Below are 72,089 nucleotides of genomic sequence, written 5' to 3' on the forward strand. Positions count from 1 at the left end.
GAGTATTAGTAATTGTTGCTTTTCTTCTACTTTCTTACTCTTGCCTTCTGCTAAGTAGTTTACTTCATTTCCATTCTGCAAAAGTAGTATAGATATTTCCTGCTTTCATAGATTAGCATTTCCTACTTTCATAGATTAGCATTTCCTGCTTTCATAGATTAGCATTTCCTTTCTGCAAGCGTAGACTAGCATTTCCATTCTTGCAATTTCATTTGAGCAAAGTAGAATAGTTCTTTCCTGCTTTCAGTTTAATTCTGCATCTTTCATAGTTAGTTGTAGATCAATCTGTCTCAGTTTTGCAGGTACCAAAAGAAAAGCAAAGCAAAATCAATCAAAAGAAAAAGAAAGTCTTTTCCATTTCATGCCTCATAGGAACCGAGATAGATCAGGCAAATTCCTACCGAACACCCCCACCACATCACTGAGTCACCCTTCTCTCTTCTTTGGTGACAGTGACCCAGAAGAACCTATAGGTGAACATCCTGAGATATCCAAAGACCCTATAGTAGAAGAAGAGTTAGAGACCACTCCATCTGAAGCTATGGCTGACAATAGAAGAGAAGATGAGAGAATAGAAGGTGCCTTCCCCATCCGAGAGACCAATGGAGAGATGAAAATGAAGAACATTAGCCCCTCCGCCTTACCTCACTTCCATGGGATGACCACTGAAGATCCGGATACCTTCCTGTTTGAGTTTGCTGTCCTTTGTAGAACCTATGACTATACTGAAGATGAGCAAAAGTTGAAACTTTTCCCTTCCACTCTTAAGGATGCAGCACTACGCTGGTTCATGGGCTTACCTGGGAATAGTATCACCACTTGGGCTCAGATGCAGCAAGTTTTCAACACCAAGTACCGGGATTACTGTAGGTCCAAGGAAACAAAGGGGGAAATCTTTCGGATTCCATGGGAAATGATGAGTCCTTAGAGGATTATGAGGAGAGGTTCCAACTAAGCTATAAGCGGGCCAGGTGCACACTTGACCCTGAATCCCTCAAGTTGGTCCTGCTCCGAGGAGTCCCTGAAGACCTCTTAGATACCCTTCACATGTTAGCTGGGGGGGACATTTACCAACTGCCTTATGAGGACATCAAGACTGTGTTTAGAAACCACTCCCGGGCAGCTCGGAAACGAGGTAGAGGGAACCACCTCTCAACTAGTGTCCCTTTCTCCAAACATGAGCTTGCAAATCAATTAGAAGATCTTAAGAGTGAGGTGAGACAGACCATTGCCATGCAGCTTGACACATTCAGGATTCAGCAAAAGAAAGAAGAAGCTGAGAGAGCCTTGGCTATCTTCTGCCCTAGGTGCACAAGGAGACACCCTAAGAACGAATGTCCATTGCATTCGATTGAAGTGTGTTTCGTTTGTGAGGAGGACCATCCCACAAATCAGTGTCCAACCTTACCTGGGTTTAAAGCCATGTACCAAGGGACAGAAGCTCCCACAGAGCCTCTCTATTACCTCAACCAAAGGAGGCCACAGGGATCTAGACCTTATCAGCAGGGGATGCAAGGGGCATCTCAAGCTTATTACAGCCCCAACCAATCGACTCCTATGCCTTCCTGGGGTCCCCCTGCTCATCCTTCATGGTCCATGCCTCCTCCATGGTCTTATCCACCGTAGTACCCCACTCAACCTACTTCTCATTCATATCACTCCCATGCCCAGCCACAACCTCAATGGAATGCACCTCAGTCGGGGTGGAGGCCCCAATACAACACTCCTCCTGCCATCTTGCCTCCACCACCAGTTCAACCTCAGCCATTACCTCCTGCTCCTCCAAGGCAACCTCAAATGCCTGCTCAACCGAACCCGAACCCCAACAATAGACAGGCCCAGCAGGTATACACTGGGGAAACCTCATGCCCTACCTATGCTGTGGAGATCCAGGAGATCAATCTTCGATCTGGAAAGACTCTACCAGATCGCCAACCTCCTCCCCCAGAGGATGAGGAAGATAAACAGGAAAGTGAACCAAAGGCTATTCCACCCTTTCCTGAGAGACTCACAGCCACCACACAACCCAACCCAGAGGAGGATGAGCTTCTGGGTGAGCTCAAGCAGTTGTGTGTAAAAATACCACTTCTCCAAGCCATCAAGGATGTGCCAATATAAAACAAACTGGTTAAGGAGAAGTGTTTCAAACACCCAGGCAGACGGAAGAAAGATGCCTCAACTATCAATTTCATAGGACAACTATCTAACCTTATGTTAGGACAAGTCATCTGCCCAAAGTACCTAGATCCTGGAAGTCCTATAGTAGATGTTCACATCAATGGCACCATTATACCTCACACCTTGATTGATCTGGGGGCCGCCATTAATGTGATGACCAGGGATACCATGCTTAAGCTTAATCTTCAGGGTTCCTTGAGGAAGACCTCGACAGTACTGCAATTAGCAGATCGCTCCACCGTGACTCCCGAAGGGATTGTGGAGGATGTCCTGGTCTCTATTGACTCTTGGGAATACCCTGTAGACTTCCTGGTTCTGCAACCAAAGGCCAAGCTTACTGGATATCCTCTCATTTTGGGAAGGCCTTGGTTAGCTACTACAGATGCTTACATAAGTTGTCGTGCAGGAAACATGACCATCAAAAATGGTCCCATGTCCAAGTAGCTAGTCCTATACCCTCCTGCCCAACCCTCCTTAGAGCATGACTTACCACTCTGGTTGGAAGAAGGAGAGGAAGACGAGGTGTACTCAGCACCTCTGTGCACCTTAGATACCACTAGAAGAGACCCCCCAACCGAGGATGACTTGATCGAGACCTTGATCCAGAATCCACCTTCCAGTGCACTACCCTTAGAGAAATTGGTGGAGGATGCCCAAGCTAGCACCTTAGTGGATCTTTGTAAAACCAACCCTGTTACTCCCAGAGTCAAGAATGTGGAGTTCGGCCCTGAGAAAGCATTGAAGATCAGGTCCTCCCTATCTCCTTCCCAGGAAAAGGAGCTGTGTAGTCTGTTGGCCAACCACCTAGATGCTTTTGCTTGGAGCTATAAGGAAATGAAAGGAGTCCATCCTTCGGTCTGTACCCATCATATATACATCAAAGAGGATTGTAAACCGGTTAGGCAACCTCAGAGGAGAATGAATCCAGCCCTTAAGGACATTGTCAAGGAAGAATTGCAAAAACTGTTGGATGCCGGATTCATCTACCCCATCTCAGATAGTGAATGGGTGTCCCCTCTAGTGTTGGTTCCCAAGAAGAATGGGAAATGGAGAATCTGTGTGGACTACCGAGAACTGAACAAAGCTACCAAGAAGGACCATTTCCCTCTACCTTTCATAGATCAAGTGTTGGATGGACTGGCAGGAAAGAAGTTCTTCTCTTTCCTGGATGGGTTTAGCGGGTACAACCAAATCCAAATCAGCCCGGAAGACCAAGATAAGACCACCTTCACTTGTCCTTGGGGTACCTTTTCCTATCGAGTCCTTCCCTTTGGGCTATGCAATGCTCCTGCTACCTTTCAGAGAGCTGTCTTGAGCATCTTCTCGGAGCTGGTCCATGATGCAGTAGAAATCTATATGGATGACTTTACTCCTTATGGGGCCAACTTCCAGGAAGCATTGTCCAACCTGGGAAAAGTCCTAACCAAATGCACCGAGATGAACTTGTCCCTTAGTCCTGAAAAATGTGAATTCCTAATGACTGAAGGGACCGTGCTAGGCCATACCATTTCTTGCCAAGGGTTGCAGGTGGATCCTAACAAAATTGCTCTCATCAAGAGGGTTCCACCTCCTCAAAAGGTAAGGGATGTCTGGAGTTTCTTGGGATTAGCAGGATACTACCGGAGATTCATTAAAGATTTCAGCAAGCTAGCCTCGCCATTGTTTGGCCTGTTGGCAAAAGATGTGGAGTTTAATTGGACTGACGATTGTCAGAGGGCTTTAAATGAATTGAAGGACAAGTTGGTGTCAGCCCCAATCCTGAGAGGTCCAAATTGGGCCCTACCTTTCCACATCCACACTGATGCCTCGAACAAAGCCATAGGTGCAGCTTTAGGACAAGTTGAGCAAAAACTTCCATATGCCATTTACTTTGTTAGCAAAAACTTGTCCAAAGCTGAGTTGAATTACACTGTAACCGAGAAAGAATTCTTGGCTGTGGTACATGCACTGAACAAGTTCCGACATTATATTACTGGTTACCAGACCTTTGTACATACTGACCATGCTGCAATTAGATATTTAATGAATAAACCAGATGTGAATGCTCGTATTATTAGATGGTTACTTTTATTGCAGTAGTTTGATTTGACCATTGCTGACAAACCAGGTAGAGAAAATGTTGTTGCTGACTTTTTATCGAGATTGGATTTGTCTGCAGATGAGGATGGAACAGTGGATGAACAGATGCCCGATGAACATCTGTTTGCTATTTCAATACTCTCTCCATGGTTTGCTGATATAGCAAACTATCTTGTTTCAGCACAGTTCCCTCCACACCTATCTTCCAGAGAGAAGAGCAGAATCATCAGAAAAAGTGCCTCATTTACTTGGATCGGGGGCAATATGTTCAAGCTTGGCCCCGATCAGATCTTAAGGCATTGTGTAAGGGAGGAGGAAGTCTTTGATATCCTCCTCACTTGTCATGATGGGCCTTGTGGAGGACATTTTGCAGCAAAGAGAACTACCTTCAAAATCCTGCAGGCAGGCTACTATTGGCCCACACTTCATCAAGATGTCAGAAGATATGTCAGTCAGTGTGACCAATGCCAAAGAATAGGGAAACCGACCCAAAGGGATGAGATGCCTCTCCAACCTCAAGTGACTCTTGAGCCATTTGAGAAGTGGGGCATGGACTTTGTGGGCCCAATCAACCCCTCTTCGAGGCAAAGGACTTACATCATTGTGTGTACTGACTATTTGACAAAGTGGGCAGAGACCAAAGCAATCAAAGCAACAACAGAAGAAAAGGTGGCCGAGTTCCTAAGAGAAAACATCTTCTATAAGTTTGGCTATCCAAGAGAGCTGGTCACCGATCAAGGGAGCCAGTTCACCTCCAACCTGGTTGAAGATATCCTAGCTCATCACAAGATCAAGCATAGGACTTCCACCCCTTACCACCCTCAAGCAAATGGGCAGGTGGAAGTCACCAATAGAGCATTAGAAGGGATCTTGACTAAGGTGGTGAGCAGCAGCAGAAAGGACTGGGCAGATCGCCTGGTTGAAGCCACATGGGCTTACAACACCACTTGGAAGACCACCATCGGCTTCACACCGTATGAGCTGGTCTATGGGAAGAAAGCTTTGCTGTCCATTGAGTTTGAGTACAACACTTTGAGGATGGCAGCTCAGCTGGACCTAGATCTCAGCCATGCACAACAAGAAAGGCTACTGCAGCTGAATGGACTGGATGAGCACTGAATGCAGGCCCTCCTTCACTCAGAAGTGGTTCAACTTCAGAGGAAGGTGTGGCATGACCAACATCTCCATGACAAGCAATTTCAGCCAGGAGATTGGGCTTTGTTGTATGACTCCAAATACAAAGACTTCAAGGGGAAGCTGAGAACCAGATGGCTAGGACCATATGCAGTAGAGAAGTGCCATGAAAATGGATCTGTCCTCATTAGAACCATTGATGAGGAAGCCATTCCCATGCTTGTCAATGGGCATCGATTGAAGATCTACATGAGACCTCTCTCAAGACAAGAGTTCATCAAAACTATGGAGAAATCTGTATTGGTCCTAGAGAGGGGTTCTGCCTCTGCTTCTGGCATACCCTGTGGGATATGAAAAAAAAAAAAAAAAATCGGAAAAAAAAATAATAAAGATCCTTGGGTGAAAACCTCTCTGAGGCGCCCAAGGCAGGTAGTAGGGGTGAAAACCTCATTAAGGCGCCCATATTGTCTTTCAAAAAAAAAAAAAAAAAAGGGAGAAAAGGTTTGAAAAAGATCCTTGAGTGAAAACCTCTCTGAGGCGCTCAGGGCAGATGGCACGGGTGAAAACCTCTTTGAGGCGCCCCTGTTATCTTTCAAAAAAAAAAGAGAAAAAAAAAAAAAAAAACAATAAGCAAAACATGGTAAAATTGCATGCAGGTTGCAGATGTTCTATGGAGGAGAGAAAGCCTTCAACTCAAAGCCAAGGGTCCTTATCATGCTGTCAAGAGACCTCACCAGCACCTCCTCCAAGGGTACCCATGTTTTTTCAAGGTATGTGCAATTTTATCATGGTTTGAATCTTCTACAGGAAGATGCTGTCTTTCTACAGGAAGATGCAGTCTTTCTACAGGAAGGCGCGGATTTTCTACAGGAAAGTACAGACTTTCTACAGGAAGGCCGAACTTTCTATAGGAAGCTCTGTGTTCTACAGGAAACTTCCTGTAGAAGTTTGGGACGGCCCAGAATTCATCTTAAAAGGAGATTTAGTGACTATGGATTGGTTTGGATGCATGCAAGCCTCTGTTGGCACCCTTGCACATTGCTGTCACCTTGCTCCACCATCCTTGTCGACATGCGACCAAGTTCCCTGCACCAACAAAGAAGATCGATGAGTTCTCGCGGGAAAAGCCATTTTCAAAGTTAAACAAATGCTGGGATCTCATACCGCAGGCATCAAGAGCTCCGGGAACGTGATTGAAAGGCCAGAGCCTCCGTCGTGCAGCATGCACCCAAGGAGAAAGGACTGTTACGAGACACCTCGCGGGAATCCTGTAACAGTTCAACCTACTCGAGTGGATACCATTCACAGCACCGCCATCTGAAATGAAACGCGGGCGCATGCAAGCAAAACATCCACTCCATCGTTGGCAGCCTGTAACCACGAGCCTCCGGGTCTGTGTAAGTCGCATGCAGCAGGTAGATCCACTCACCATCGTCCAAGAACTAGAAAAATCGTGTGCAGCCACGCAGGTAAGTGTCTCAACCCTTCCTTCCCTCAAATCGCATGAATTTTACTTTGAAATTGTTTGCATAGCGTAAAATTGAATGGTTGAGCGGCCGTATGGCCAGTCGATTGGCCACGTCGGCTAGTTAAAGTGTAATTGGATGTTTGGGTGGCGGCCACGACAAAGAGAATGAACGGCACGCACGTGAGAACACTCCCGTCGGAAACAATGAGTTTAGCAGAAAAGGCAGCGACAGATCTGTGGGAATGGATGCGGCAGCAAGTGAATACGCAGGCGAATGATGGATGACATCGCCCAACGGTCCGTCGGGGACAGCTCATCCCCCGCGCCACGGATTGCGCCGATTCAAAATCTAATCGGCTAGATCATGTGCATGCATTTATCAACCACCACTTCAAACTCGAGTGGCTATTCTGATCTCCTCTGCGCTTTGATACGCCGAGCTGTTGGCTACCAGAACACCGGTGAAGCATACCTCGAGCGCGGGCCAACTACAGTCCTCCCCGAGAATTGCGCACTGCTTCTATAGGAACACAGTTCTACAGGAACGCAGTTCTACAGGAACGCAATTCTACAGGAACGCAGTCTACAGGAACGCAGTCTCTTACAGGAACGCAGTCTTCTACAGGGAAGCGGGTGCCTCATGAAAAAAGGTGGCCAATTAAAGAGGTAACCCTGAACTCTTCATGCAACTGGTTAGTAAGAGTGGCAAGACCATCGTCCACAGTCGGGTCATAAAGATATTGGCGGAATTGTTGTTTGTTGTGCCTATGCTGTCGTTCTACAGGATGTCAGTATAAGTAGACTGTGTTGAATTTTGTGGATTATATGCATGCTCTGTCTTAATAGACCAAATCTCTTTTTCATTTGCCACCTTTAATTAAAACAACCGTGTTCATCATGCCGGGTGGGTTTATAAGATGGGAACCCACTGATTCAACCAAATTAAGGGAAAACCCGGCAGTGGTAGAGCTCTTCACCAGAGCACAATGGATGCCTTTTTGTGATAAGCTGCAGGGTTACGATGATGAAGTGGCCGAAGAATTCTTGCAGGCTCTGAAGCCTAAATCCCAGACACTGGCCACAGTGAACTTCAGAGGTCTAAGCCTCAAGCTCACCCCGGAACATATCAGTCGGATCACAGAACTTCCTATGGGTTTGTCGTGGGAAAAGGAAGAAAGAAAGTTGAGCCAGCAGGCAAAGAAAGAATTCTTCCCACCTGAGGAAGAATTCTCGGAGGACAAAAACGGGGTGCGAAGAACGAGCCTGTTGCCACCTTGGAATGAAGTCAGTTTGCAAATCATGAAATATATTACTTGTGAAGGCCGTTTCAGCATCGTGTATGCATATCACTTTCGGTTGCTCACTGAATTGAGGCACCGAATTGACCTTCCTGTAGAACAAAAACTGAGCATCCCTTATTACCTACTGCAGTCTCTAATGGAGTGTGCCACAAAGCTGAAAGAGGGTATACCAGATCAGATATCCCACCATGGGTTGATCAAGCTTCTTGTGGAGGATGCATTGCACTAATATAAGGTCCTCCTCTCATGGGAATCCTTCCGGAATTTAACAAAAGATGGAGACATTAAAATGTTGATCGAAGAAACGGGTTCCTCCAGCAGTGAGGAACAAGAAGCAGTGGCCGAGGAACAGAGATAAGAAGGCCAGAAGACCCGGACCACAGCACAGAAGAGAGGACAAAGGAAGAAGCATGAGGAAAAGGAGGAAAAAGAAAAAGGTGGCACACCTATCTTGTCAGCAAGGGAAAAGAGGATGAAGAGCAGAATGGACAAAGCTGAGGTGGTCCACGTCAGCCCAAGTACCTCAACAGCACCTGCAACCAAAGCAAAAAGAAAAACTCAGGCAGGCAAGCAAGCGGAGGTGGAGACACCTGTGTCTACAGGAAAGCAGAAACAGGCTTCTACAGGAAGCCCGAAAACAAAAACAAAGGCTTCTACAGGAAGCCCAAAGATCAGTGAGAAACAGGCTTCTACAGGAAGCCCAAAAACAAAGACAAAGGCTTCTACAGGAAGCCCGAAAATTGTTGGGAAACAGGCTTCTACAGGAAGCCCAAAAACGGAGACAAAGGCTTCTACAGGAAGCCCGAAATTGCAAAAACAGGCTTCTACAGGAAGCCCGAAGACAGAGACAAGGGCTTCTACAGGAAGCCCGAAATTGGAAAAAGGGGCTTCTACAGGAAGCCCGAAGGTCATTGAGAAACAGCCTCCTACAGGAAGCCTGAAGACAGAGAGAGGGCCTTCTACAGGAAGCCCGGGAGTGGCTAAAGCCGGGTCTTCTACAGGAAGCCCAAAAGCGGGAAAGAAAGAATCTTCTACAGGAGGACCGGAAGTGGGCAAAGCAGGGTCTTCCACAGGAAGCTCGAAATCTGAAAAGGAGGGGCCCTCTACAAGGAGCTCTGAGAGAGCAAAACGCAAGAAAGAGAAGGCTGGCATTCTCGAAAAGGAGGCAGCAGCGACGCTGGCCGCCCTCAGTACACCTCCAAAACCGAAGGAGAAGAGGGAGAGGGAGACCCCTCTACCATCTGAAGCCAGGAGAAGCAAGAGGATGACCACGGGCAAGCCACAGCCTCCACCCAGCAGCCAAACCATTTTAGGGGATGTCCCTACTTCACCCAGTGCAAGAACCCCCTCTAAAACATCAGCCACCCTTGAGAAGGGAAGCCCAAAAATAACTTCCTGGACACGAAAAATAGGCCAATCGCCTTCCGAAGCCCGACTCAAGGAAATAGGGAAGGGGGAAGAAGCACCACCTTCGTCACCACCCTCGGCAGAAAAGGCAGGACCACCAAAAACAGGAAAGGAAAAGCATGCTCCGGGCTCTAGTTCTCGGCCAAAGACGAGGAGCCAGAGCAAAGTTGCTCAAGGATGAGCAAATAGTTTAGCTGGGGGGTGATGATGAACCCCAATTTTTGGTACAATTTGGGCTCATTTGGCCTACTTGCTCTGCTCAAACCATTCATTTTTTATTGCTTAGGCATTCATTTCTTGGTTTATTCGTGTTGTTTGTAGGAAGAAGGGTAGGCATTCTATCTACGTGACTAATGCATGATGCTTTCAGGTTTTTGGCATTAAAAGGGAGAAAAGACCACGAGAAAGGAGACAAGGAGACAATGAGGTGGCACTGCTAGTTTTTAGGAGAGGATGTCCACAGTCTTGGGGGCCTTCCTCGTGATTCCCACCATAGCTCAGAGCTCCAATCCATCTCCCCACCGAAATTAGAGGCAGCCAACTGTTCTACAGGAACAACAGTTATAACTGTTCTACAGGAACAGCAGTTATAACTGTTCTACAGGATCAGCAGTTTAACCTTCAGTTGGACAGCCGAGCTCCACAAATCAAGGACACCTGTTGGATGACCATTTTGCATAAATACTGAGGCCGTAGCCTTGGATAGAAGCTTTTTGAACTTTTGCATTACTCTTGTAATTTGGAAGTACGAGCTACAGCTCGGTTTTTGTTCCTTTTGTAAGCCAGTTTTGGCATGATATCAGATGTTTGGTTATGAATAAAACAGGCAGATTTTGATCTCATTCTGAGTTTCTAAGGGAGCTATAGCTCTCAGGTTAGGGCCCAACCTGAGAGCAATATATCTCCTCGGTGTTGTAATGTTATTTGCATTTCGTTCCAGCACTTTGAGTTTTTACTTTGACATGCAATTTGAATTTACAGTCTGTTAATTTAGTCTTTTTCATGAGATTGAATAGGATTAGTTCATGGTGAGTTTGCTTTCAGTTGCTTAGATTCGATAGGAGGATAGCTATAATTTATTGGAGCTCCAGAAAAAGGTTGTTAAGGCTCACTGCCATCTCTGTTAGGGATTGGGGTGCAGTCCATAACCAACCACCAAAAAGAAACGCAGTTCTTCTCACTTCCATGCAGGCTGCAACATAGTCATTTTCGTTGAAGATCCATTCATGCACTTTTGATATTGAACCATACTTCTACATTCCACTTCCATGCACGAGTTTCCTTTCTTGGTTTTCCATTGTTGTTCATAGGTTTCATGGCATAGTTACCATAGGTTAATGAATTCTCGTTTTTTTGATGCATAAGTCATTTGTTTCATTTACGCTGCTCCATATCATTCCACTTCCTTCTTCTTCTTCTTGATCTCTCCTCAAGTCACCCACTCGGCCTCTGTCCAGCTCATTTATCCTCCAAATCATCTGTTGCCACGAAGCTTCATTTACTTAACCTTTCGTTGGTCCCATCCTTCCAAGCCATCAAACCACTGCATGCACTCTTCCTCCATCTGATTTCTCTGCTCCTGAGCCATCGCCAGTCCCATCTCCATCTCACCTATCCTCCCACATCACTCCAACACTTCACCATCTCCCAAAACCTCCACGGCCAAACATCCTATAGAATTGCACAGACTTCCTGTAGAAATCCCTGAGTTTCCTGTAGGATCCCCTGCAGACTTCCTGTAGAAGCCTGTAAACTCGGTTGCTGAGCATCCGAATGTGGTAGACTTCTGTGGATCGATGCTAGAGACCCTCTGGGACCTCCCCTAGCCATCCTGACCTTGCCCATGCTTTCCTTCCATTCCAACCGCTCCTGCACAACCAAACCCTAATCAAAAGCATCATCACAATAAATCCAACCACTTAATGAAAAAATACAAAAACATGTCTTTTCAGATGCAAGTAGCTTAGATGCATGTATTTCAGTTCACAACAAGTAATGGAATTATTGATAGTGGTTTCATTCACAGTTTTGCATAGTTAGGGTCTAGCTAGTCAAATTAGGGTTTACTAGGGTTTACATGCTTTGTTGGCTTTCAGTTTCTTTCTGCAGATAGATTAGTCTCCTTTGAGTTAGCTTTCGTCCATCATTCATAAAGCTTCTTTTGTGAGCATATAGAAGTTGGCTTGAGCCCTAGCGGACTTGTGCCAGCTGACCAAGTGACAGCTGCGACGAGAGCTAGTACTTGTGCATAGAGCACCGTCGCTTCCAAGTTTGTACGAACTACCGGGTTGATAAAATTAGAGATAGGAAGCTCCAGGAGTTGTAGCATTATTGCTACAATACTGGAGCCCACCACCCTCCCACCCCACTTTAGTAGGCACCTGATTCACATTCATCAATTTCAGCATAGAAACATCTAGCTTGGGTTCTTTGGAGACGTTCCCTCCCACCTTAGGCTATGTAGTCACCTGCTACTTCATCAACAATCAACATCATAGTTATGGTTCAACTGCACAAAATCCTTGTCATCGAAGTCCATTTGTTAAGCCACACACTATTATTATCATAGTTGGTCATAAGAATTATAGGGTATCTCTATCCTCGGATCTTTGTTTGTCATGGTTATGGGTCATCCACAAACCCACACTTCATCGAAGTCCACTTGCTAGGCCGCACACTATCAGTATCACATTTGGTCACAAGCATTACAGGGTATCTCTATCCGCAGATCTCAGTTTATCATGGTTATGGGTCATCCACAAACCCACACTCCATCAAAGTCCAATTTCTAAGCCGCACACTGTCAGTATCATAGTTGGTCATAAGCATTACAGGTTATCTCTATCCTCGCATCTTCATTCATCATGGTTATGGGTTAACCACATAAAACCATTCTCTTCAATAGATCTTCATATTCAACAAAGGCTTCGTAGGAGGGAACTTCACACAATGGGGATCATTGCTTCTTAAGGATGGAGGAATGATCCGAATAGAAATTGGCATCAACCCATGGCATTCATCCACCCATGTTATTCATCCACCCATGGAATTTACCCATGGTATTGTAAGTGGCATCCACCCATGGTATTTATCTACCCATGGTATTGTAAGTGGCATCCAGCCATGGTATTCATTCACTCATGGTATTTTCCCATGGTTTTGTGACATCCACCCATGGAATTTACCCATGGTATTGTAACCAAAAAAGGTTATAAGTAACAAGTCACATTTTGTAAAGGGACAGATTGTCCACCACAATGTAGCTTTTACATTTATTCTACATTTTAGTAAAAAGTTTCTTTGTGGTTTTATTTATTGTGTGTTCTCTCATTTTCTTTCTGGCATTACAATTTTTTAGATCTTTGGGGCCTCCCCCCAAGATCCAGATCAAAAATTGTAGAAAAACTACCAAATTAAAAAGATGTATTGTGAGCCAGTGGATAGGTGGGTGACCACCGATATCCACCTAGATCAAGGGCATAAAGAACATACCAATCATTAAAAGTACAATTTGTAATCTTAGACGATTATGTTTGGGCATTACAGAGGTAAGAAGATTGTCAATGTGCTTTTAGGGTATCCATTTCCAAGTTTAACCATCAAATATATTTTTCTATTACCTCCCATTACATAAAACCCTAGTTTTATTCTTCATTTGAGAAAAAAAACTTTAGGGAAGTGAAATTTATAGGTGAATGATTTCCCTAGTGCTAATTTGTGTAGATGAATCTAATGAAATTGATGATTCAAAAATCCATGAGAAAATTATCATTTTATCACAATTCACAACTCACAGCTTGAACCCATTCAAGATAAGGGAAAAAATTTTCTTGAGGGAATAAAGGAAACCCCAGCATTGGAATTGCAGTCAGTGAGCTCTATCAAGTGTATTTGGACATGGTGGAAGTGTTATTGCTTTCCATGCACTTCCAAGTCTTTTATTTTCAATTTTAACCATTAAATGCATTTTCTAATGCCTCGCATTATGCAAATCCCTAGTTGTATTCTTCATCCAGAAAAACACCTTTGAGGTGATGAATTTTCTGGATGAACAATTCCCCTAACACTACTCCAAGTAAACGAGTCCATTTCATTTTTTTGTGAGTTGCAACTGATGACCCATAACCCTTCAACATTAAAGGAAACATTTTTCCCAAGGCATACAAAATATATAGAGCATTAAAATTGCATTATGTAAGATTTGGTAGGAGTATGTGAGCATGGTAGAGGTGAAATTACTATCCCCACACTTCTAGGGAAACCATTTCAAGTTTTACCATTTAATGCATCTTTCCTACTACCACACAAAACACTAATTTTATTATTCATACAAAAACATATTTAGGGTGCTTAAGCTCATGAGTGAAATATGCCCATGGAGTTATTCCATGTAAATAATTCAAATGGAACTAATTATTTGTTGATCAATAAGCTCATTTTCATTTATCGTAACTTGCAACTCGTGACATAAATCCATCTAGGGATAAAGTAAACATTCGCTCCAATGGCATAAAAAACACACCAAACATCAAAATTATGTTATGTAAACTTTGGAAGGTGCATTTGGGCATGGAATGCATTTTTCAATTTCCTCCCATTTTGAAAAACCCTAGTTTTCTTCTTCATATCAGAAATGCCTTTAGGGAGGTGAAGCTCATGGGTGAACAATACCCCTAGCTCTACTTCATGTAGATGAGTCCAATGGAATTAAGAATTCATTGATATGTGGACCTATTTGGATTTTATCATGAGTTGCTCTTTGTAACTTAAAATTATTCAAGGACGAAGGAAACACTTGTCCTAGGGTATTGGGTGTGGGATCCCTAAAGGATAGTTTTGGGGCTAAAAGCCCATATTTTGGTCAAAATTTATAATCCAAGTGTAAAGACTCCGTATTTTATGGTCGTAGAGCGTGTAGGTGTTAAAGAGTCATAGGGTTGTCCACCCTTATTTTGGAAATGTAATGTCGGCTATAAAAGATCTACCCATGGTCTGCGGACCATGGGATTGCAAGAATAGAGCTAAGCTCTAAGAAATCAATAAAAGGAATCAAGAAAGCAATGAAGATATGATGTATAAGAGATAGCTCTAAAGTAGAAGTCTAAGTTTGGGTTGTAGCGTAGGTACAGGCTCTGCAGCTGAGTGCGCAGAGGTCTAGAAGTCCGCAGCTGAGCGCATGGACCCTTGCATCTAAGTGCACAGGGCGGGTCGAGTCTGTAATTGTCTAGAATTATCAATAAAGAGAATTATTCTACAATTTCTACGTCTTTATTTCCTATTTATGCATCTTATTTTGTTGCGTATAAACTTCACTTATAATGCTTATATGATGCGCGAATTTATGTAAATGTGCTGGTTAAGTGAACGTAAGTAAGAACATCTATTTACATGAAGCTAACTAAGATCGGTTAATAAGATAAGTAAGACACTTAGCCTAGTTTGGGAAATATTGTAGTTCGCTGCCCTAGCAATGCAAAAGTCCCTGAGCCACAAGTTAGGGCTGCGCGAAAACCAACTGTACCCTTTTGTGAAGTACTGAAGAGAGGAACAAAGGTCTAAGAAACCTACGTGAAGGCAGGTATAGATGGAATAAACTAACATCACAACCATATCAAGGTTCCAACATCCCCCCATACTGCTTCGAGTGAGACTTCAGTCTACGCTCCACGGGTTGATGCTGAAAAGGCTAGTAGTGTAGGGATTTGTTTGGCTAACTAACGTTGAACCCGGGTTAGGGCCCCTCAAGCCAACAAATGGTTCTGTTGCCTGGACTAGAATCTGCATAAGGGATGTGTGATGTCGTATCACTGCAATCCAACTAAGAAAGAAATCGAAGGCTGGTTGGACAGAAGGATTCATGAGTTCGCAGCACAAGAAAATAGAAACCCGCGACTGTCAAAAGAACAGTGGTTGGACCAATACCTGTATACGGAGATCCACAAAATCTTTTTCACCTCCTTTCCTACTAAGATATACGAGTGGATCACGAAGCTAGTAGATAGCTAAGGAAGGTGGAAACTTGACAGTTCTATTGTGTGTACCCATGAGCTAGTGCGAAGGTTGGAAGTATCAGAGGATAATATCGATCATGCTGTCGATCATTGGCTCAATCACGTCATAGGAGGATTTTTTACTGAATTTGCGGTCGACACCTCAGTTAACTATACCAAGGCGGAGCGATGCTTTTTCAAAGGACCGTGAGGTAAGTACGTAAATTCTTTGAATACTTGGATTAAAATGATGTTGTGCGAAAAATGGGTTATGCAGCTACCTTGATGTTTGGGACTATGTGAAGCGGAAAATTTTATAGAAATGAAGGAAATAAGGGTTCAGAGCATAGCCCCTTGATTTCACCTCTACGAAGAGATGAAGAAGGAATAACAAAGGTCTCTCTGTGAAGTGCTATTCAGTTAATCAGATAAGGATTCCCGCGAATACCACCCCCGTCCACACCACTTTCGACTTCACCACCATCGCCTCCAACTTCACCCATAACACCTCCACATCCACTGTGATTCAATATGGCAAACACAGTGAAGTTGCCTTTGTTCAAAGGCTTGGGAAATGAGGACCCAGACCAATTCTGGTTCATTGTGAAGGTTGTCTGGGAAGCTCAAGGTGTTACAGATGATCACATAAAGAAGGGGACACTGGTTAGTGCTCTGCAAGATCGCACGCTAGCCTGGTACATTAAGTACCCCAATGATAACCCGAATGCTAGAGTAGCATACATCCAATCAACACTAAATAGGGAATTTAGCAAGCCTAAATCTGGAGCATAGTCAATTATGGGATTCAAAGAGATCATGATGCAACAAGGGGAGACACCTTGGGAACTAGATTAGAGGTTAAAATGTATGATCCACGTAGCCAACATGAATTTGACAGATAGAAACCATCGTGAGTGGTTTGTGGCTTCACTACTACCACACTTAAGGAGCGCATTGTCGCAATAGAAGATAACAAATTAGGCAGAGGCCTTGGAGATTACCATGAGACTACATGAGACTCCGATACAGAATCCTAATCTAGGAGTCTAGCAAATCCATGCATAGTTGAAGAATCTGTGCCTTGAGATGCAAAGTTTGAAGCAAGATAGGACGGTTTGGCCAAAGGTATGCGAAGAGGTATGGTGCTTGAAATGCAAGAGTCAGCGTCATGACAAATACCATTGCCTAGTCTTTTCAAATTACCTTGCAAGAGGAGGACCAATGACTTTAAGGCTGGAAGCTAAAGCAAGACCTAGTGCAGTGCCTACTTTATGGTGCACTATCTATCAGGTAGCTGGAAAACATGCCACGAATAACTGTCACTTTCTACAGAAGTATGTGCAAGCACTGCAATAGTTGTTCTGGAACTTCTGTAGGTCGATAGGAAATGATGAGCGTACTTGCAGGAGCTATGAATTGATGATGGATAGAACTCTCACCTACAGGGTTCAGGACGAAATGTGACCCCTTGACCAAAATTCTGGGATGGCACGCACAGGATTTCAGGGGCGGCGCGGATGAGGTCGAGGAAATTGATTTTCTACAATTGCGGAGGACCAGGACACTATGTTCGCAATTGCACTAATCTATGTCCGCAATTGTACTAATCCAACACATCCGTCATGCAAGTATTGCACATTGTTTGATCATGAAACAGAAGATTGTCCTACGCTGATATCTAGGATACGTGACAAAGAGGCGCTGCTACCTCCCCTGAATCAAAACTTGCAGATGATGAGGTCTGAGCTGCACGAGGAAGATTTGAATGTAAATATAGTGCTCCGGAGTGGAATCGCGATGGGAGATGACAAGGGAAAACAACCAAAAGATAGTACTTGGGTTCGCAAGGCCTCGAAGAAAGAGGCTGAGTTTGATTTGGAATACGCTCATGAAACCTTCATGGAAGCTAAGAAGAACTTCGCTGAGGCCTCCACCTTAGGAAGCAAGGATAAGCTTGAACCGGAAATGGACCCCTCTATACCCACAACTTTCCTGGAAACCTGTATGAAGTTACTTCACCATAGTAAGGCTGTAAAAGGGTTACAAGAACTCATCAATAGATGCGTTGGAACCATGTCAGGTGAACTGCACATAGTACGAAAGATTGGCAAGCATAAGACAAGGACAGGGCGTGAAATGAGACTCACCACGCAGATTAGAGAATACGAAATGGATTAGGTCATTTTGGACCTAGGGTCAGTTGCGAATGTCCTACAAAAGAAAACTTGGGAGAGAATGGGGAGACCTGCACTACAATGGTCTTCGATTCAGCTAAGGATGGCGAATCAAAGGAAAATCATACCCATGGGGTGGCTGTAGGGGGTGATCGTGGATATTAAGGGAGCAAACACACTGGTAGATTTTGAAGTAATAGATATTATAGATGACATCAATCCCTACCCTGCGAACCTGGGAATTGACTGGGCTACTGATATGAATGGGGTAATCAATCTGAAGAAGCGAAAGATAACCTTTGAGAAGAAATCACTGTGCATAATAATACCCCTTGATCCTGCTGAGGGATCGCGCTATATAAAACCAATATGCAATTATGAGAGTGATGATGATCTGGACTGCATATATAAGATAATAGTGCGAGACCGAGATTGGGTGAATCCCACCGTGGATGGATAGATTATGTGGGATGGTGAGAGTTCCTACACTTTGGAATCCGACGAAGAAATATAATGCTGGCAGAATCAGTTACATGAAGTAACTATGCTAAATTGCAACATGATGACCCAGTCGTCGCACTGTGTGTCGTCAGAGGTAAGAAATCTACCTATTTATGATGGTCTAAATGAGGTAGATACCTTTTTGGATGCATTTGAAAGAGAGGTGCCAGAAAAGTAGTGCTTCCAGGCCTTGGACTGGGAACTGCATGCTACGCCTGCAAGATGGTGGGGTACGCACAAGGGAAGCTTTAATGATTGGCATGAATGTAGAAGGATGATGCGAGCATGATTTGGGAAGCCTAAGATGCAACTGATGGAAAAATAAGATGGACAGAATGATCTGTGCATGCATCTAGCCAAATGGATGTAGGCTGACAGAGAAAAGCCACAACCTGAGTGGGTGCACCTGTTCTGTCATACCCTGGATGTTATCCCAATGAATTGGTATATAGAAATAGAGCTCCGCCATGGGGCAGGTGAATGGGATATCTTGCGTGAAGGATTCATGATGAAATTCAGTTTTGAGGACGGGTTTGACAGTATTGATGAAGCACTACAAGAGGTGAAAGCAACCATCTTTAGGACACCACATGATCCTTTAGACCTTATTCAACTTGAATGGGCTACTCAACTGATTCGCACGCTAGAATGTTATAATGTAACTACTGAAGAGGAAGACGAAGGTCTGTGGAAGATCAAGATTCTAGAAACAAAAGGCCACCACGAGGTTCAAGGACCACAGATTGAGAAACCTGATATAACCGTGCTAGTGAGAACTAAACAGGGGAACATTGGTACAAAGGCAAAACCCAAATTCGCGAAGATTGGAGACTACTAGGACAATGCGATCGTGGATAAGGTCACTAAATTGCTCTGTGAATACTAGGACTTATTCCCTACCAAGTTTACGGATTTGAAAGGAATAATCAGAGATCTAGGAGTGATGAAGATCACGTTAAAACCTGACACGGAACCAGTTATGCAGAGGCCTTATCGCCTAAATCTGAAATATAAGGAGAAGGTCTACTTAGAGCTAGACAAAATGCTAACAGCACGCATCATTGAGCCTGTGGAAGAGTCTGATTGGGTAAGCTCAATGGTGGTGTAGGAGAAGAAGCAAAAGGATGAGATAAGGATATGCGTGGATCTCAGAAAACTGAATGATGCTTGTGTGCATGATCCTTTCCCGACTCCATTCACGGATGAAGTGTTGGACAATGTAGGTGGTCGGGAAGCATACTCCTTCATTGATGGGTTCTCTGGGTACCACCAAATCAAAATCGCGCCAGAGGATAGGAGCAAGACAACCTTTGTGACTGAGTGGGGTTGCTTTCAATATACTATAATGTCGTTTGGATTGAAGAATGTGCCTACTATCTTTTCGCGCATGGTTGTTGCGACATTCAAGGAATTTATTCATAAGTTCTTGGAGGTATATTTTGTTGATTGCACTATATTTGGGCTGGTTAAGCGCCATGTATCGAGCTTGCGCTTGATGTTGGATACCTGTCGAAGATACCAGATCGTGCTCAACCTCAAGAAGTGACTATTTTGCGTTCCTTTTGGGAACCTATTGGGGCATGTGGTTGGCAGACAAGGGTTGATGGTAGACCCCGCGAAGATCGTGATGATTCTGAACTTGGAAGCGCTGAGGAATGTGAAACAGTTGTGCGCTACTCTGGGACATACAGGATATTAAAGGAAGTTTATCAAAAGCTATGCTCAGATCACTGTACTGATGGAGAAACTGTTGAAGAAGGATGTCACATTCTGCTGGAATGATGACTGTAAGAAAATCCTGGATATACTGAAAAAAAAGATGGTTACCATGCCGATTCTAGTCTTCCCAAACTGGAAGAAAGATTTTCATGTACATGTTGACGCGTCATGTATAACGCTTGGGGTAGTACTAACACAGGATGGTGGAGAATGCTTGGACCAACCTATAGTGTTCGCAAGCTACAAATTATCCAAAGTAGAGAAGAACTATTCCACCACTGAGCGCGAGGGACTAGCTATGGTGTATGCGCTCCAGAAGTACCGGCACTACTTGCTAGGAGGCCACTTTAAAATGTATACGAATCACTCTGTGCTGAAGTACCTGGTCAATAAGCCTGGGTCGGGGGGCTGAATTTGTAGATGGCTCGTATTGTTCCAAGGCTATGATTTTGAAGTTGTTGTGAAGCCCGGACGCTTGAACGTGGGACCAGACCATCTGTCATGCATCAAAACAGGGGAGGAACCTAATAACTTGGAAGAAGGATTGCCTGGCATGCAACTATTTGTAATGCATGTCGCGGATGGTCATTTCAAGGATATCATACACTTCCTAACAACAGGAACTACACTGGAAGGATATTCTGTCTAGCAAAAGAAGGAATTAGTGGTGCACGTGGCAAACTTATCTGTCATTGTTGGGAATCTATACAAGATGGGGATTGATGAGATATTGCGATGGTATGTACCTGAGTTTGGAAAAAGCAAAATCCTCACGGATGCTCATGGGGTCCTTGTGGGAGGACATTATGCAGGGACAACAATCGTGTAGAAGATTCTATGCGTTGGGTTGTGGTGGCCAACCCTTCATCAGGATTTAAAAGCATATTGCAAGGCGTGTGATGTATGTCAAATAATAGGCAGGCCATCATAGAGGGATGAAATTCCTTTGAATCCACAAATGACATTGCAACCCTTCGAAAAGTGGGCAATAGATTTTGTAGGACCCATTCAACAACAAGGGAAGACAAGCCTGGGGTACAATATCATTGTGACGAAGTACTTGACTCGTTGGGCAGAAGCGTAGTCGGTGAAGGATTGCATGGCCATGACTACTGCGAAGTTCCTATTTGAACATGTACTAATGTGATTTAGATGTCCAAGGATCTTGATGAGTGATTGTGGTACGCATTTCCTGAATGAGACCATCAGCGCACTAACGGAGAAATTTTAGGTATATCACCAGGAGATCACACCTTATCACCCACAGGCTAACGGGATAATGGAGGTGTTCAACAAAGTGCTTGAAAACACACTGACCAAGGTTTTCAATGCCCAACAAAGTGAATGGGACCTACGCATACCTGCAATATTGTGGGCTTATCAGAAAACATACAAAAAGCTGACAGGACAAACCCATTTTAGGCTTGTCTACGGTGTGGAAGTCATAATGCCTATGGAATACATCATGCCTAATCTATGCATAGCAATGCTCACAGGTATGACAGATCGCGGAGCCATGGAAGAGAGGCTCGTGCAGTTGGATGAGGTTGAAGAAGAGAGATTTTTTGCTGGATTTCATCAACAGGTCCAAAAGTAGCATGAAAAAGCGTGGCATGACCAACATATTAAGTTGCGCACCTTTAAGGTGAATGACTTGGTGTTGTTGTATGACATTAGGTTTGATAAATTTCCAAGGAAATTCAAAATGCATTGGCTACGGCCCCGTCACATGGAATAAGTCGATCTTGCGGACAAGATAGACCTTCCTAGAATCTAAAGAAGACCTAATGACAAGCAAACCAACCAGACACTATCTTTCTCTAAATATGCTTTGATAAACAATAGCAAATAAGTGTTTTTAGGGCCTACCTTAGGTCCAACGCAAGCTTGTGGATTCCCTCGCTCCTTTGATCCAAATGAGCTCTTTTGTCATGAATCTGCAAACACAAACAAGGCAAACAAATTAAATAGCACCTGAAAAGCCAATTGCATAAAATATATTTAACATGAAAGTCAAGGAGTCCATGAAACAAATAATCATGAGATACTTGTTGAGAAAAATGAGTTTGATTGTATTAATTCAAAAGAAGAAGAACTTTACAACCTTTGCCTTGACGCTATACAAGCTCCTCCTAGGGTCCAGCAAGAAGTCTCCTCTACTTTGACAAGTTTCACTCACTCCCTAATGAAGCCAAAAAGGTATGTGATCTCTCCTCTTAAGCTCAACTAGGGAGTCTTGATTTCACCAACATTTACCCTAAAAAATGTTCAGCTTCTAACCTCTCTAGCAACCAGCCCAATGTCTGTATTTATAGTGCAATGGAGGGAGGTTACTAGGTCCTCCTTCAAAGGGATAAAGCCCTCCTTCAAAGGGATATCTCCTCTTATCAAGGGATTAGCTCCTTCTCTTTTGGGATGCATGAACCACCTCAAAGCGAACAATCCACGTCAAAATTCCTTCTAGAAACCTCTAGAATTAACCCAAAGTGAGTTTTTTAAGATAAAACTTGTGCCTTTTGACTTTCACAGGGGTCCGCACCTACACCGTTAGGGACAGAGCGGGCAGGTCTGCAGTTTTTGTACACAAAAGGTGCGGGACCGCAGGTGACAGTGAGAGAAAGTGCGGAACTAGAGTTACATTGATTTTTAATGTCTTTCTCTCATTTTCAAAGCTTGATTTGAAGAGCTGAGGTCTGAGACTTGCTTAGGAGGACAATACAAGTGATGATAGACCCATACTGACTGCGAATAATCATAGTGACGATATTTTTGTGTAACAGATTGCCCCCTAAAGTGCGAAGTCTGTATTAGATGAGGGTTTCATTGATCATTGAGGAAGAGTGAAGTACTTTATCATTTCGAGGATCATCTTGTGGAGAGCCCGGTTGGAACCTGTAAAAACATTCAATGCAAGATATATATATGAGATCATATCATCGCTGAGGTAGGCATTCCCATACTCAGATCAAAACTGACTAGAAAAACTAATTACTGCTATGATACAGGAATGATCTTGTAAAACATCACTATTATAGACTCATGTGGATACAGTATGGACGCAGCCATCTGTTTATGAATAGTCCATTATATAATGAATACAAAATTCCTCGCAACCTAGATTGTGGAAACTAGATCCAGGGTCTTCATTTCTACTTCTCGAAACAATACGATTCTATCCATGCGAATGAATGTGTTGATGTCGAACATGGTAGAAACCACTTGATTACCAATCAATGATGTAAACTGTTAACAAGTGTGAGAGAAACCACCAGTGATGTCAATGGCTCTCAAAGTACCCAGTACAATCCATGAGATGCGAATAAATGTGTTGATGTCGAACATGTCACGGAATCCTTTGATCGAAAGTCAATGATGTAAACTGTCGTAAAAGGTGAGAAACCTGCCATTGAGGCATGCAGATCTCAAGGCACTGACGATTCCTAGATCATCTTTCTAGATAATGAGTTGATGTCGATAAAAAGTGATTCGTCGTAGGCAATCCCACAACACGAAATCATAGATCAAGTTGAAGAAATTTAGTTGCAAGGACTGACTCAGGGATGGTCAAGATGGATGACAGATATTTTGTAGATGAATGGCTTATTGGCAGTGACCTCTTGAACACATAACGACACGACAGATGGCTTGGTGACAATTGACCCAAAGTTAATACCGAGAAACCGATTGAGGACTTTCAATGTGGTTTGATTAACTGTTAGGTAAAGGATTTCCCAACCCAGGTGAATAAAAGTGTCGTGTTCAAGAGTGGTTACAAATTATGACAGACAGATTCATTTTTCTCTCTTTTCCCCCACCATTTCTGGCAAGTACCTCTTTATTTTTGACAAGCTTGAGGAGGATAACATTTGCTTGATTATAAGCTCATCCTTTGGATGAGTCCAACTTAGTTTAGATTCGAACCCTAAGAAGGAATGGTTCGTTCCTATTTGTAATTGAACATGTACTTTACTGTGAAATTTTAACGAGTCAAGTATAGGAGAAACTCAGCATTTTTCAATTTTAGAGAGTCTGAAAAAACTTAAGAAGACTCCAGGGTTGACCTTTTTCGTAAATTTGTGTCTCCCAAGCCCGAAAATGTATAAAATAATACTTGAGAGAACCGCTTGATCTTTTACGACCAAGGAGTACTTTTCGTCATTAGTGCCCTTGATCCGAAAAAGTAAAAAAACGATCAACAACATGTCATTTTATAACCGATATCGAATTTGAAACGATCCAGCAATCTTTTCATGTTTTTACGGTCGGAAAAGAGCTGTAAGTGGACCTTCTTTTAATTCCATTTTAACGAGTTTAAAAGAAACACTCGGCAATCTTTTCATGTTTCAGGAGTCAGAAAAGAGCTTAAAGGTGACTCTAAATGTTTTTTCGTCGAAAATGATAGATTTCTCCTGAATAATCTTTTATCCTACACAAAAACACAAACATTACTCATACTTGTTTGAAATAGATAAAAATGTCGCAAAAATACCTTTTCAAAGTGAAACATAAACAAATTTGCAATTTATTTACTCAAAAAACTTATAAAAAGGACCTTTGTCAATTCATTTTTACCGTTTGAGTTTGGGTGAGAAAATAGTGCTTTTGCTCAGAAAACTTCCCGTGAAGATTGCGGAAAATCCAACCGTTGGAATCGAATGTCGTCTTCTCCAGATAATCCACATCATCCCACTCCTCATTTTTAACCATTTAATTTTTTGTTTTAGTCATTTATTTAATTTTTGGGAGGGTTTTTAGGCATAAAACCCGCGCGCAGGGGCCCGCATGTTTACCACTGCTAGCCTGCAAACCCCGACTTTTTCTCCATTGGGAAAAAGCTTAGGTTCCGCACCTTCCATGTAGACAAAGTGCGGTCCCACGCACTATGTCTAACCTGGAGGGTGCGGTCCCCGTTGCAAGGGATTTTAACCCAAAAATTCTCAAAAATGGACCAATCAAAATAATTTCTAGCAATTTAATTTATCCTTATACTTGATGCAGAGAGTAGATCATGCTAGATTGGCATGAATGAGAGCATGAGGACGTGGATGCTGCCGCATGGAATCATCAGCATTCACTTGATGCTTTGAGGGCGTGCGGCTTGTACAAATTCTGGGCCATTCTTGGCATGAGGGCTCAGGTGGATTTCTTACAGTGGATGGTGACAGATGGAGCGTACAGGACCAGTGCTTTTTCATTGGCGGCCACCAACTTGAAATCGAGCTGGCGGACATATATTTCTTGACTGGTTTTCCTAAGAGAGGCGAAGACTTGACTTTGTTTGGAGCTAGGGCAGGTGGCCAGTCTGTCGATAGGCTCAGGCTAGAGTACTGCAACAGCCAGGCTAGAGACAAAGGGATAAACATAAAGACCATATCCCGTCCTGAGCTCATGGTGATTACGTTCACTGTCACCAGACTTTGTGGAGCTGCTGCATTACATATTGCCACCAGATCCCAGATGCGTATGGCAGTTGATTGCTTTCGAGGCACCATCTTCAACTAGTGCGATGCTGTGTTGGCCAATGTGAAAGGCCAACTGACCAGGGCCAAGAACGGACAACTAAAGACCTTTGGTTATGGGGCTTTGGTCGTGAATTTTGGCCTGGAGAGCGTTCCTATGCTAATCCCGCAACACCTTACTGTTGGAGCTGGGCTTCCTCGAGAGCCCAAACTGACGCGATGGGTCGCAGTTATGGCCCGTCACCCAGACGAGAGGACAGAGGTTGCTCGATTCAAACCTGAGTATTTCCAATGGCTAGAAAACCAGGTCTTTTCTATTCAGGACTTCCCTTACGCTAGGATAGATTTTCGTGGTGACCCAGACATGGTTCTTCCACCAGGAGAGCAGTGGGACGAATCAGGTAAAATCCTTTTCAACTTTTTTCTATTTTGATTTTTATTTTTATTTTTCCATCATCTCAAAACTGATAGTAAATAATTTCAAATGCAGATGTGGGTCCACAGCGACCAGTCGCTCTCCGGCCTTACGGGAGGAAGCAACCAGCTGCACCCGCGCCAGCCCCACAGGACGAATCAGTAGAGGTTTTGGCCGAGTTGGAGGGTCATCTAGAGCGCTTGACAAGAGATATTTCTGAGACCACTATAGATGACATTCCTCGTCGACTTCAGTGCTATGTGATTGGGGTCCCGGGACCTTTTATGAGGTTCCTTTGCAAGGTGGCCCATGCAGTGGTTTCTTATAGAGATCATCACCAGTGATAGGATGATTGTCTATTGTGGGCACATGTGACATTTTTGTTTTTTGTACTTATCATTTTTGCCGATCATAAGGTGTTTTTCAACCTATGATCGAGGATGATGTATTTTTTGACACAATCCTATATATATATCACTATTACCGGCTTATCTTGTAAATCATGTTATGGAATGGTTTTAAATTTACATGTATGATTATTGCAAATGTCTATTTAACATTTGAGAAGCAATTGCATCTGCTAATGTATTTAAAGATCTTGGAATATGCTGATATTCAATATAATCAAATTCACGTTCCAAGAGACGCACTCTCAAAAATAATCTCAATAACACTGGACTTCTAATGTCATACACTCTATTAAGTTGTAATACAACGAGTTCAGAATCTAACCTCACTATCAAACTCTGAATCCCAAATGAAATAGATTCAGATAATAACTCAATCACTGCACTATACTCGGCAATGTTGTTCGTTGTTTGACCGAGGCTTACCCCATGCATAGATACTAACTCGTCAAAGGGCGAATAGATAACCCAAGCTGCGGAAGAGATGTTCCATGTATTACGACAAGCACCATCAGCAAAACCAATGTATGTTTGGAGAGGCATCGACATCTGCAATATCAAGAGTAAAACCAAGATAAGCAAGAATAATGACAAAAAACACTCTCTAAGCTAAACACACCAGCTAGAAAGAAAAACTATCCTAACTAAAAATCTCCATACCCATTCTTTTAAGCAAAATACCTCTTCAAGTAAAGGCCATTTCTGGGTTTACCCAAAGAGTCCCCGTCAAAGTCTACCAGTTCATAGGCCCATTTGGCTAGCTTTCGCTTGACAACATAGGGACCATGCCACATAGGAACGAATTTTCCAGCGCCTAATTTATCATTAGCTTGATCGTAAACTAAGACTAGATCTCCTTTCGAAAAATTTCGAGGGGTCACATTTCGATCATACTGAGCTTTCATTCATTTTGTGTGAGTCTCGATCACCAATGCAACATCACGTCGATTCTCATCTAATTGAGCCAAGTATAACCGATGATTTTCTTCTTCGGAAGTGGCTGGAAGTAACTCGATGGCCATTTACAGTGACGGGATTTCACATTCAATGGGTAACACAACTTCCAAACCATAGACTAGTTGGAAAGGAGTGAACCTTGTTGATGTTTTTACTGAAGTTCGATACGCCCAAAGCGTTGAAAATAGCATGTTGTGCCAATTTGACCGCTGAATCCCAATGATTCGTCAGATCATGATAACTAAAACTTTGTTGATGGATTCAACCAGACCATTCGCTTGTGGATAATAAGGGGTTGAACTATCGTGACGTAAACCAAGCTGGCCTGTAAGTTCGGTTATCATAACGTTTCGAAAATGACGTCCATGATCAGTGATGATTGCTTGCGGGAAACCAAACCTAGAAATTATATGATTGTATACAAAAATTGCAGCTGTCTTGCCGTCTGCCTCAAATGTAGGCATTGCCTCGGCCCACTTAGTAAAATAATCTACCGCAAGGATGATATACGCATGCCCCCCGACCGAGTGAGGGTTACATGTAATAAAATCAATACCCCATTTGGAAAAAGGACCAACGGTAATTATAGGGTGGAGAGAAGCAGGTGGAGCGCGCATCTTACGATAAAAAATTTGGCAGTTGTGGCATTTTCGGACCGCCGTAATACAATCTTTAAATAAAGACGACCAGAACTAGCCAGCGCGCAATATCTTTTGGGCTGTGGCAAACCTAGACATATGACCACCACACGCTCAAGAGTGACAGTCATTTAGAACCCTTTCAGCTTCCTCATCAGTTAAGCAACGTCAAAAGACAGAGTCCGCCCCACGGTGATAAAGAGTATCTCCAATAATCCTGAATTGTTGGGACTGGAATCGAATTTTTCGACGTTATGACCTTGAAATTTCTGGCCGAAAGGATTGGGTCTGGAGATAAATGATGATATCCCCATACCATGGATCTAAAGTGCTGATTAGAAACAAATATTCGTCCGCAATGCGCTCCTCTGCCACAGTTTCCGTGTCAGCACGCAGGAAGTCACACATTAACTCCGCAAAAACTAAAGATTTCTTAGACTTAGATTTCTCAAATTCCAAGTCGAACTCCTATAGGATAACGATCCATTTAGAGTACTTGCCCCCTAGCAATTGCTTGGTCAAAATGTAGATCATAGGGTTTCAATCCGAAATTACCATAGTTTTACGTAGTAGAATGTAGTGACAAAAACGTTGGACAACTTGAACAGCTGCCAATGCCAATTTCTCCACATGTGAGTATTTTAGCTCAGTTGGATTTAAAGTTCGACTAAGGTAATATATCACATGTTCATTTCCGATTTCATCTTCCTGAACTAAGACCATTCCAAAGGTGGAATGAGAGGCGGCGAGATACAAGAAGTAATCCTGGTTGTAGTTGGGAGGATGCAACAACGGTGCATGGGTCAACGCGTGTTTGAGTGCATCAAAAGATTTCTGAGCTATCTCATCCCAATAGAATGGAGTATTTTGCTTCAACAACCGGGTGAAACCTTTTGTAACCTTGGCGTAGTTAGGAATGAATCGTCGTAAAAAATTTGCTTTCCCTTGCAAACTTTGGAGTTGGCGAAGACTCGAAGGAGGAGGCAATTTGATGATAGCTTCGACCTTCAAGGGATCAACGCGAATGCCGGCTTTCGAAACTACAAACCCCAGCAATCGACTCGTTTCTATACAGAAGACACATTTGTGTGGGTTCAACCGAATACAATAATTCCTACACCTCATAAAGATTTCTCGTAAATGGACGAGGTGATCAGCTCGATGTAATGAATGAACAGGCAAGTCATCGAGATAGGGTTGCACAATGTGCTTGATGTCATGAAACGCATAAGACATCGCCCTTTGAAAAGTTGCTCCGGCATTCGTAAGCCCAAAGGTAACTTGCAATAAGCAAATATCCCCCATGGACAAATGAAAGCCGTTTTTGGTTGATCGACAGGTAGAATATTGATTTGATTGTAGCCGGAAAAACCGTCCATGAAGGAGAATATTTCACTGTCGGCACAATCATCAATGATTTGATCGATATAGTGAGTTGGGTAATTGTCCTTTGGATAGGCTCGATTAATGTCCCTATAGTCAACGCATATTCTTATTGTTCCTTACTTTTTGTTAACCGGAACAATATTCGATACCCAATCCGTTAACGGGATCGGATAAATGAAACCTGCTTTCAATCATTTTTCAACTTCTGCTTTAATTGCAGCAGCTTTTCGTGGGTGAATCTGATGCAAATGTTGTCGGACGGGTTTAGCGTCTGGGTAAGTCTTGATCTCATGAACAACAATCGCGGGATCAATTCCTGGCATTTCCTCATAGGACCAGGCAAACACGTCGTGGAATTCTTGAAATAGGGCTTTATATATTTGAATTTCGTCATCTGTACACGAGGCACCTGTATGAATGTTCTCAACAATTCCGGGCTTAACCGAAATGTCAATAGGAATAGTTCGAGAGATGTTTCCCAAATTTAACTCTGAATCGGGATGTTTCATTGGATTTTGAGGTTCCTTGACATATTCAGTTGTAAAAATTGATGAGAAATCATTTTCAAAACGATCATCCTTAGGTAAAAACGAAGATCTGTGATGGAGATCTTCCCATGGTAAATCATCTACACATAGGATTTCACGAATTTGCTCATTAGAGTGAACAAGTTCAGAAAACGTGGTTAAATCCTAGGTTGATGTGAAAAGTGATTCCTAACGGACCACATTCATTAAGTCATTTTCGATTGAAAATGGGTCGGCAAACGACTGCACGACTTCATAGGCAATTTCATATGGACTCAAAGGCATGGCATTACCAAATGAGTCTATCTCAGATTCAGAAGGAACGATCCAAGGATCATCATAAACAATGGTGTCTGATGTAATCATATGAATGGTTGCAAATGAAGACGATGCGTTGATTGGAGGAAAAGGAAAAGTTCCCAGTAAACCAGCATCTTTAACTAGTCCTACTCCAACATCCTTATATGGGATAGTCGTTTTACCAACATGCTGAATACTCTTTGAAGAGGCTAGGTCAGATGAAAAGTAAGCTAGCTGGTCTATTGTCACGATCTTTCCATTGTGTGGAAACTTTATTACTCGAAAGACCGATGAAACAACCGCTGTCATAGAGTAAGACCAACTTCGACCCAAGAGAAGGTTGTAATCTAGAGGGGCATCAACCACCTCCACATCTAGACTAACGGTTTTTCCTTCAACCCCTATAGGCAAATCCTGTAGAATGCCGAAAGGATGAAACCCACGGGCATCAAATGCCTTTAGAATTGTTGGGGATTGATTTAGCGAAGGAGAACCAAGCGATCTCCAACACTGTATCGACATAATACACGTTGAGGCTCCCTCATCAATTATAGTCTGATTAATAGGCATTTTTTTTACTATCACTGGTATCTGGAAAGCCATTTGATGAGGCAAATGCGGTGTACTATTTTCTAGATCGAAAATCATTAGGTTCGAGTCCTGAACATCAACAGCTCCTATAGCCGACAAAAGTAATTTACGTTGTGCTGGACATGATTGCAGCACTTCCAAAGCCAACATTGTTGAGGGTGAAACAGCTAAATCCTCAACAATGTTATAATTTTGAGCTGCTCTCGCATGTGGATTGAAAGCTGACTTTCGAAGTATACCCTTGGCAGGCGGTTTGATTACCAAGTCTGGATTAGGTTTCTCGATCTGTAGTGGATCGGAATTGGGAGCTGAGGTTGATGGATTAGAATGAGAAGATTCTGCTTCTTTTCCATCAAGAGGACTTTTACTACCATAATCTTGCGATCGAGTCGCAATCCTAACATGGGACATCATCAGAATGGGTTCTTCATTGGCATTTGAGGATGAACCTATCATCTTACTATCTTGAGCCAGAAAAGGATCCTTCAAAACAACAGGAGTTTGGGAACCCTTGACAATCTTCGCAACCTCTGCCCGATGAGGGCAGTCTCTTGTAAAATGTTCATCGTCACAAATGAGACAAGGATTACGAGGTTTTCACTTTTCATCATTGGATTCTGCCTTTTCAGGTTTCCCCTTTGAACTTTTGTCCATTTTATTCTTCTTCTTTCCTTTCTTCTTCCCACCGGATTTTGATTTGGCTGTAGATGACTCTACAACATGAATATCGGCGGAGATCTCTGCAGAAGAATCTCCTGTTGGGGAATCAGGCAAGGTTATGATAGGGAAAGAATTCTTGGAAGACTTCTTCTTACTTTTAGTGTTAACCGTGCCAATCATACCATCGGCAGCATGAGATCCCGAAGGAGCTGCAGTGATTTGATTTTGCTTGGGAAGATCGGGGATTTTTTCGTGTAACGTACCTGACTGAGTATAGACCAAGTCAAGGTACTGTGCTTGAGCAATTACTTGCTCCTCAGTAACAACTCCGGCTTTAGCAACATCTTCAGTGATCTTTGGCAACAAAGATTTTACAAACCACTCAGCCAAGATCTGATCTGGAATAAATACCTTCACTAAACGCCGTCGACGTCTCCACTCATGAATATGATCTGAAATGTAAGTGGATGTCGATTATTTTAGCGAACTTAACAATTCCGTGCCATTGTCATATCGGACTAGAAACTGAAAATGAGTTAAAAACGAGGTAACTAACTGACTAAAATTATAAAAAGTGCTTCGCGGTAACTCAATGTACCACTTGGTCGCGAGACCAATTAGAGTGCGCTGGAAAAGTCTAAGATGGATTGAATCATCTGTAATGGAGTTAGACGCACACCAGAGGTGGTAAGTCATCACATGGTTCGACGGGTCCTCTCCTGATTTACCTTCGAATTTGGGAATGTCACTGGGCAACTTATTCGGCATTTGCGGAAAAAACGGAAGATAATTAATGGGATCGTTCGTTAGGCACGACAAATCAGGTAAGTCCAAAGTTGCGATAAACGGTAACTGCCAATTAGGATCCCTAAAACTCTGGGTCATGAGACCAGCCCCAGGAGGAGGATATCCCGGATAACTAGGAATAGGAATCGCGTTCTGGACTGATAGACTGGCTGCTGCACAGCAGGACCGAATTGGTACTGTCCCTGGTACGGTTGATAAGTAAATTGTGGTTGACTTGTGACAACCGTACTTGAACCAGGTTGTCCTACAGGTATCTGAACCAAAGTTTGAATCATAGATCCAGATGGTGGTAAAGATGTCTGAGGAGCAGATACAGGAAAAATAGAAACCGGAGTTGTTGATACTCCAGAATTAGGTGGGGTAGATTGAACAGATGTTGCAGCAGTTGTAGCAGTCGTTTGAGGCAGAGTACGAGGTGTACTAGGCCCAGGCTGAGAAACTACCGAAGGTACAGAAGTTTGAATGTTAGACTGGACTGGTTGCTGGGGTGTACCAGAAACTAAGGGTTGTCTAGTTTGAGATGACAACTGTACACTTGGCTACAGTACCTGTTGAGCTTGCGATGGATCCCACACTATATTCATTCCGGGGTACTGACCCATAACTGGTTGAGAATACTGAGGACCATAACTGGGTTGAGGGTAAGATTGGTAATTGAAAGGTACATTTCCCGTTCCTTGAACATACGTTTGACCGGAGGGTGGTTGGAAACCTTGGTTCGAGTATTGACCTTGGGGTTGATACCCTTGAGGCACATATTGATACTGGGTTTGACCTTGAGGTATAAATTGATACTGGGGTTGACCTTGGGGTACATATTGAGTCTAGGGTTGACCTTGAGGAACGTACTGTCCCATAGGTATGTACTGTCCTTGAGGTTGCCCCCCAGATGCAAACTGTGTACCTTGAGGTTGCCCCCCAGGCGGTAATTGGCCACCTTGAGTTTGAGGATTAGGAATAGAACCTGACATCATAAGAATGTCTTCTACGCTCAACGGCTTAGTACCATTGTTTCTAGTTAATAACCCTTGCTCAATGGGTTGAGGAGATGCTCCCGAAAAAGTACCAGAAAGTGACTGATACCCGGAGGGAACAGAAGGACCGTCGTACAAAAAAGATTCGGGTGATTGAGTAAACATGGATGACTGTCCTGACATATTTACGGGAGTATAAAAACCTCTAGGTGTTGGGTGATAAGGAGCACGAGGTGGTGAAAAACTTAACCCTGAGTTTTCTAAAAAATTAGTCAAAGAAAGATACCAAGAACTACTCCTAGGTGGACTGTAAAAAATTGATTCACGCTCCCTTAGTTCAATAATAGGTTGATTTTTAGGGATAGGGATGCCTACTTCTTCTTTCGGAGCAAGTTCTTCAATAGCAATAAGTCCAGAAGGAAGATCTTGGGTGATTACTCTTTCTACCCTAGGTGAACCAGGACCACTAGAAGTTGGAGAAACAAACCCTGATGTTGGAGTAGCAGCAAATTCACTTTCAGGCTCAGATATTTTGGGTTCTTCACCTATATCACTAGTAGATGAAAAGCTACCAGCAATTTCGGAAACAAACACTGACTGTGGATTATAATCTGCTACTAACGGTTGAAAATCAAGATGTACTATTAAAGAAGATTCTCCTTCCTCAGGTGACCCAACTCTACTGTCTCTAGGAGTTACGAGGACTTTCAATCCTTCAAGCTAGCTTGGTACTTCCTCAGGACGTTGGCCCCGAAGTCTACGGGACTTCCTCAAGAACTTAGCCATGTTTACAAACTCAGGAGACTGGCCCCGAAGTCTATGGGACTGTCTTGGTAATTTAGCCACAATTGAAAACTTTTAACTACTTCACATGCAAACAAAGTAAAATCTCAATGAAAAACACCTAAAGTCTCTAAAGAACCAAACAAATTTGAATCACACGCCTAAAGAATCTAGGAGATCAAACATCCGTACTGAAAACACTAGTTGGTGATGAAATCTAACGTTGCAGAGTTCAATACGGAAATGGCGGTTGGAACAATTACCCCGGCAACCTGCTTAATGAATAGACTGGCACAAGTTCCTCCACTTAACCGTCTCGAGTGAAGAGAACCCCCCAGAAAATCCAAGTGAGTCTAGCCGACGTCTACTCGAGGTACAGTGGAATCTTCCCACCACTGTCACCTCAGGAAGAGTCCTAAAGAATATGGCCACTAAGGTTACCAACTGAGACAAATATACCTGGGGGAACATTCTATAATCTGGTACACACGCAAGGGCAAAGTAGCAAGCTCAATCCCCTTGAAGGCTCCTTGACATAATCTAAGGTTTACCAACAAGTGACCCCAGGCTTCTCGACAATGGTTAATCCGAGGTTTATCGTTTTTAATACGTGAATATCTGGTGTCGTTCCCAATGAGGAAGGATTGATTCCCACAATGGTTCGGACACGATCTCATGCTTCTCCTTTAAGAGGAGCTTTCCCAGAGCATAAATGCAACAATTGGATTTCTTCCCTACCACAAGATACAACTACTTGTTTGTTTTTACTGTCTTGGAGAGTTAATTACTCTCCTACTCCAAGACACTAGCCTAAGCTAAGTTGGTGTATCAGAGCCCTAGAAATAAAAACGTTACTAGGTGAATTTTACTTTAAGCGTTAATTTTAGTGGTTTTTGTTTAAGTCCAAAGGTGCGGAGATGAAACTCGTGGTATGAAGACTCGACTCAAAATCACTACAAATGCACCTAAGATGATTTAAACAATCTTTTTCTCTTCGATGAACTTCTAACTAAGAAAGAGTTTGAGAATGCAAATACTTTGTAAACACAAATCTTTCTCAATTCAACAAATTAAAAGAAGAGTTTTTTGTCCTTTTCCAATGCACTCAAAATGAGACAACTAGTTATTTCACAAAAATTTCCCTTTTTCGTTCCAAAGCACTCAATCACTACAAAACAAACTTTTTCCAAAAGAGATTTTTTATATTTTTTAATAAAACACTCAAAACTATGAAAATGACTAACTTTGAGATCTACAAATTATAAAAACCTATTTGAAGTCAAAGCCTACTAAAAGTCTTTTTTAAGGATGTTTTACTTAGCTAGATGTAAGCTAAGGACCAATTTATGCAAAATCACAAATAAGTCAAGAACAACCAATTTTGTTTTCTTTTTGAAAATTAAAATCCAAACTCTCAAACACAAGCTTTTCGAAGTTTTGTAAAGAGAAAACTCAAAGCGGATTCCTCAAAAAGGGGAGATTTCATAAATGGTCAGACTCATAAGAAGGCTGGTAGACACTAAGGTGATCTGAAGTCCCTACAGCTTCTAAGTTCAGAGCCACTACACAACCAAAATGAAAAACAAACCCAACAAGCAAAACTCTTAGGAATTTCACTTAAAACCCGAACACTAACGAAATCAATCTAAGGAAAGCTTCTGACAAGTTATATGCAGGTTTGGGAAGTGGATAACAATTTCTAAACAAACACTACGCTGACTAATAGAGGAAATCTTAGGGTTTTTCAAAATTTTGACAGGGTCCGCAGGCCCACAGTTGACACAGGTGTGGTCCCGCTCTGTGCTAAAAGCCAAGCTGCGGGTAGGTACGCACTGTGTCAAACGGCTAGGGTGCGGTCCTCTCCCAAAGCCATGAAAAACAAAAAATAACCCTAGATCTACAAACTCTACCCAATTTTACACACAACAAGCCAAAAATAGAAACAAAAACACAGTTTCTCAGGTCAAAGTAAAAACAAGGAAAACAATCAAGTCCCCAGTGGAGTCGCCATTTTGTCACACGGAATAAGTCGATCTTGCGGACAAGATAGACCTTCCTAGAATCTAAAGAAGACCTAATGACAAGCAAACCAACTTGACACTATATTTCTCTAAATATGCTTTGATAAACAATAGCAAACAAGTGTTTTTAGGGCCTACCTTATGTCCAATGCAAGCTTGTGGATGCCCTCGCTCCTTTGATCAAAATGATCTCTTTTGTCGCGAATATGCAAACAAAAACAAGGCAAACAAATTAAATAGCACCTGAAAAGCCAATTGCATAAAACATATTTAACATGAAAGTCAAGGAGTCCATGAAACAAATAATCATGAGATACTTGTTGAGAAAAATGAGTTTTATTGTATTAATTCAAAAGAAGAATAACTTTACAACCTTTGCCTTGACGTTGTACAAGCTCCTCCTAGGGTCCAGCAAGAAGTCTCCTCTACTTTGACAAGTTTCACTCACTCCCTAATGAAGCCAAAAAGGTATGTGATCTCTCCTCTTAAGCTCAACTAGGAAGTCTTGATTTCACCAACATTTACCCTAAAAAATGTTCAGCTTCTAACCTCTCTAGCAACCAGCCCAATGCCTGTATTTATAGTGCAATGGAGGGAGGTTACTAGGTCCTCCTTCAAAGGGATAAAGCCCTCCTTCAAAGGGATAGCTCCTCTTATCAAGGGATTAGCTCCTTCTCTTTTGGGATGCATGAACCACCTAAGAGCGAACAATCCACGTCAAAATTCCTTCTAGAAACCTCTAGAATTAACCCAAAGTGAGTTTTTTAAGATAAAACTTGCGCCTTTTGACTTTCACAGGGGTCCGCACCTACACCGTTAGGGACAGAGCGGGCAGGTTCGCAGTTTTTGTACACAAAAGGTGCGGGACCGCAGGTGACAGTGAGAGAAAGTGCGGAACCAGAGTTACATTGATTTTTAATGTCTTTCTCTCATTTTCAAAGCTTGATTTGAAGAGCTGAGGTCTGAGACTTGCTTAGGAGGACAATACAAGTGATGATAGACCCATACTGACTGCAAATAATCATAGTGACGATATTTTTGTGTAATAGGCCCTATGTTATTAAGGAGATTATCGATGATGGCATGGTCCAGTTAGTTAAGTTGAATGGAGATCCCTTCCCAAGAAAGGTGAATGGCGGTCAATTGAAGCCATACACAGGTGGTCTGGCCATTTGACTATATGACAGAAGCACAGTCCTAGTGCTCTAGGTAGCTGAAAGGAGGCATAGGACTATAAACCACACTGCCCTGGTTGGCGAATTGCGTGATTTCATAACTACTCAAAGCAGCGAAGTGTCACAGTGTCCATGACAGCACGAAAGTAGCTATGCTACTCATGTAAATAACGTGTAGGTCTGATGGAAAGTGACCATTAAAGTCACTGTTCATGATTTGATGGTCAAATTATGGCCAAATGGAGCGGGCAGCAGGAATTTAAGCGAACTTTATGGATTAGATTCTTGAAAATCTGCTGCCAATCTAGCATTAATGGGTTGAATGTGGGGGGAACGGTCAGATTTGAATTCAAAAGGCCCTATAAATTACGAGTGGTTGTCTAGCGAAAAACACTTGGCATTTTGAAAATTTAGTTGTTTTTCTATTAGGTGTGTATGGACCTTGCGAATTTTGAGCCTTTGAGAGCAAGTTCAGCGTTTTAGAGATTACTGAAGGAGACGCAAGACCTCCTGACTAGAATGATATCGACACTCGAGGAAGAGGCACAGGAAATTGAGGTAGTAGAATCCCTAGAGAGTGCTAGAGTGATAGTTGAAGTCCCTAAATCCCCCAGAACACCGAGACCAAAGCAGGATAAGCAGACTATGATCCTGGTGCGTGTCTCACCAAGAAACCCACAGAGGACCAAGCTCACTTTGTAGGAAAAGGGGAAGGCCATTAACTTGGAGGCCGATGAGGAAGAATCTAAATAAATCTTGGTGGATGAGGAGGACATGGAAATGGAAGTTGAAACCCAGGGCATAGACCCTATTACCAGGTTACCCGAATATATTCCTCCAAGGACGCATAGTGTATAAAATAAAGCAAGATATTTTGGATCTTGATGGAGATGAGTATCTGAATGGGGATCAATTGCAAGCCGCAGTTATCGCCCACAGTATATGCTAGTTTGCAAAGCTTTGGATTTCCACCATGTCTTTATCAGGGCACGGAAGAATCCTGCGAAGACATGGCATAACTTACCATATCTAGTGACTGATGATGTTATTTTTGCAGTCCTTGAGTCTTGGTTTCCGGAGTGGCGCGCTCCAGAAGGCTCCACGGTGGAAACAGACAAGTCCACCGCAAAGCGTAAGAAGGAATAAACAAAGCTCTGAATGGCACAGCTAGCTGAGAAGTGGAAAAAGGAGGAAGCAAAGGCTAAGGCCCAGGCAGCGTGCGACACCGCGAAATTGGCTAAACAACAAAATATCGGAGGAGAAGAGCGCGAAGGACAGAAGTCACCTTCGCCTGAGACTGAAGCAGAAACAAAGGAGCTAACAGAACAAGGTGGCATAGACCCACAAATGACGTCCACCCAACTCAAGTGTCCATGACCATAAGAGAAGGCAGTGCCACGAAAGAAAACCAAGGCATCAAAGACATCCTTTGACCCAATCACCCTCACCGAGGTGGATTTGCACGATATTAGAGAAACGATGAGGGATGTCACCGTGGAGGTCCTCCAACAGTTCAAAGAGCAGCAGTAGTTGGTATTGGTGGCTCTCCAGATAGAGCTGCAGGAGTTGCAGGTTTGCACTCCACAGGTTGGCACAGTGTCCACCAGCCTCATGATTGGCACTTCAGCTGTCGAGGAGATGTTGCGCACAAAGGTGACCAACATGATACTGCTACCAGATGGGGCACTTACTATAGAAAATGAGGCCGACAAGCCCACAGTTAGCAGCCTGAAAGGGGTGGGATTGAATATGGTTGCACTCCCTCGAGAGACGCTTCACCTCTTGCAGGATGGAGTCACCATGGAATTTAGGGCCCCGGAGAGTTGCGCTCTGCAGGTGATGAGCGAGTAGTGCATCAATATTGAGCAGTTGGGCCTACAGCACAACGAGGCAATAGAACAGAGCAAGAAAATCATGCAGGTAGTGAAGGAAGCCTTCCGAATGGTCCCGTAGTTGGACATTCAAGCAGAAGAGTCGGTTGAGGCGCGCGTCCACAAGTTATCCATAGGGGTGTGCGACGCTCGAGAAGAGATGGCCAGGATTTAGTTGGAGCTAAACCTGAATATTGAAAAATTGTAGTTGAGGGCTCAACCTTCAACTCCGCTGGAAGTCAGGGAACAACGTACCACCGCTGTTACAACAGCAATAGAGGTGGTCGATAGTGCAGTAGTAGACTGCATGTGACTTTTTGAAAAATCATTTGAGGTCCTAACCACCTTGCAGGAGGACCTGAATGTAGAGCGCCTGGAGACAGAGGCATGTGAGCTACAACAGAGTTATGAGGAGATTAAAGGGATGTGCAGACAGTTTCCCTTACACAGAGGCTTGCACGGATGCAGGAGGAAAAGGCACTTAAGGAACAAGTGGATGCCGCTTGGCACAAAGAAGTGGTCCTAAAAGTGCATATACATCCATGGACAGATGAGGCACATGCTATCACAACTTCCATTGAAGGAAAGCTCGCAACACTGCGGGTAACTTAGCAGAAGATTCAGGGCATCAGTTCAGTGGTAGTCACTAAGCAAAGAGTGGAAGAAGTCCAACAGGCAGTCACTCGGTGCGTTGTCGAGATTGCGGTCATTCAGACGAAGCTAGGAAGTCTTCGCACTAAGATATCCACGCCTGCAGAGTGACTTGAGGGCAAGTCACGATGTTTTTGTTGGGGGCCTATTGAGCGTGGGATCCCCCAATGATAGTTTTGGGGATAAAAGCCCATATTTTGGTCAAAATTTGTAATCCAAGTGTAAAGACTCCGCATTTTGTGGTCGTGGAGCGCATAGGTGTTAAAGAGTCATAGGGTTGTCCGCCCTTATTTTGGAAATGTAATGTCGGCTATAAAAGATCTACCCATGGTCCATGGACTATGAGATTTTATAGATAGAGCTAAGCTCTAAGAAATCAATAAAAGGAATCAAGCAAGCAATGAATATATGATGTATAAGAGATAGCTCTGAAGTAGAAGTCTAAGTTTGGGTTGTAGCATAGGTAGAGGCTCTGCAGCTAAGTGCACAGAGGCCTAGAAGTCCACAGCTAAGTGCGCGGATCCCTGCAACTGAGTGCGTAGGGTGGGTTGAGTATGTAATTGTCCAGAATTATCAATAAAGAGAAGTATTCAACAATTTCTGCGTCTTTATTTCCTATTTATGCATCTTGTTATGTTGGATATAAATTTCACTTATAATGCTTATATGATGCACGAATGTATGTAAATGTGTTGGTTAAGTGAACGCAAGTAAGAACATCCATTTATGTGAAGCTAACTAAGATCGGTTAATAAGATAAGTAAGACACTTGGCCTATTTTGGGAAATATCGCAGTTCACTGCCCTAGCAGCGTGAAAGTCCCTGAGCCACAGGTTAGGGCTGCGTGAAAACCAACTGTATCCTTTCACGAAGGTACTGAAGGGGGGAATATAGGGCTAAGCAGCCTACGCGAAGGCAGGTATAGATGGAATAAACCGACATCGCAACCATCTCAACAGTACAGAAACTTGGTTCCAGCATCCCCCCATACTGCTTCGGGTGAGACTTCAATCCACGCTCCGTGGGTTGATGCTGAAAGGGTCAGTAGTGTAGGGATTTGTTTGGCTAACTAACATTGAACCTGGGTCAGGCCCCCTCAAGCCAACATAGGGGCATAAGAAATGCGTTAATCATTAGAATTGTGTTTTGTAAGCTTTGATAAGTGTGTTTGGGAATATAAGAGATGAGAACCATATCTATTCACTTTCAAGGTAACCATTTTCAAGTTTTACAATCAATCACATTTTTCCAATGCCCCTAAACCCTAATTTTCTTCTTCATTTGAGAAAACACATTTAGGGAAGTAAATCTCAAGGATGAACGATTCCCATAGTTTTATTGTATGTAGACCCATTTAGTGACAAATGTAGCATTATTCTTTAGGGCATAAAAACACACTAACTATCATAATTGTGTTATGTAAGCTCTAATAGGTGTGTCTTGGTATGAAGGAGGTGAGAACGTTGTCTAGTTTCTTTTGGGGAAATTATTTCCAGTTTGACCATTAAGAGCATTATCATAATGCCTACCACTATGTAAAACCATAGTTTTATTCTTTATTTGAGAAAAAAGTGGTGAATTTTATGGGTAAATGTGTGGGGCATAATGTTGTCATTAGTGACAACCAATGTCATGTCATTGATTTCAAAGGAAGTATGATGTCTTGGATGTCAAAGGAGATATGATGCCTTGGAAGATAACTTGTCATGCCATTCATGTCAAAGGAAGCATGATGTCTTGGATGTCAAGGGAGGTACTATACCTTGAAATATCATTGAACATTTGTTGACACATCAATGATGTCAAAGGAGGTATGATGTCTTAGATTATAAAGAAGGTGCAATGCCTTCGAAGATCATTGAGCATTTGAAACATCATTGATGTCAAATATTATTGAGAATTTGTTGAAGTTACAATGATCAAATGAGTATGTATAAGGTCTAGTTGGATCATCCTCTCCAAGAGTTTTCCAACAATAGACTACACTTGGTCAAACTCCTCCAAAATAAGAAGAAAGGCCAGTTTGAACATGATATCCTAGGAATCATATCTTGAATATTACTAGGTAATGTTAGAGTTATGTTGATCAAAAAAATTTGCCACTAGTTTGGCTAGATAATTCTCTCTAAGAACTTTCCATTAATATATGGCACTTGTTCAAACTCCCATTGAAGAAGGAGAAGAATTGATTTGAAATCAAGCATGTTTATAATAGAGAAAAAAGGGGTCAAACCCTAAATTCGTTAACTAGTGTGCATCTATACCAAGCAATCAAGTGGTTAGTGCATAGCTTGGGCGATTAGTGATGGTGGATGGACAAAGTTGCATGACCTTATATTATCAAGTTGTTTGGATTATGTCGTGGTTTCACATGGGAATCGAGAAGGGTCTGAGTTCATCCCACATTTAATAATAATCATAAAATGGGGTAAGATATATTGTTCTAGAGTAACATGTGTGATGTATGCGATGGCATACCCATGTGATGTGGTGGGTCCAACATAACACCTGTGTGACATGTTTAATGTCATACATGTGTGATGTAGAGGGTCTGATGTATTACCAGGTTGGCATCACATAAGCAAAGATGGTTGATGTGGAAAAACCAAGACACATTGGGGGCCTGATATAATATACTTCTAACATGGAATATGTTGATGTGGTTGATGTAGCGTAAGGAGAGATGGATTATATGGTGAATCTAGACATGTGGTGTAAGGAACGATGGTTGAATTGGCATAAGTAGAGATGGTTGACATAGAAAATGTATACATGTGGCATAAGCAGAGATGGTTGATATGGAAAATCCCTAACATGTGGAACCTTGGTGACATGGACATGTGGCATGTCAAATAAGCATTTTATAGTGGCCAAGAAGGAATATTTTGGGTGACATGTGGCACCACCCAAAGGGTTCCCTGTGGGCACGATGACGCCATGCCTATGTTAGCATATGGTTTCCCATGGATAGCTAAGGTCTCAATCACATGGTGTAGTCACATGGAAAAGAAAAATATAGCTCCATAGTCCTTTGAGGGCCCCCTAGTCACATTGTAGTCATATGGGTCGGTGATCATATGATTCAACTTCACAAATTGTGATAAAATGATCACCATGGGCCCAAAAGATAGTTTGTTTCAAACCTATATATATAGTGCACATTCCAATGCTTCAAATGGTATTCACACACACACACACACACACTGTTAAGTTATGGTATGTTCTATGCTTATAACAGTTTACTTCTTTTTCTTATTATATTCCACCGATTAGCAATCACATGTACATAAAGTAAAGTGCAGATAGAACATTAAACGATCAACAGAAAATAATAGAGTTTAGGCTTCTGTGATCCATATCAAGTTAAGAAAGATTCTTCGGCAAAAATCACATGGAATATCATTTGTCGACGCGTTTCGAACCAACCAGTGTGGTTCATCGTCAGGAGAAGTTGAAGAAACAGATCAAGCTCATCATGTTAAATAGACTAAGCGGAGCCTCCAACAGCTATCCTTTCTAATAGCTAGTTTGACTCAAGGACAGGGGTCAAAATTATTATAATCGTTTAATTATAAAAAATTATAGGTTAATTAATAATTTAAAGGAAAGTTAGTTGAATAAATAGCCTTAAAATAATAGAATACCTAAAAAGTAATATAGAAAGTAATAATTTTATTTAAATTTTATTAATAAAAATAATAATAATTTTATTTAAATTTTTATTAATAGATAAAAGGTAATTAAGTTAGAAAATCAAAGTTAATTATCCTAAGTTAGGGGAAAATTAGTTAAATACATGACCCTATGAAAAAGGTAAAAGCCTCAATAGAATGTATAATTAAAAGAATCATTAAAAATTATAAGTTGATTAATAATTTAAAGGGCAGTTTGCTAAATAAATGACCTAAAATAATAATTTTATTTACATTTTATTAATATGAAAATAATAATTTTATTTAAATATCAATAATAAATCAAAGGAAATTAAGTTAGAAATCAAAGTTAATAACCATAAGTTAATAGGAAAATGACCTTATGAAAAAGGTAATTGCCTCAATAGAATATAAAGAATAAATAAAATAATATTATTTATAAGTATCATGAATACAAAAAGGTCAAAAAGGACCCTATTAGTTAAACATATAAGGAACAAAATTAGTTATAAGAGGGACCTCAAAATAAGAGGGCCTTAAAAAATCAGAAGAAATAGAAATCACATTAAAATAACACTCGAAAAATATAAATACAAATAAAAATAATAAAAATAAAATAAAATAAATACATAGAAATAATAAAGAAAAAAATAAAAAATAAATAAAAATTAAAAATTAAAAAAATAAAAATAAAAATAAAAATAAAAATAAAAATAAATAAATATATATATATATATATATATATATATATATATATATATATATATATATAAAACAAAGAACCACAAATGAACACAATGGAAAACCAGCTAGCTATCATTACACCCACTGCTGACTCAGGAGGATGGCGCCGGGTGGAAAAGAAGAAGGGAAGGAAAGAATAGGCCAGCTGGAACACATCAATTTTCTTTTTACTGTTACTCTGTGTTTTCCTGTTTTTACAGGAATAGTTACTCTTGCTACCAATGTTACTGCTTTTCACTTTTTCTGCTGCCTGACATTACAGGTTCAGCCATTTGCATATGCCTTGGGCATCTACAAAATGTAATTTTATCAACATATGAATAAAATTACGACTTTTTCCTAGGGGAAATATATATATATATATATATATATATATATATATATATATATATATATATATATAATAAATTAAAATAAATAACATAAAATAAAAACTAAAATAATAGTAAAAGAACAAATAAAGAAAAACGACAAAAAACCAAAGAGGACGAAAAAACGACTAGGACGAGAGGGCAGGGACCCAACATTTACTGACTTTCCATCCATCATCTCTATTGAGATTGCTTGGTCTCTTTTCAATCTCAAGTGCTTCCCTGAATTTTTGATGGTGGAAATGCGAAACATTAGCAATAACACTGGCCCATTCAATACAAACATGATGATTGGACAACAGAAAACAAGCCAAGACAAGAGACACAAGATGTGGCGGCTAGCCAGGGACAAACCCCACAATGTGTGGGGAAACCCTTTGATCAAATCTTCTTTTATCTTCAATAATTCAGCAGAGAGAAATAGTACAATAAATCTAATTCATATCAGCAGTAGCAAACCCTAGATCAGTAGCATCAGCATTAGCGGCTTCATTATCAAACTAGGGCAGACCATATCTCACAAACCAACAGTCGGATTGAATTCATTCCACCACCAAAAGTTTCGGCTTCCAAAGGAGGTTCAGATGAACCTACAGTGCAGTTTAGATGAGGAGATCTTCTAGGCCACGCAAGTCAATCTTTATTTCTGCAGTTGCAACTTCAGTTTCTGCAGTTTCTGGCTTCAAACTAGGGCAGTCGATATCTTGCAAACCGTTCGTCGGATTGACTTCATTCCACCACCAAAAGTTGCGGCTTTCAAAGGAGGTTCATATGAACCTACAGCGCAGTTCCAAATAGGAGATCTTCTAGGCCACACAAGTCAATCTTTACTTCTGCAGTTGCAGCTTTAGTTTCAGCAATTTCTGGCTTCAAACTAGGGCAGTCGATATCTTGCAAACCGTTCGTCGGATTGACTTCATTCCACCACCAAAATTTGCGGCTTTCAAAGGAGGTTCAGATGAACCTACAACACAGTTCCAAAGAGGAGATCTTCTAGGACACGCAAGTCAATCTTTACTTCTGCAGTTGCAGCTTCAAGTTCAACAGCTTCCGACTTCACATGTGTGAGAGAGAGAGAGACCCATTTCAGCGCAGTAGAGAAGAGACTCATATCTGCGCAGTAGAGAGAGAGAGATGTGATGAGATGAGTGAGTCCAAATGAGGAAAATTCCTCTTATATTTATACACAATGTTGGTGGGTGAATAGATGCGACTCTTGGGCTTCTGAGCCTACATGAGTTGTAGGTCGGCTTGATAATAATTCCATAATCAAAATAAATTCATATCTCCATGAATACTTATTGGAATCGGATGATCTTTATATCAATCCTACACCTCTTGATGAGAGGAATCTAATAAAAATATTATCAGCCATGAATAAGATGACCCACATGAAGTTTTTCACTGGTTGCCAATTTTAACACTCCCTCTCAACCATGGAGAACTTCATCTGCAATCTGTCTATCGATCGTTACTATTCATCCATCAAATGCACTGCCTTGTACAGCCTGACCCTTGCCCTGCTCTGCTCTATTTTTCCTGTTCTGCTTTGTCTTGTTCTGCCCTACACTGATCTGTATTGTTTTGTTTTGTTCTGCTCTGCTCTTGCATTGTTCTGTTCTACTCTGCTTTTGTTCGAATTATGAAGAAGAAGAAATGATCGAGGATGTATCATACTGACTCAAAGTCAGTCTCAGAGTATGTACCACTGGTCCCATACCAGTCTCAACCAACCCAAAGTCAGAGTCATAGTGAGTACAACTCCAATGGTCCCAGACCAATATCATCCTCCACTGACTCAAAGTCAGTCTCAGAGTATGTACCACTGATCCTAGACCAGTCTCAACCAACCCGAAGTCAGCGTCATAGTATGGTACAACTCCTACCACTGGTCCCAGACCAGTATCATTGATCCCAGATCAATGGAGGTCATCCTAGCGTAGGGAATACGGTAGTTACAATGATGCGTCCATCGGTACTACTATGGTCCCTAACTTCATTTCCCTGCTCATTGATCAGATGAGAGGTACTTCCCATGAGTCCCAGACTACATGGGTAGGATGCCTCGACAGGAGAACTAATCAATCCTGTCCTCATAGGAGAACACATCAATCCTGCTACAATTGCCATGGAGAACACATCAATCCAGGCCTCATAGGAGAACACATCAATCCTGCTACAATTGCCATGGAGAACACATCAATCCAGGCTGCCATGGAGAACACATCAATCCAGGCCTCACAGGAGAACTAATCATCCTACTACACAGGAGAGCCAATCATCCTGTTCCACAAGAGAGCGAATCATCTTGTCCCACAAGAGAGCGAATCATCTTGTTCCAGTGTGCACCACCAGGGGAGGGTGAGTCACCCTGTGGTCATATGTTGCTCCAGTAGGAACCGCAAGCCCTCAGATCTCAATGTATGCAACATGCAGGACCCTTGTACAAGGGTTTCTTGCTGACTCCAAGTCGTTTGGGAAAATCACAGATGAGATCTTTCCTCGGGGCTTTGACAAGGTGTATCAACCTGTACATCATCTTAATGTGATGGAGATTCCTTGCTCATCGACTTACCATATCCCAGATGATGTCTATCTGCTGGAGCAATTGACGAATATGGGATTCCTTAATAATCGAATCCCACCTCTGGTTGTTACAGAGAATCACAGTGGTATCCAATGTAAATCCAATCAACTCACTGAAGAGCTTTTGCAACCAGACTGCCTCGCACGAGGTTATGATAGCAACAATATATCCTGCTTCGGCAGTGCTCAAAGCCACCGACTTCTACTTCCTGCTCATCCAGGATAACGAAGCAGATCCCAAGGTGAAACAGTAACCAAAAGTGCTCTTACAGTCCACCACACTGCCTGCCCAATCAACATCAGTATATCCAAGTAGTCTCACATCTCCGGCAGTGTATCTTAATCCATGAGATATTGTGTCCTGAAGACATCTCAGAAGATTCCTGGCATCAATCCAGTGAGGCTCAACCAAATATGAGCTCACAATGCTAACTGCAAAACATATGTTTGGACAGAGGTTCACCAAGAACATCAATGCAAATGAGTTTTTGAAACTCAGAGGCATTTCCCAAGTCTGGTCCGACATCACTACCATATAACTTCTAAAAGTTAAGATCCTCGAGGTAGTCACAGGCTTGCAGTCCATCATACCGAATCTTTCCAATATATTTACCACATATTTTCCTTGAGATAGGAAAATTTCCCTTGGCTTTTGCCACACTTCATGTCCTAGGAAGTAGTACATCAGTCCTAGGTCTTTCATTTCAAATTCATAGGCCAGCTCCCTCTTACATTTGTGAATGAGAGGGTCTGCACCTGTTAGAAAGAGGTCATCCACATACAACACCAGTATGAGAGGCTTGTCATCTTCAACCTTAAAGTAAAGGTTAGGATCGGCTTCACTCCTAGTGAATCCCAGCTTCATCAAGTAGCTATCGATCCTCTCATACCATGCTCGGGGTGCTTGCTTCAGCCCATAGAGAGCTTTCTTCAACCTGCATACATGAGATTTTCGATCATAAATCTCAAATCCTTCGGGTTGCTCCACATAGACCTCTTCTTTGATCGAGCCATGAAAGAACGCAGTCTTGATATCCATCTGATGAAGGTTCCATCCTTGTGAAGCGTCAAGGGCTATGATCGAGCGGATGGTCGTATATCTGGCAACAGGTGAAAATATCTCATCATAGTCTATACCTTCCTTTTGGGAGAAACCTTGAGCAACAAAACGAGCCTTATACTTTTCCGTGCTTCCATCTGCTGCATGCTTTATCTTGTAAAGCCATTTGGAAGTAACAACAGTCTTGTCCTGGGGTCTGGGAACTACTTCCCAAACATCATTCTTTATGATAGACTCATATTCTTTGGTCATAGCATCCTTCCATACTTGATGCTTGACGGCATCTGAGAATGATGAAGGCTCATTTTGTATGATCGTGCTCATGATGGTCAGGTATCCTTGATACCTATTAAGTTTCTTACTTTGATGGAAGGTTCCTCAGGGTGCAGCATGTCCTTCAGCATTATCAAGTATCCCCCTAAGCCATGAAGGCCTCTTCCTAGAAGAGGAAGGCTCATATGGAGGAGGATCAATCGGATCCATGGTTCTTCTACATCAGGCATTGATTCATCATCCTTTTCTTTCGGTTCCCTGGTGTCGGCTTCTTGAGAGCTCCTCAAAGTCGGAAGATTGATCACCTTGCTGAGAGCCATATCTTCGTCAAAGGTGACATCATGACTGATTATGACTTCCCTTTGACCGGCTACATAGATTCTATAGCCTTTAGTATTTTCACCATAGCCCACGAAAATTCCCTTCTTTCCAGATGCTCTCAATTTATTTCTTTTCTCTTTCGGCACATGAAAGTATACAGGGCTTCCAAAAATTTTAAAATGAGAAACATCAGGTTTCTTACCAGTGAATTTTTCTTCAGGAGTCTTGGAACCCAATGCTTGATGAGGGCATTGATTTTGTACATATACGGCAGTGTTTGCAGCTTCAGCCCATAGAAACTTAGGAAGACTTTGATCATGTAGCATGGCCCGGACAGCTTCCATAATTGTGTGGTTCTTCCTTCCCATCACACCATTCTGCTCAGGAGTATGTGGTGTAGTAGTTTCCCTCTTAATGCCAACCTCAGGTATGCCTGGGTAAACCAATTGTAATATATCGGAGGTCTTGCTTTGGCTTGAGGGGAATGGTCCCCTTTTGAGCTTTCCTTTGGCACATCCCAGACATACACCTTCTTTCTCTACTTGGAATTTGGGCAGTTACCATCTGTATTACATCAGGTAGAGCTTTGTAATGAAGGTGGGAAAACCTCTGATGCCAAAGTTCGGACTAAAGAACAAGACATGACACCTAGCGGACTTCCATCGACTTGATATAATGAATCAACACTAAACCCAAGAGTAAATGCATCTTTAACATTATTTTTCCATATACATACCTTGCCATTGCTGAAGGTTACCTTGTAGCCTCTGTCTTCCTTGCCAAGATGGACACTAGGTTCCTTTTGAGGTCAGGTGCATTTAATACATCCTAGAATTTCTAGCCTTCTTGAATGCTTGTCCTCTTCCTTGATTCCCAACTCTCCTCTTACCTTTGCTATTGAATTTGTCATTCCTTTGATTGCCACCAAAGGGATTTCGAGTTGCACCACTGCATACTGTACCATGCTTCTCTAATCATGATTATCATCATGCTGCCCATGTCCATGATTTTATCCATCATAATGCTGCTCAAACTAGTGTGCATCATCATCATGCTATCCTATATGTCCATTATCTCATGTTGCCCTTTATGTCCATGATCTCATTCATCATGATGCTCATGATTTCATACATAGTGACTTGCTTTATCGCAAATGTAACATCGTCATTTTCTTCTAGCCTTAGGTCCAGCCTTTCCTTTTGATTGAGTCCCGAAATTATTTCTTTTCTTTGCATGAGAAGAAAAGGCAGCAAGAGGACCTTTAGGCATGAGCATTTCTTGCACTTCTTCCCTTGTTTCTTCTTGAATGCATCTAGCCATTAATTCCTCGAAACCAAGAATTACATTATAGTTCAAAAGAGTAGTCCTGAACGCATACCATTCAAATGGCAATCCTCCAAGAGTTGTGAGTGCCATTTCTCTATCAGTAATAGTTTCCCAAATAGATAGGAGATTGTTCTTGATCTCGGTGATTCTTAAGAAGTATGCTTGCATACTTTCATCTTTACCCTTCTTGATTTTCCTCAGCTTATTTCTAAGAAACAAAACTTGATTTGCATCATTGACTTTAAATAAACTCACCAGTCTATCATAGATTTCCTTAGAGGTGTCCAGTTCAGAGATGTAGGCCACCAAGTGCTTGTCGATAGAGTCCCGGATGATCTTCTTTGTTTTGACTTCTCCATTTTTCCATTTGTTCCAGGCAGCAGCATATGCATTTCATGAAGGCTCAACAATATTGCCTCTTACATGGTCCAGCACTCCTTGATCTTCAAGGGTTAGATCGATAGACATCTTCCATCTATGATAGTCAGCTTTCTCACGGAGCTTGTCTTCGGCAAGAAAGAGTGTTGAGGACCCCATAGTTCTTTTAGGATAGCCTTGCCAATCTTCTCTTCAATGATTGCTCTTGTTCTTGCTCGGGCTTTGTCTTCACCTCAGCTCTGATACCATGTTAAGTTATGGTATGTTCTATGCTTATAACAGTTTACTTCTTTTTCTTATTATATTCCACCGATTAGTAATCACATGTACATAAAGTTAAGTGCAGATAGAACATTAAACGATCGACAGAAAACAAGCCAAGACAAGAGACACAAGATGTGGCAGCTAGCCAGGGACAAACCCCACAATGTGTGGGGAAACCCTTTGATCAAATCTTCTTTTATCTTCAATAGTTCAGCAGAGAGAAATAGTACAATAAATCTAATTCATATCAGCAGTAGCAAACCCTAGATCAGTAGCATCAGCATTAGCGGCTTCATTATCAAACTAAGGCATACCATATCTCACAAACCGACAGTCGGATTGACTTCATTCCACCACCAAAAGTTTCGGCTTCCAGAGGAGGTTCAGATGAACCTATAGCATAGTTTAGATGAGGAGATATTCTAGGCCACGCAAGTCAATCTTTACTTCTGCAGTTGCAGCTTCAGTTTCAGCAGTTTCTGGCTTCAAACTAGGGCAGTCAATATCTTGCAAACCGTTCGTCGGATTGACTTCATTCCACCACCAAAAGTTGCGGCTTTCAAAGGAGGTTCAGATGAAACTACAGCGCAGTTCCAAAGAGGAGATCTTGTAGGCCACGCAAGTCAATCTTTACTTCTGCAGTTGCAGCTTCAGTTTCAGCAGTTTCCGGCTTCAAACTAGGGCAGTCGATATCTTGCAAACTGTTCGTCGGATTGACTTCATTCCACCACCAAAAGTTGTGGCTTTCAAAGGAGGTTCAGATGAACCTAAAACGTAGTTCCAAAGAGGAGATCTTCTAGGACACGCAAGTCAATCTTTACTTCTGCAGTTGCAGCTTCAAATTCAACAGCTTCCGGCTTCACATGTGTGAGAGAGAGATACCCATTTCAGCGCAGTAGAGAAGAGACTCATATCTGCGCAGTAGAGAGAGAGAGATGTGATGAGATGAGTGAGTCAAAATGAGGAAAATTCCTCTTATATTTATACACAATGTTGGTGGGTGAATAGATGCGACTATTGGGCTTCTGAGCCTACATGAGTTGTAGGTCGGCTTGATAATAATTCCATAATCAAAATAAATTCATATCTCCATGAATACTTATCGGAATCGGATGATCTTTATATCAATCCTACACCTCTCAATGAGAGGAATCTAATAAAAATATTATCAGCCATGAATAAGATGACCCACATGAAGTTTTTCCCTGGTTGCCAATTTTAACAACACACACACATAGATATATATGTGAATACCATTTGAATAAATGGAATGTGCACTCGCATGGAAACATATATATGTGTAGCTTCATGGTTTAAATATTGTGTTATAGCTCTGTCATCTCGTGATCGATCTTGAGGCGCGGTTTGATAACGCTTACATAGTAGGGTCCGTTTTGGTCTACGGTTGTCACAAGTTAGAGTCTGGTTGGAAGTTTTGTGGTGATCAAGCTTAAGGTTTGTGGTTTCATAACACTTATATTGTAGGGCCTGGCTATGTGAACATAGTTCATAGCCGACTTAGTTTTGTGCCTATTTTGGTCTACAATGGTCATAGGTTCGAGTTTGGTGGGTAGTTTTGTGGTATCGTGATTGAGATTGAGGTTTGTTTTCGTAGACTATGCTCTCTCTCTCTCTCTCTATATGTGTGTGTGTGTGTGAAAATAGTGCATAGTTGAGTTGGTTTTGAGCCTGTGTTGCTCTGTAATGGTCACAGGTTTGAGTCTGAGTTAAAATATATTTTTTCAGGTGTTTGAAACTAGCACACAGAAAAGGGAATTTTGTCAAACCTAATAGTGCACTCCGTCGAATTGGTGGGGTACATTTTGAGGGCATGACGATATATTTATTTCGTTGTTGTCAAATTTTTTTGGAACTCTTGAACAAGTTGAGTCTTGCGACCAGAACAAGAAATGAAGAAAATAATACTAATTGACAATTGAGGAACAGGTTGAAGTTGCATTGATATGATCATATTTGTCAAGGGAAGATATTGTGTTTTGACCTCGTGGATCTAGTTTGAAAGATTATGAAAGTTGGTCCACTACATTTTGGTGAAGGAGGTTGGTCCCTCAATCAAGTTGGAAAGTACAACAAGTTTGTGTTTGTAGATTTCAAATGTTGATTCCTTAATCAGGTTGGAGCCTACAACAAGTTGTTGCATGCAAATCTCTGAGGTTGGAGCCTACAACTTGTTGGTTCTTGCATATCTTTGGGGGTTGGTGCTTGCAAATTGATGTAATCAAATATTGAAGCAAATAAGAATATTTTTGGCTTTCTTTCACAAGGGTTTCCATGTATATTTAGTGTTCATGTGTATTTTTGTGGTGATTAATTTTATTGATGCACTCTTATGATTTTTGTTATGATGAATTATGAAATTGTTTTAAATTGATTAAATTGGCCATGCACTTATTCACCCCCTCAGTGTAACCAACAATTGGTTTCAAAGTGGGTTCCTTCAAGAATAGCTAATCATTGGAAGGTTTATGACAAGGAACATGGCCAATCTCAGATCTTAAGGCAAGGTTCCTAAGTTTGATGGAACAAACTATGGGACATAAGAATGGAAACCTACATTATTTATTTAGGTATTGATATATGGATGGATGTTTAGAATGGTTTCCAAAAACTTTCAACTCCTCCCACTAATGTAGCTGGTAAATTTCTCTAAACATTTAATGCAATTGCAAAAAATGACATATTAGTGGTTTATCAATTATTGAATTTGTCAAAGTAATTCATTGCAAATTAGCTAAAGAACTGCAAGACAATCTTAATTTTTTTTATGAAGGGGATGACAAAATAAAGGAGGCCAAGTTGTAAACTTATAGAGGTGAGTTTGAAAGTTTGAAAATGGAAGAAGATTAAAATATTGCCTTATATTTCCTTTGGGTATATGTAATTGTCAATGCAAAAATAGGTCTTTGTGAAATTGTCAAGGAAGTTGAAATTATTCGCAAAGTATTAAGATCTCTTCCCAAAAGGTTTAATCCTAAAGTTTCATCCATATAAGAGATATCTAACTTTCAAAAGTTAAACATGGATATCCTTCACAGAACTCTTATTGCATATGAACTAAGGGTAGAAAAGGAGATGACAAGATTTAGAGAAGTTGCATTCAAAGAAGTTAAGGAAGTAGGCATGGGATTCAAGATTACTCTAGACATGAATCAGATGAAGAGGAAATCAAATTTGTAGGAAAACTAAAGAAGGGAATTGGAAAGTTCAAAGGTAAGCTCCCACTTAAATGTTTTGAATGTGGAAGAATAGGACACTATGCTTCTAAATGTCCTTACACAAAAGTAAATGATAGTGATGAAGAAGTAAAATTCAAATATAATGATTATAATTGAAGATGAAATGAAAAAAAAATAATCTTGTGCTTTAAAGAAGATAGTGATTATGAAAGAAATGAAAGCATATTTCATGATGAAACAGGAGAGATATTATTCATAGCCATGAGTGATGAAAGTACTAAATAAGAGATTGAAGGAGAAGTATACTTTAAAGGAGGACTCATAATTGCCTTGGAGGAGCTAATACCTATAAGAAAGAAGGTAGATCAACTAGAAAAACAACTGCAAACATATAAAGATAAAGATTGTGACGTAAATCATGTCATCTCTCTAAATTTTGAACTGGAAGAAACTAAGAGTATAAAGGAGATTTGGTTAAAGAAGTTAATAGAAAAGGAAGGACATTGTGAAAAATTGGAAGAAAATTTTCTTTTGAGATACTAATTAGAAAATGCCTCATATCAGTGTAATCAAAACTTGAAGCCCTCTAAAGTTTTTGACCCATTAGATCACATCCTAAACTTGCAAATATCACCCCTCATCAAAACAGGCCTTGGTTATAATGAATATTGTGATACATCTAAACATGAATCATGCTCAAGGACACCAAATGGATAACAAATTAAGATATATGTTCATACATTCATACAATCTAGAAACAATACAATTGTAGGCACTAGTTAAGTAAAGGACCAACTTATGCATGTTCACTTTAGCAACTCAAGTGACACTCATAAATAAACCATGAATCAACAAGATACAACTAACCAAAGAAAGGGAAGAAATCATGATGAGTTTGAAAATGCTACTACATCAAGAAGTCATTTTAATCATCTCAAGGGATCTACAAGTAGCAATGGAATAAGAATCAAATATCAATTAAGATATTAATCTCTTTCAATACAGAACAACTTCTGAAGAAATACTTCATCAATACAACTCCACTTAGCAAAGTATCAAAATATGATTTTTGGTCATTGTTTCTCATGTACAAGATTTGGAAATAAAACAATAGATTGAAAAAACTATGCCATGAATGACTATATTAGAAATAGAGGTTATTATCAATTTTATAGGAACAAAAATATAGGCAATCAAATCAAAATGACATATCATATTAACTATTTTTACGATTATTCAGGTTCAACACATAATTTTGCAAATGCCACAATGAAGGGCATATAACTTGTGATTACAAGATTAACATGAGATGGTTAATTTAAGAAGGTCTCTCTACTAACTCAAGGAACATTACCAAAGCATGGATAAGGAATCAAGAATAACTAAGGATATATCTAACCACTCAGATCTAATCCATTGGTGAAATCTTCTTCAAGAATATATGTGTGACAAGATGGAGCTTGAAGAGAAATAGTATGCAAGATAGATGCAGATTTAACGAAGGAAAAGAAAATATTGAAAGGAGCCCAAGAATAGGGGATAATTTCTCAGAAAGAGCAGTTGAACAGTCCAAGGGAAGTTAAGAAATGAACCATCAGATTAGATATTGAGACACTTTATCAGTAATTTGTATAGGTGATTTCCTGGTCACTTGGAGGTGATAAATCAAATGTAAAAGGAGTACAGGGTTGAATTTTATCTCACTCATATGGGGAGTATGAATATATCAGGGAACATTCATAGGAGGAGAGTGTATCTTCAAGATGAGAGCCCATTCAGAAGGGGGATAAATTCCACAAGTAGAAGCAGTGACTTTAAAAAAGTAATTGTGCATCATTGGTCATTAGAAGAGAAACCCTTATTAGTGGGCCCCTTTGCTAATGATTTCAAAGGGGGAGACATAACATAAATTTACTATATCACAAGGACATATATTGTAGCAAGTTGATAGGAGCAATTTCATCCATTTCCATCAATGTATGGTAGTGTTTCCATCAATGAAAAGGGGAGATTGTTGGCACAATTTTGCCATTGATGACAAAAAATGTTGTATCATTGGTGTCAAAGGAAGTTTGATGTATTAGATGTCAAAGGAGATACGATGCCTTGGAAGATCATTTGGCATGTCATTGATGTCAAAGGAAGTATGATGTATTGGATGTCAAAGGAGGTATGATGCCTTGGAAGATCATTGCGCATTTTTTGACACTTTAGTGATGTCAAAGGAGGTATAATGTCTTGGATGTCAAATAAGGTATGATTCCTTGAAATATAATTGAGCATTTAACACATCTATGATGTCAAATATTATGGAACATGTTGAAGTTATGATCATGAAATGAGAATGTAGAAGTTTTGGTTGGATAGTCCTCTCTAAGAGATTTCCAATGGTATACCACACTTAGTCAAACTCCTCTAGAATAAGAAGAAGGATAGTTTGAACATGATACCCTAGAAATCATAATTTGAAGAGTACTAAGCATTTGTTAGATTTATGTCAATCAAACAAATGTGCAACTGGTTTGGCTAAATACTACTCTCTAATACCTTTCTGTTGATATATGGAACTTTTTCAAAACTCTCACTGAATAAGAATAGACATTAATTTGATGTCAAGCATTCTTATAATAGAGTAAAAGGAGTCAAACCCTAAATTCATTAACTAGTGTGCATCTTCGTCGATGGATGACCTTTAATTGTCATGGTGTTTGGATTGTGTCATGGTTCCACATAGGAACGGAGAAGACTCAGACCCATACCACATTGAATAATAGTCATATAATGGGGTAACTTATACTGGTCTAGCGTAACACCTATGATGTATCTGATGGCATACCTGTGTGATGTGTCGGGTCCAACATAACACCTATATGACATGTATAATGTAATACTTGTATGATGTGGTAGGTTTGATGTATTGCCTAGTTTACATGGCATATGCAAAGATGGTTGATGTGGCAAAACCAAGACATGTTGCGAGTATGATATAATACACTTTTGACATGGCATATGATGACCTAATTGACTTGGCGAAGTAGATATGGTTGATGTGGTGAACCCATACATGTGGCGTAAGAAGAGATGATTTGCGTTGTGTAAGAAGAGATGGTTGATGTGGAAAACCCAAACACGTGGTGTAAGCAAAGATGGTTAATGTGGAAAAACCCTAACATGTGGCACCTTGATGATGTGGACACGTGGCATGTCAAAAGGGAATTTTTTAGTAGCAAACAGGGTTGATTTTGGGTGACACATGGCACTACCCAAAGGGTTCCACATGGGCATGATCCAAGTGGATATCGGTGACCACCCACTTATTCCATTGGGTCATAACATATTTTTCCTATTTTGGAAGTTTTCTATTTTTGGCAATATCACGTCTTAAACTTTTGGATCCCTTTTGAGGCCCTAAAGAGTGTTCTTTAGGGAAACGATCAAACATGAGTCTTTGAAAAAAAATTGCAGTTGAAAGTTGTTTTCCTTAGATAGACCTTTATAATGTGTTATCATGTGCACCAAGCAGATAATGCATTCCAATGTTATGACCCTAGCAAGTTGACATTCCAACTTACCCCATATGGGCCCATAAACCTTTAGCGCTTCATCTCCTAGGGTTAGGGGTTTTGGATTTTTAGCATTTATCACTATTTAGTGATGATGAAAAGGCCTTTGAGACTCATTGTAACATGGTTCAAGAAGGTGAGTAACCATCACATCTCTTATCAGAGATAAGCTACCACTACTCGAGCTAGTTTTCTTTCATTTTGCATGTAAATAGTTTTAGCATTAGCTATTTATTAATTGAAGTTCAGTTTCATTGTATCTATGTGTTTCCAATTTAAATTTGTATTATTTCATTCCTTCATAAATCTGGATTAGGGCATGATGATGTCATGCCTATGTCAGCATTCAGTTGCCCATGGACACCTAAGGTCTCAGTCACATGGAAAATAAAAGTATATCCCCATAGTCCCTGGGGGTCCCCTGGTCATGTTGTGGTCATATGGGTCATCTCCGTAAGTTACGGTCAAATAATCACTGTCATCCCAACAAACAGTTTGTTTCAAACCTATGTATATCATATGTTGATAACATTCGAATCAATAGAGTTTGCCCTCACATGGAAACAAATATATGTGTGGCTTGGTTTGAATGTTGCACTACAACTTTGTGGTCTCGTGCTCAAGCTTGAGAGTTGTTTGATAATTCCTATATTGGATTACCTATTTTGGTCTGAAGTAGTCACATGTTTGACTTTGGTTAGAAATTTGGTGGTGATCAAGCTTGAGGTCTATGGTTTGGTAACACTTATATTGCAGAGCCTGGTTACGTGAAAATAGTGCATAACCAAGTTGGTGTCGAGATTGTTTTGTTCTATGGTGGTCAAAGTTTCAAGTCTGATTAGCAATTTTGTGGTATCATGATTGAGCTTGAGGTGTGTTTTCATGGATTGTGCATTTATAGCACATATGAGTGTGTGTGTGTGTGGAAGGTTTGGCTATGTGAACATAGTGCATAGCTGAGTTGGTATCAAGCCTATATTTCTCTGCAATGGTCACAGGTTTGATTTCAAGGTTATTTTTTATTTTATTTTGAATTTGGAACTAGCACATGGAAAAGGGGATTTTGTTGAACCTAAATAATGCACTCTATTGAATAGTTGAGGTACATTTTTTCAAGCACACACTCGAAAGTTATTTTGTAGAAAATGGATCTAAATTTACATTATGTTGACCTGTTAGGGTCATTTTGTTGAAATGATAATTGTTATAATGTTTTGTGGTTCATTTAGAGGCCAAAATTGATTTTTAAAAAAGGGCAAGTGGCAAGATTTTTTTTGTGATCTAAAAGGGGGACATTAAAAGTCATGGAGATATACTTTTGAAGGAAAGAGGCTATATTTCTCTTTTTGTTTTCAAAATGTTATGGGACTCATGAACAAGTTAATTCTTGTGATTAGAACAAGAAATGAAGAATATGTTACTAATTGATGATTGAAGAACAGGTTGAATTTGTTTTGATATGATCAAATTTATCAGGGGCAGTTATTGTCTTTTAAGCTTGTGGGTCTAGTTTGAAAGATTATCAAAAGTGGTCCACTATTTTTTAGTGAAGGAGGTTGGTGCCTCAATCAATTTGGAACCTACAATAAGTTGGTGCTTGCAAATTTCATATGTTTGTGCCTCAATCAATTTGGAGCCTACAACAAGTTGGTGCTTGCAAATCTCAAAGTTTGGTGCCTCAATCAGGTTGGAGCCTACAACAATTTAATGCTTGCATATATTTTTCGTTTGGTGACTACAAATTCGTTTTATGGGTTGGTGCCTACAAATTGATTTTTGGGGGTTGGTTCCTACATATTGATGTAATCAAATATTGAATAAGATAAGAATATTTATGGTTTTCTCTTGTGAAGGTTTCCACATATATTTGGTGTTCATGTCTATTGATGTGATTATTAATTTTATTAATGAACTCTTATTGTTTTAGTTATGAGAATTGTGATTATTTTTTTAATTTATTGAATTATCCATTGCACCGTTTCACACCCCCCCCACCTCAGTGCAATCATAATTCCGATAAAATGATGCCCCTAGCACTACTCTTTGTAGATGATTCTAATGGATCCATTGAGTCATTGAATTATGGGACCATTTTCATTTTTCACAAGTTGCAACTTTCAAAATAGAGTCATTTAGGGGTAAAGGTAACACTTTTCCTAGAGGCATAAAAATATGACAATCAAAATTATTAAATTTTCTAGTCCTTGATAGGCATGCTTGGGCATGGTAGATGTGAAAACATTGTCCATGTAATTCCAATGAAACCATTTCCAATTTTAGCCATCAAATGTAAGCATACCACTATGGAAAACCCCAATTTTCTTCTTTGCCTAAGAAAACCTTTTAGGGTAGTGATGCTCATAGGTGAATGATGCCCCTAGCACTACTATATGCAAGTGAATCCAACATAACCAACAATTCATAGATACATGGACACAATTACAGTTTATTTTGAGTTTCAACTCATGGCCTAGACCTATTTTGGGATGAAAGTAACATTCAAGGGCATAAAAAACAAAGTAAGAATTGAAATTGCATTATGTAATCTCTAGTTCATGTTTTTAGGCATGGTGGAGATGAGAATGTTATTCGCATTCTCTTGAAGGCACAACAAACATGTTAAGCATTGAAATTGCATTATGTAAGCTTCACTGAGTGTGTTTATTCATAGTGGAGGTGATAATGCAAAAGCTTTAATGAATAACTAATTACAATAAAAAAATAACAAAATGAGCCCTACTTGCAAGAAATGGTTGAGTTGAGGTATTTTATTCTAGAACCTTATTGTTTTGATTTCTTATGTTATGTTGTTGCATGAAATAAATGGATGGAATTATTGTAGTGATTTCACCTAATTGTTATAATCTTTTGTTGGTCATTTTTAAGCCCAAATCAATTTTTTTAAAAGGGTGAGTGGAAAGAAGTTTTTTGTGATCTGAAAGGGGGACATGAAAATTCATGAAGACAAACTTTTGAGGGAAAGAGGATATATTTATTTTGTTGTTTTCAAAATGTTTTGGGACTCATGAACAAGTTTAGTCTTGTGACTAGAACAAGAAATGAAGAATATGCTACTAATTGACATGTTGAAGTTGCATTGATATGATCAGATTTGTTAGGGGAAGTTATTGTTTTTTGAGCTTGTAGATCTAGTTTGAAAGATTGTGAAAATTTGTCCACCATGTTTTGGTGAATGAGGTTGGTGTCTCAATCAGTTTGGAGCCTACAACAATTTGGTGCTTGCAAATTTCATAGGTTGGTGACTCAATCGTGTTTCTGCCTCCAGCAAGTTGGTGCTTGCAAATCTCAAGGTTTGGTGCCTCAATCAAGTTTGAGCCTACAATAATTTGGTGTTTGCATATATTTGGGGTTTGATGACTGCAAATTCGTTTTATGGGTTGGTGTCAACAAATTGATTTTTGGGGTTTGGTTGTTGTGTATTGATGTAATTAAATATTTAATAATATAAGAAGATTCGTGGTTTTGTCTTGTGAGGGTTTCCATGTATATTTGGTGTTCAAGTTTATTGATGTGATAATTGATTTTATTAATTCACTTTTATTATTTTAGTTATGATGAGTTTTGAAATTGTTTTAAATTTATTAAATTGGCCATTACACTGATTCATGCCCCCACCTTCTCAATGTAATCATAATTCCCACAAAATGATGCCCCTTGCACTACTATGTGTAGATGATTCTAGTGTATTCAATGAGTCATTGACTTATGGGACCATTTTCATTTTATAACAAGTTGCAACTTTCAAAATAGAGCCATTTAGAGTTAAAGGTAACATTTTCCCTAGAGGCATAAAAATATGAAAATCAAAATTATTAAATTTTGAAGTCCTTGATAGGTATGTTTGGGCATGGTAGATGTGAAAAACTTGTCCATGCAATTCAATGAAACCATTTCCAATTTTGGCCATCAAATGTAAGCATTCCACTATGGAAACCCCAATTGTATTCTGTGTCTAAGAAAAACATTTTAGGGTAGTGAAGCTCATGGGTTAATGATGCCACTAGCACTACTATATGCAAGTGAATCCAACATAACCAACAATCCATGAATCCATGGGAACAACTACATTTTATTTTGAGTTGCTACGCATGACCTAAACCTAGTTATGGATGAAGGTAACATTCAAGGGCATAGAAAACAAGGTAATCATTGAAATTGCATTATGTAATCTCTATTTCATGTTCTTAGGCATGGTGGAGGTGATAATGTTATTCACATTATCTTGAAGGCATAAAAACATGTTAAGAATAGAAATTGCATTATGTAAGCTTCAGTTAGTGTGTTTGTTCATGGTGGAGGTGATAATTCAAAATCTTTAATGAATAACCAATTCTAATCAAAATGACAAAATGAGCCCTACTTTTAGGAAATGGTTGAGTCGGGGAAATTTTATTCTAGAACCTTGTTGCTTTGTTTGATTATGTTATGATTTTGCATGAAATAAATGGATGGCATTATTGTAGTTATTTCACCCAATTGTTATCATTTTGATATAGAAATTGTTTTTTTTTTAAAGGACAAGTGGCAAGAATTTTTTTATGATCAAAAAGTGGGACATGAATAGTCATGAAGACAAAATTTTGGGGGAAAGAGGCTATATTCTTTTGTTGTTATCAAAATTTTCTAGGACTAATGAACAAGTTTAGTCTTGTGGTTATAACAAGAAATTAATAATATGCTACTAATTGATGATTGGAGAATAGGTTGAAGGTGCATTGATATGATCAGATTTGTTAGGGGCAATTATTGTGTCTTGAGATTATGGATCCAATTTGAAAGATTGTGAAAAGTGGTCCACTATGTTTTGGTGAAGAAGGTTGGTGCCTCAATCAAACTGGAGCCTATAGCAATTTGGTGCTTATAGATCTCATAGGTTGGTGTCTCAATTAGGTTGGAACCTATAACAAGTTGGTTTTTGCAAATCTCAAAATTTAGCACTTCAATCAAGTTGGAGCCTACAACAATTTGGTACTTGTATATATTTGGTGGTTGGTGACTGCAATTTTTTTTTATGGGTTGGTTCCTGCAAAATTATTTTTGGGGGTTGGTTCCTGCAAATTGATTTTTGGGGGTTGGTTCCTTCATATTGATGTAACCAAACATTGAAGAAGATAAGAATATTTGTCACTTTCTCTTATCATGGTTTCAACATATATTTAGTGTTCATGTCTTTTGATGTGGTGATTGATTTTATTGATGCACTCTTATTGTTTCAGTTATTATGAATTGTGAAATTGTTTTAAAATGAATAAATTGGTCATTACACTAATTCACAAGCGCCCCCACCACCCTCCCCCACCCCCCCCCCTCTCATTGTAAATATAATTCCAACAAAATGATGCCTCTAGTATTTGTCTGTGTATATGATTTTAATGGATCCAATGAGTGATTGATTTATGGGACCATTTTCATTTTATCACAAGTTGAAACTTTCGACATAGAGTCATTTAGGGATAAAGGTAACAATTTTCCTAGAGGCATAAAAATATGACAATCAAAATTATTAAATTTTGTAGTCCTTGATAGGTATGTTTTGGAATGGTAGATGTGTCCATGCAATTCCAATGAAACCATTTCCAATTTTGGCCATCAAATGTAAGTATTACAGGATTAAAAACCCCAATTTTCTTTTTGTCTGAGAAAACCTTTTAAGGTAGTGAAGCTCATGGGTGAATGATGCCCCTAGAACTACTATATGCAATTGAATATAACATAACAAACAATTCATGGATCCATGGGTACAACTACATTTTATTTTGAGTTGCAACTCATGACCTAGACCTATTTGGGGATTAAGGTAACATTCAAGGGCATAAAAAATAAAGTAAGCATTGAAATTGCATTATGTAATCTCTAGTTCATGTTGTTAGGCATGGTGGAGGTGATAATGTTATTCACATTCTCTTGAAGACACAAAAAAAAATGTTAACCATTTAAATTGCATTATATAATCTCCAATGAGTGTTTTTGTTCATGGTAGAGGTGATAACACAAAAGCTTTAATGAATATTATAATCAAAACAAGAAAATGGGCCTTAATTTTAGGAAATGGTTTAATTGAGGAAATTTTATTCTAGAACCTTGTTTTGTTTGCTTATGCTATGATGTTGCATGAAATAAATGGATGGAATTGTTGTAATAATTTCAACTAATTTTTATAATGTTTTGTGGGTCATTTTGACGCCTAAATTGTTTTTAAAAAAAGGGTAAGTGGCAAGAATTTGTTTTGTGATCTGAAAGGGGGACATCAAAAGTCATGAAGACAGACTTTCGAGGGAAAGAGGCTATTTTTATTTTGTTGTTTTCAAAATGTTTTCGGACTCATGAACAAGTTTAGTATTGTGATCAAAACAATAAATTAAGAATATGCTACTAATTGATGATTGAAGAACGGGTTGATGTTGCATTGATATGATCAGATTTGTCAAGGGTAGTTATTATGTGTTGAGCTTGTGGATATAGTTTGAAAGATTATGTAATAGCCATGGGTTCGGGTTAAAATTTCATGTAATAAATTTAATAAAGACAAAATAAGACCAAGGTCATGGGACACATATTCCAAGTTGAATGTTGGGCAAAACATCCTAGTGGTTGTCACTTTTGGTTTATTATGGCTAAGGAAATTGGCAAACGCATTGGAATAGGAAATGAGGCATTAATTGGAATTTATTTATGAAAATAAAGGAAAATAAGAGAAAAGGGAGATGAAAGGTCACAAATTGAATGAGAGGAAAAATAAAGGAAAAATAAAGGAAAAATAGAGGAAATTGAAGCAAATAGAGGCCTCAATGATAAGAAGGATTATGAGGATTAGTTCACAGCTTTTTGTTAGTTTTATCTTGGTCCAAGTGAGAAAGAGAGAGAAGAGCACCAAGAGGAGAAAGCAAGAAAGCATGGAAAGTAAAGGAAAGACAAGGAAAACAAAGCAAGGAAGGTTGGATCAAGTAGCTTCAACAAGAGGACTTTGCAGGTAACATGTTGCATGTGTGATTTACTAGTTGGTTTGTGAATGCATGGTACATGAATTTTTGTATTTGGTTCTTTTACTATCATTGGCATGGGTTTTTCCTAGGGTGACACTAGTTTCATCCTTGTCTTTCCATTTCTGAATATCCATGGTGTGATGGGATTCTCTTCTAGTTGAGCTTTGGATTGTCGGAAGGTTTTGGAACTAGGGGAGGTGGTCTCAGGAAAATTCCCAAGGGTTGGTGGTGGAGGTGGTTTAATCTCTGGGAAGCCCTCAACGTGTGGGTGGAGATAGGTAAATTCCTCAAGGTAATGGTGAAGAAACTCTGAGGCATCCAAGATTGTTTTGGCCATTGTGATCTCTTGACCAGTTTTGGCAAGATCGTGGTAGCTTGAGGGTGGATGTGGTTTAATATCTAGGAAGTCGTGGTTTTTTATGGCCTAAATTCCCACATTCATGCTTGTAATATGGCATGGGGGTGATTAGCTGAAAGAAATATTTGGTTCAACCCAACCTATGGTCGGGTGGTACTTGGAAGTCCCTGACTTGGTTGGATTTTGCATAAGTTAATAAGAGTTATTTTCTTATTGTGATTCATGAGTACTTGTACTTGGTTTTTTTTTAACAAGATCAGGTATTGATTATATTACAAAAGAAAATAGGAGCATACTCCTATTACAATCGATGAGGTTTGGATTCAAGTAGAAAATTGAAAATGGGAGCGCAATCCCTGTTTCTATGCTTGAGGGCCAATGTTTTATACATTCCTTTGTGTATCCTGGCATATTGCCTTACATATTTTCTTGGGAGTAATATAAAATTGCAATACATTAAATTATTTTTCAGTTTTTCAGTATTGATTAACTGACTGCTCCTATTGAGAGTGTTTCTTCTTGCCTTGTTGAACTGAGTTTTCTTCTTCCTGGCTCTGAGTGGTAGACTTGATGTAGGTGACGACTTCCTCCAAGTGCACACATTTATTCTTGAATACAAGAATTTCAGCTTTCTGAGTTTCAATATCTCTCTGTTGATAAATTAACTCCCTCCTTATTTCTATCCTGAGTTCCTGAAGGGATTCATTGAATCTGCTTATCATGAATTTATTTTCCCTACAAGTGGAACATCCGTCATTTTTTGCAGCTTTTTCAATTGGGTTGCATTCCATTTTGTTCCATTGTTTCTCTATATTTTTTATAAGGCTATTGTTCCTCTTGTAAGTGCTATTATTACGCTTGTTGTTGTCTTAATTGTGCCTTCTTCTGGTGTTGTTTTGGTTTGTTGTATTGATTTTTGAAGAATGTCCTTCCTTTGAAAAACGATCTGAACTGAAGCTGTCTATCACCGCCCAAGTGGAGGGGAGGCACAACAATGCCTGATCTTAGAGAGAAGAAGGGCTCTGAGACCATTTAGAGGAGATGTCTGCAAGTATCTTAATGATGGCTGCATAAGTTGAGATGAAGAGATAGCAATGTGATGGATGAAGGCGCTGAGGGAAATTATACAAATTTCGGTGTATGGATGGCTCAGTAAGAGGTTTGCACGAGGAGATGGAAACAGAGAGAAGAATATGATAGCGGATAAGGAGAGAAAGACATAGAGTGATGCATTCCAGAATGTTGTGCGTGTTAAGGAACAAGGAATTAGGAACACGCTTGGTGCTATTATAGTGATTAGGGATATGCAGAAGCTTACAATTTATGAACACAAAAATTCTTTGGAGATTGGCAGTGATATGATGGATGTCTGTGCTATTCATGCGGATAGGATCTCAATCCTCCTTGGCCTACAGGCTTAAGATGGAGGCATATTTTTATTTTAATTTTTTGTATATACACCTGTGATTACCATTTGAGTACAACTACTAGAGTATCTGTCTCATGATTTTCTGATGTACTTTCACAGTTGGTTTGATTTTTCTCATTCTTTTTTTTAATGATTAACTCTTTCCTCATGGAAATTGATTTGATCTATGGGATGGGGCTGAAGTATATATCTTCATTTTCCTTAATACTTCCTGCCTCTCTTTTAGTTGCTTTTTTAGCAAAATTATCAACGTTTTTGTTATGTTCTCTCAGAACATGCTTAAAATTAACCATTCTTGATCCTTTCAGATTAATTCTTATCCTCTTGTAGATTTTGTTCATTGTTGAGTTGTTGGGGCTCTTGTTTTTAATCATCACTTCTATAACGATTGTTGAATCTCTTATTATTATAGGGTATTGAATTGCTTTCTTTTTAGCTTCAGCTTTTTTATTTGTTGTTTCTCCCAGGCCCCATTCGTAAGTGACTATCTCTTTCCCATCTCAGTCACTTATGAGTTCTCCTGCCTCTGCTTTCACGGGATTGTTTTTTGATGCTCCATCAAAGAACATATTGAATATATTTTGTTTTTTTCCACTCTACGAATTCTTCTTCATTCATCCTTATTTTCCAACTTCATGTTGTAGGAGTTTTCTTTGGCCCTGCTTTCCCAGCATTTTTCAATATGGCTTTCCCAATCCAATCTCTCTCCTCTTGCTATAAGTTGTTGTAATCCACTACTGACATCCCTTTAGTGTTTAATATTTCTGAAACTAAACCCCAAGTTTTTGATAAGATTCTACCTGTTCTTGGCTTTTGTTCTTTGAAGATGCTTTTATTTCTAGTTATCCAAATCTGCCAACACAAGATTGTTGGGAGGCATTTCCAGATCTTGTTAATTGTAGCCTTGTTCTTCATAGAATAGGGATAAGCCTTCTCCCATGCTTTATAGAACTTTGAGAAGGTGTTTGAGAAATTTAAATTGATTTCCAGAGGACTTGAAATCTGCTTCCAACATTCTCTTGCTATCATACAGTCCAAAAAGAGATGTTGTATGGACTCTTCTTCTTTCAGGCACATGGAGCACCTGGAGGGACCATGAATTCCTTTCTTTTTTAAATTTTTAGTAGTTAGTATTTTTCCTTTTAGAAGAGTCCATATGAATGTTTTGATCTTAGGAAGGCTTTCAGTCTTCCATGCCAATTTCCAGAGGTCCCATTCCTGATGATTTTGATGATCTTGAAGTACTTTGTACCCTATTTTAACAGTATATCCTCCTCCACTTGGATCCCAAACAAAATTTTCCTCTTCCTCAATACTTATGGGTTCTTCCCCTTTGAGATGAAGTCTTAATTTCTCCCATTGTCCTTTCATATTTAAAGGGATTGTTGTGATTTGGCACTCATGCCAAGTTTGTTGATCCCATGCTGAGATTGAGTGAAGAGTGTTCAACCCTCTTTCTGTCATCCATCTTTGAATGCCTTGGAGGTCTAGTTGGAGGTTTAAGGGCTCTTTTCCCATGATTCTGTCATCCCAAATTGACACCATTTTCCCATTGCCAGGAATTTTAGATATATGATTTCTGATTAAGGGGATTTTTTTTCACAAGTTTCCAAACTTGTGTGCATGACCTCATAGGGATGTTCCAATCATTAGCTTTGTTTTGGATTGATTCAAGTATTTTGTGGCAAGAGCGTTTTTCCACCAGCTCTCATTTTCAGTTATCATTTGCCAAATTATTTTCATTCCTAGTGCAGTGTTCAATAGGCCTGGTAAACGAATGGATAGTCCTCCTTGTTCGTATAGTAATGTGACTTGATCCCACTTGACCAAACTAAACTTTTTGTTGTCTTGTTTCCCTCCTTACCAGAGGAAGCCTCTTATGATTAATTCCATTTTCTTATGTGCACTTGTTGGTGCAAAAATTATCGCATACTGATATATTGGGAGGGCTGAAAGTAGTGCCTTTATCAAAATCACCCTACTTGCCATATTGAGCCACATCATACCCCATTTTTGGATTTTATCTTTCATTTTTTCAACCTGTTTGATCCATAATTCAACCCTCAATTTATCTTTAGCGATTGGGAGTCCTAAATAGAAGAAGTGAGTCTATCTTTCTTGGGTTGGAATCTCAAGAATTTGTGAGATACTTTGCATTATTCTTGATGGTGTGTTCCAACCATAAATTCTGCATTTCGATTTGTTTAAGAGTCCTTCAGATACCTGAAGAAATTCATCCAGAACTTTTTTAAATCCTCTTGCTATTATACTTGATGCCCCTCCCAATAAGAGGGTGTCATCAGCGAAGAGGGAGTGGTTGATACTTTTGACTCCTCTTGCAATTTGGAGACCTGTAATGTTTTTTTCTCTTCTTTGTCTTTCTAATGTTGTGCTTAGCATTTCAGCCATAATAATGTATAGAAATGGTGAAAGTGGACACCCTTGTCTCAACCCTCTTGAACTCTGAAAAAAATTGCTTGGTCTTCCATTTATTAGAGGCGCAATCCAAGGGGTTGAGATGCAGGCCTGTATGATCTCTATTATGTCTTGAGAGAACCCAATTTTTTTAAGAACTATTGTTAGGTATGTGTGGCTGACCCTGTCAAAAGCATTAGCCATGTCTAACTTTATTATAATTCCTTTCTCTTTCCTTTGTATGCTTGTGTGGATAGCTTCCTGTACAACAATCACATTGTCAATGATTTACCTCCTAGGAACAAAGCCTCCTTGATTTTCTGAGATTATTTCGGGGAGAACTTTCTTGATTCTATTGGCTATTATTTTTTTGATAATTTTGTAGGAGGAGTTACAAATAGATATTGGTTTAAATCTGTTGAAGGTATTTGGATTGGGATCCTTTGGGATTAGAGCCAAATAAGATGACTTGGTATTTCCTCCCATTTTTTTTTGAAGACATTTTTAATCATTCTCAAGAAATCTTTTTTTATGACATTCCAATGCTACCTATAAAAGGCAATTGTGAAACCATCTGGCTTCGGGGCCTTGTCTGGGTGGAGAATCCATATCACTGCCTTCTTTAGAGATTTCTTTGTTTATTTCTAAGTTTTGAACATCTCTTATTTTTTTTTAGTGTGTTGTAGAAAGTCCTCATGATCTGATGGTTGTTCATTAACTGTTAAGAGATATTTGAAGTGGTTATGAGCTGCTATTTTTAGTTCCTTCACTCCCTTTATTTCTTTCCCATCCACTTGAATTTGATCTATCTGATTTCTAGCTCTTCTTATTTTCATTTTGTTGTGGAAGAAGGTAGTGTTTTTGTCCTCGGAATTCAGCTAGAGACATCTGGATTTCAGTCTAAGATCTTCTTCTTCTTTTCTATTTTCTCTGTATATTTCCCAAAATAATTCCTTTCCTTGCAAGTAATCTTGCTTTTCCTCCTCTTTGTTTTCCTTTTCTTCTTGCATGTTGTCCATTTTTTTGCAACTCTATTTTCTTTGTTTTTTGTCTAATTTCATTCTCTCTTGCCCATATTTTTAGCTTTATTCTCAGATTTTTTAGTTTTGTTTCCCAAACATAATAGGGTGAACCTGTAATTTTTTGTGCCCAAGCCTCTATGATTTGAGTTCTGAAATATTCATTGATGTTCCAGATTGAGTTGTATCTAAAAGGAAGAGGACCTTGATTACCCATTTTACCCAATATGATTATTACTGGTTTATGTTCCAATGTCGTTGTATGTATAATTTTGGACTTGACAAAAATGAAATCAGCTGCTATATTTTCTTGGACTAATATTTTGTCCAGCCTCTCCTTTATATTTCTCTTGCCCACTCTCTTATTGCTCCAAGTGTATTTCCCATTACTTGGTGGAATGTCAATTAAATTGTGCTGCTCCATTATTGCATCCAAAACTTCTCTTGATGGATCAGCATGATATGTCCCTCCAAATTTCTCTTCTATATTTCTAACCAAGTTTAGGTCACCTCCCAAAATTATTTTCCCATTTTGAGTTTCTGTTAGATTTTCTTTCGTTGTATTCTAGTATTTCTCTTTTTCCCTATAATGATTTGGAGCGCATATGTTGATGAGGCTGTATTTTTCCTTTGTGTTGATTTCCTTTAAATCGGTTTTGATCCAATGCTTATCCATTTTTTGGTTTATCATTTTCCATTTCCCTTTTTTCTAAAGGGTACAAATTCCTCCTAAAGCTCCTATGGCCTCTAGCATTATTCCTTCATAATTTTTTTAATTTTTGTATCATTTTTCCAGCTTCTTGACTATTTATTTTGGTCTCCTGAATCATGAAGATGTCTGACACTTCTTTCATTAAAATGTTTCTTGCTGCATTTACTTTATAAGTTTTTCCCAGACCACAACAATTCCAAGAGACCACTATCATTATTTGTTGATTTGGTGGTGTGCGGTACCTTTCCCTCACTGCTGATTTTTTTCGCTATTTCCTAAGCTTTTCCCAAAGAAGGAGTCCATTGGTTGCTGAGTGCCTAGAGCCATCTCCTTGGCTGCTGCTTCATCCCTTAATTCCTTGTTAGATTTTTTGCCTGCTTTTTTTTGGTGTTCATAGATTTGAAGAGTCTCTTTGGACTAGTTTCTGGTTAAGATACGGTCCATTGAAGGAGGAGGAGGGGGAGAGCGAGGGTTTAAAGGGAGGGAAGACAAGATGGGAGAGTTATGGGAACTGGGGCGGGGGGATCGAGGTAAAGGTGTTCAGAAGGTTCTTCTAAGGGACCAAAAGGATTCAAATTTCTGAGGGGTGGAGGGATGACAACGGAAGGAGATGAAGGAGAGGGTTCAGTTGAGGCCTGAGGCTGTGATGAGGGAGGAGGAGGTTGCTTGTTGGTAGATTTCTTCCTTTTAACTTGTTCCCATTTGTTTTCTGGTTCCTCTACACTTTCATTTTCTTTTTTTTTAGAGAATCTATTTGCAAAATGACCATATTCGTGACATACCTTGCATTTGAATGGAATTTGTTCATAATCTAGCTGCTGTATGTGCGTCCACTTTGATCTTTATCACTTCTGGGAGCCATTTTCCCAGATCCACTTCCACACATATTCTAGCACATGCATGCATGTTATCCTTCGGTTCACACTTATCTATGTATTTCCCTACTGCATTCCCTATGGCCTTTACTGACTCATCTCCCTAGCAGTGTAGAGGGAGGTGAGGTAACCTGACCCACACTGGCACAACACTGGGTACATCCATTTCAAGATCAAAGTCTGGAGTCCATTGATTTAAGTATAATCCTCTGGTATCCATGAAATATGGACCATTCCTAAATATTAGATCTTTGTCTTCTTTTGTTTCAAAATGGAAGGTGTAGTACCCTCTTCCGCAAAACCTTATTGAGATTTTCCCATTGATGGTTGAGCTCTAGTTTCTTTCAACCCATTTTTGAACCGATTTGGGTGACGACCATAGCCCAGTGAACTGTCCAAATAGGTTGCGTTCAGCAAGAGACAATGTTGCTCTGTGCAAGAGGACAGGAGGAAGAGAGATTTGTCATCCAGTTTTTTGAAAAACTTGTTTACTGTTGGCCTGATTCTTGGAGGTCTTGTTGCAGCTATAAGAGAGGCAAATGCATTGGCTACATCTTGATTTCCCTGTTGTTTTTTTGGAGGTGGCTCACCCTCATCTGGAGGATCCATTTTCTCTATAGTCTCAGCAGCAAGGGGCCGCTAAGAGGCAATTGCATGTAGGGCGAGAACCAAGTAGGTCACACGAAGCAGCATCGCAGCAGCAAGGGCGTGCAATTAGAGCATGAGTACTTGTACTTGTTATTATGTGGATTTGATGGATATTATTTCATGGTTAGTATTTTGGTTATTTGTTGGTTACAAGCATAGTTCCATAACATGTTTTAGTTATGGCTCTTGGTATGTTTTGATTAGTTGATTAATGGTTGATGAATAGATGGGCTAAAAAATGTTATTGTAGCTATTATGGGAGGGCATTATACCTTCTTGGTGAATCTCAGATAAGTTTTAGACTCCTATGTGTTATAGAC

This window comes from Pinus tabuliformis, chromosome X (assembly GCF_031772625.1).
Source record: "Pinus tabuliformis cultivar Carrire ecotype Pingquan chromosome X, CPIR1, whole genome shotgun sequence".
NCBI lineage: Eukaryota > Viridiplantae > Streptophyta > Pinopsida > Pinales > Pinaceae > Pinus > Pinus tabuliformis.